This window comes from Aulonocara sp. 'chitande type north' Nkhata Bay, linkage group LG18 (genome assembly GCF_057382095.1).
Source record: "Aulonocara sp. 'chitande type north' Nkhata Bay isolate Kocher_YH1m ecotype deep benthic linkage group LG18, A_spYH_male_GT1.1, whole genome shotgun sequence".
In the NCBI taxonomy this organism is placed as follows: domain Eukaryota; kingdom Metazoa; phylum Chordata; class Actinopteri; order Cichliformes; family Cichlidae; genus Aulonocara; species Aulonocara sp. 'chitande type north' Nkhata Bay.
The window spans coordinates 38,928,522-38,982,470 of record NC_141361.1 but is presented as its reverse complement, the minus strand read 5'-3'; the positions used below and the strand labels follow the sequence as shown (position 1 = coordinate 38,982,470).

Below are 53,949 nucleotides of genomic sequence, written 5' to 3'. Positions count from 1 at the left end.
GCCATGACAAACGTGCTGGGTACATGAAAGATGTAAATCAAACCGCATCTTAACTCCTCACAGTTAAGGAACACATTCATATTTAACTGAAAGATAAATCAATAATTTTCCGTATATTTGTGATCAATATTTGATTACTGATTCCAAAATGGCCTTTATGGAAATCCTGTTTGGGTTTTTTCATTTTACGTCTCTTTTCAGTTTGCCAGGGCAGCTCTCCACAGTCACTGTCCACATGAGTCAGAAGCACTCTGCTGACATCAGCAGCAACATCCAATATCAACCCAGACAGCATTTTCCAGGTGCCTGCTCGAGTTTTTGGTTTTTGTCTGTGACTGGAGAGTTAGATTTTCCTGAGGGCTTTTGCAGCTCTCTGTGCTGGAGGAACAGCTTCACACAAAGTCAGTTTTCAGAAATCTGTCTTAGTGTTTCTTTCTCTGTAAAATACCTTGATGTTGTGTATGTTTAAGTGACTCCATGAATGCAGCCTATGCCTCATACGATGTAAAATGTATAAATATTGCTTGTTTTCTGGAAAATGGCCATGTTATTTTACAGGGAAGGAGACACAGATTGCATTTTAAGTAAGTTTAAGTATGTGGTGGGGCGTAGTCTGCGGTGCCATGCGAACGCAACTGCACGGCATCTGCAATCATGCCCCCCATGTTAAAACATGGAGAATCAGGGTTTGGGTAAGAGTTGCAAGTAGTTTTGTGGTGTGATGTGCGGCTGACAGCCGAGAGCTGCAGCCAGAATAAATAAAATGGATCCAACACCGAGTCTGTGGTCCTGGCGTGTCTCAGTTACCACAAAGTACACCATCAGTAACTTCACAGCAATTCAAAAGCATTAAATGTTTTGGTGTTAATAGTCTTCTTGCAAAAGTAGAGTTAATTTTACTCTAAGTAGAGTCACAATCTTTTAATGTAACTCCGAGGTGTAAAATGATAGTAGTTAAAATCAGTGAGCTGTCGCCCCGACGCCATGTCCATGAGAAAGGCGACAGCTCACTGATTTTTAATGCGTCGGTGGGTCCACTCTTTGTGTTTATGTCTTTTTTTGCGCTGATTCTGAAGCTGCAGGTTTTATCTCTCGCCAATATTGACTGAACCATCAACAAAAGAAGCCAAACGACGCTTCACATTTCGCTTCACGTAAACATCGTCATGAATTCCTTCTGACTTTTGCTGTTCTGCTTCCACCACGATAAAATCACACTTCATGCAGAGCTTTTTGTCTCCCTCTCTCAGGAATAGGTTTCCCATCCAAAAATCTCTGTTTTCTGCATTATTCGCTTGCTTATTATGCACCTGTCTACCGTTGTTTACAGCGCTGTCGGCCACAGTTTGTTTTTTGTTTTTTTACTGACTTCCAAAAAGAAAGTCTCATTTCTGTTGGTCAATACTGAACAAATGTAAACTTTTTAAAATTATGCAAAATTGCAAAACGCTCAGCTCTGTAACTTTGTTCTGCTTCACTTCAGCAGCATCAGGTAACGTTCATATGATGATTCATGGTTTTCTTTCGTTTTTGTTCTATTGCACAATATTTTGAAGGTTATCTGCTATAAAAAGCCAGGCCACGAAAATGTCCATGTTGTTCTGTGTTTTATCCTCAGTTACTTTGACACAAAGGCATCTGCTGTGATGCTCACACCTTTGATAAAGGCTCACAAGTGTCAGCTGTCTTTTTATAGATATAAAAATATGGATAAGTGTTTAGAATTATAGTCAAAGGAGCTTGTGGATGAAAAGCGTCTGGACTTCTTTAAGTTGCAACTTAAAGAAGTCCAGACGCTTTTCTTTGCAAGCTCCTTTGACTACGATGACCTGGATGACTGAGAACCTTCACAGACATTCTGTTTAGAATTATAATATTTCTGACTGTCTGAGGCAAAATTTCCCAAATTCAAATCGAATTGAATCGAATCCATTCGTGGATTGAATCGATTTGGGACCTTGTGAACTGGAATCGATTGATTCTAGAAATCAGTGATGATACTCAGCCCCACTTGTTAGTCTCGGTAATGGTGGCGGTAGGTATTGTCCGTAGAGCCGCATTCACATCATCTAGTAGATCCTCAGAGGATTTATATGAACAATTGTGTTTAAGGTACCCTATCTTGGGTGTGGATGATGATATCACCCCCCTGACCTGATGACTGCCCCTTGCCATAGCATTTGTGTTGTACCTCATTGAGCTCCACTTGTGATAGCAGATGCGTCTTCTAAATGGTGGAACACTGAGTTACTAGTTGTTTTGCAGTTAGTCTAGAAGTTGGGCATCACAGGTTCCATGTTTCCATAGCTTCCATGTCCTCTTCATGTAACCCCTTCCACTGAGATGATCCTAGCAGCGCCCTTGCACAAAGCCCTGCTTCGCCCAATAAAAGTTGCACAAACTAGCACCACTAGCGAACAATGGACTGTGAGATCAGTTTCTTGATCACCAACATGCAACTTCTCATAACCATTAATCAAAAACCACTGATCAGAGACCATTGATCAATGACCATGAGTGCCATTCACAGAGAGTTGGGGAATAGCTACAATCACAGTATTGTAAGATGGTGACAGATGTACCCTTAGCCCCCCTCCTCAAATTAAAGGTGGCCTTTCCCTTTTCATGTAAATGGCCTCCTTGACTTCCTGCTCAAACCAGCGTTCCTCCCTGTCCAGGATGTGCATAAGATAAGATAAGATAAGATAAGATAAGATAACCTTTATTAGTCCCACACGTGGGAAATTTGTTTTGTCACAGCAGGAAGTGGACAGTGCAAAAGTTATGACGCAAAAATTAGAATACAATAAGAATAAATACAGTACACAGCTGTACAGAATAGAATAAAATAATATACTATATACAGTAGAATAAAATAGAATAAAAATATACAATAAGATAAAAATAGAATACGAATGCTATATACAACTGAGTAAAAATACAACGATGACAGAAAGGATTATTGCACTTAGTATTATTGCATATGTATGGATGTGTGTGTTTGATCAGTTAAAGTCTTTATTATGGAGTCTGACAGCAGTGGGGAGGAAAGACCTGCGAAATCTCTCCGTCCCACACCGTGGGTGCCGCACTCTCCCACTGAAGGAGCTGCTCAGTGCTGTCACAGTCTGCTGCATGGGGTGGGAGACGTTGTCCATCAGGGATGACAGCTTAGCCGCCGTTCTCCTGTCACTCACCACCTCCACTGGGTCCAGAGGGCATCCTAGAACAGAGCTGGCCCTTCGGATCACCCTGTTCAGTCTCTTCCTGTCCCCAGCAGAGATGCTGCCGCCCCAGCAGACCACACCATAAAAGATAGCAGAAGCCACAACAGAGTCATAGAAGGTCTTCAGGAGTGGGCCCTCCACTCCAAACGACCTGAGTCTCCGCAGCAGGTACAGCCTGCTCTGCCCTTTCCTGTAGAGGGCGTCTGAGTTATGAGTCCAGTCCAGTCTGTTGTTCAGATGAACACCAAGGTACCTGTAGCTGTCCACAGCCTCAATGTCCATACCCTGGATGTTCAGTGGTTGCAGTGGAGAATGCTTGTGCCTGCGGAAGTCTACCACCAGCTCCTTGGTTTTACTGGCGTTGATCTGGAGGTAGTTCAGCTGGCACCAGTCCACAAAGTCTTGAGTCAGTCCTCTGTACTCCTTATCCTCATCACTGAAAGAGTGGCCACTGACCTGTAGGTCAGGTGGGTGTGAGTGACCCAGGGTCCTTGAGCAGTGTGGACTCTCATTATTATTGTTATTATTATTATTATTTGTATTTTTGCTGCACTGTGCTGCCATTCTGTGTTCCACATTTGTATGTATACGCAGGCATGTGTGCGTGTGTGTCTGCAGGTGTGGCTGTTTCCTGTAGGCTGGGTGACAGGCACCCGTAGGCCTGGTGGGTGTGGCCCTGCAGGAGAGCTGGCCACACCTGAAGACCATGCCACTCACCTGCTGCTGATGAGGCTCGTCGGGGGAGCGAAGACTCCATGAGGAGCGTGGAAACAGGAGGGCACCGAGCACAGGGAGTGCAAAGACACTGATTTCTGGGAGAAGACACGACACGGAAGTCAAGGGAGCACATGTGGATTTATTGTCCTTTTCTGCACTGTAAATAAACTGTTCACTGCACAGAGTCCAGCGTTTGGGTCCTTCCCCACTTCCCCACGGTCTGCCTCGGTGACCGTGACAGGATTTTAAAATTTACAAACTATATTTACATTTAAAGTTATGAAATACGATTCATTAAACATGTTTGTGGTTGTTACAGTAAAAATAACTTTTTCTACTTGGATTTTATGTTTTTTGTCTGATTTTAGATCAGTTGTGTTAATACTGTAGTCAAAATGAAAACATGACTGTAAATTCAGACACGTGAGGTAGTGCTGAAAAGGATGATACTGTGGAGGTATGTAATAACGACAGGAGAGGTCTCAGTGTCTCACTCCAACTTTATTAACTGACTCTCAGAACTTCACATATAGTAAGCGCCAAAATCTCCACCCCAGCACTTCCCTTCAACTTGGGTGTGAGTGGAGCCACCTGGTGGTCCGCCACAATACGAAACAAGGCAAAGAAAATCGTTTTAAAGGTGAAATGTAGAGGAAACATCAGAAGTAGTTAAAAATGGGCAATTATGACCTGGACCCCAGAGGGTTAAACAGCTTTTTTAAGTAGCACAATAGTTACTTTTCCTAGTAATTAATTACTTTTAGAATCTTGTAATTTAGTTATTAACTCAGTTACTTTTTTGAAGAAGAAGTAATTAGTATCTATAATTAATTACTTTTCCAAACAACTTGCCCAACACTGCTGGTTCTACTGTTGATGAAGCAGCAGCAGCAGCAGCAGCTAACATGCTGGTTAATTTGACACAGTCCCAGTGTTAAGAGATAAACTCATCACTGTGCTGTATTTATTGTCCCTTTTATTTCAAATTTTCCATGGATTTAACGAGTACACGTGTTTTGAAAACAGAAAGACACCAGCTGGGATTTGAATGTTGCAGCTGACAGGCATTTTAGGACTGCGAGATCATAGCTGTGTGACTCCACACAGCAAAGCAGGAGGCCTGAATGTTCACTCTACGTAAAGCAGCCTGGTGTGAACAAACAGCACAGGCAGACATGTACACTGCTACGATGTGAGTCAGGTACTTGAGTGAGATGTGTCAGAGTGACCGGGTGAGTCATTAAATTTCCTTGCAACCTTGTGAACACCATGCTGACTCCTCCCGTGAAACTGGCATTCCTTACATGACTATCACTCATTAGATTTCAACATTCCAGCATAGGGAGGACGCTGCTGAAATATTACACTTTGTTAGTCAAGCCTTTCTGTCTTATGTCTACAAATTAAGTCTAAGGCACCACTTAAAGCTCTCGGGACAGCACTTGGCTGAGCACAGCACAGAAGGGATTAGTGGTGATTTTCAGAGTTTGCTTGGGTGGATGTTTATTATTCTAAAAAGAGAAGAACAGCATCACTGCGACTACGCAGGCAGGCTTTGGAGACACTTTTCTACAGTAGTTTTCTGTTTACAAAATCTGCATTGAATAGACTGAGAGCTCACTGTATGTTGTGGGCTGTAGAGCCCACCAGAGACAGTGTTGCTGTGTTTACCAAAGTATTCCTTCGTTTAACAATGTACGTATGTACGTAGAGGTTTTGCTCTGTCTGATAGTTTGTTTGGGGTTTTCGGCCTCTTCGTCTTCGCTGGGCCTCATTGAGAATTAAAAGCCTTAAAAGTTACCAGATGCAAATTCCAGAGTTGGAATCAACTGCATATGTTGTGTTTGCTTTATTTGTTATGAAGTAATGAGGAAGCAGGCCTCACCACACCAGGAAAATACTTTCCAGTTAATGGTGCATTTTAGCCTCTGAAAATGGAGAACTGCGCATAGAAATGGTTTTCATTCTTTAAAGGTTAATGCAATACTTTTGTTAAACCCTTCATTTACTGTTAAACTGCACTTAAAAAAGGAAAAACAACTACTTTTGGACCTGTCACTATGTTTACTTGATGTAAACACTGACTTGGTTGTTGAGCAGTGAATTTTACAAGACTGGCTGCACCATCACACTGATTTCGTGTTGCATGTGTGCGCTGGTGTTGGTGCTGCAGTGATCAGAAACATGTGTCCGGGCTCTCATTGTTTACAGCAATGCTTTGTTTATTAACCAGTGCTGAGAAGAAGCAAAGCAGATGCTCCGACACGTTAACTCAGGAAATCCTAGAAGAAACGACACACGCTTTACCACGTAAAGCTGTTTCCAGTATTTAATCCACATCATCATCGTTTCCTTGACAAAGTGAAATGCACAAAACAATCCTGGAGTGAAGCTAACCAAAAAAGACAAATACTTTGTACGCTTGTGGGTTTTTGGAGTAAGTGTGTGTTCCTGCGTACATGTGGAGGAGGGTCCAACGTTTGTCACTCTGGTGCTTACATGATACCAGAAGGTTTCATGGAAATGACTGCGACTGCTGAACTTTTCCCACATAGTTACTGGCTCCCAGTGAGGCTTTTAGATGATCTGAAATAGGTGAAATCATGGGAAGCATGAATTCCCACAAGCATATAAAAGAGCTGACTGTTTTCTTCACAGCCACATTCCTTGGCATTTTTCCCTGCTCTGCTCACCCAAGGGACTAATGGATGGAGAGCAAAGGGAAGGTAGAGTCTGTAAAAGTTCTCATAAATGTCTTGTTTTTTGTTGCATTTGTACAACCGACATTAGAACAACAAAGTGATCTATTTTTAGTTTTTTAACTAACTAAAAGCCTCAGTTCTTCCTCACGGTTACTTCAATAGCTTAGTTTCTCCCAAGTTTCCGAAAATATTAAATAATTCATGTTTTTATAGATGAAATATCATCAAATGATAACCATGCATTTATATGCACTTAAATATGCTGACATTTTGTCAGACTTACAGCTGCCAGTCATATTCCAAGATGAAGCTTTGTTGGAATTATAATATACATTATTAACATTTCTACCAAATGAACAATCTACATTTCATGTTTCTTGGCAGGATCTCCTTCATCCTGCCAAGAAACCTTCTGTCCTGATGAATCAAGAGCTTTTTGAATGCCCAACACAAAAATTCCACTGCAGTGGACTGAATCATGTGTACTTGCTGGTTCTTCACCTGTTCCATAGTGTGGAGAAGTATTTGCTGCAATAACATCCAGTCATCCCTAACAGGTTTTTTCAAGCTCAAGTATACTGTAGCAAATGTTTTGGACCTGACTGTGAAATTGGAAGATGAGAAATTATTCTTACAACATTTCTAAACCTTTAATTTTGTTGGCAGTGACCTTTTCACTGACACAAACATGTGACTTTAAAATATGAACTGAGGCTCTGGGTGAGCTGCAGTGTATTTCATACATGTTTATGGAAATATGTCTTCACTGCTGAGAACTTTAAAAGTGTTTTGGGAAATGTTTCAAAGCGACTGAGCAAAAATTGTAATAATGCATCCTATTTTGTACTGTGTGGTATTTGTATGCATTGCTGCTGAGTGAAACTAGAAAGAAACAAGTTTCCCGGCAACCTAGAAGTTAGTAAAACTGAACCACTCACACAAAGCCTATTAGTTGTCAAGGCAACAGGGCATCAAACTGCGTGCACTCACAAAAACACCATTGAACAGACAGACCGTGGGGTGCAGGCGAATTCCTTTCCACAAAGAAGAACTTCATGATAAGACAGGTTAAACGTAAATATAAGCATTCTTTTGCAAAAGTTTGCACACTGCACGATCGCAGTCCAATTCCTGTAAACGTCGTAAAGGGGATGAATAAGAAGGAAAACAGTTCGGATTGAGCAAATTGTTTCAGAACATCTCCTCCCCCATTCCCCAATGTTGAGGCAAACATGTGGGAAGGATCAGCATACCCCACCCCATTACCCTTGTGTGTGCAGCTGAACGGAAGCGGCACCAATCCTTTTCAGCTCCTTCTGCTCTCTTCAGCTAACAGATCAGGACAGATCAGGACAGAGAAAGGACACGCTGGTACTAACATGGCAACTGTAAAAACTCTGCTTTGGCTGGGACTCTCTCTGTCTGCCTTCGGCATAACCACTGCAGGTAAAACACACAGCACATGATCGGCAGACAGACAGACAGAGGCGACTGGTGTTAGACATTTTACCTAGACACCAGTGTCATGTCTCGTTTCAGTTTTAGCATATCACATATCAAAGTTTAGTCCTTACAACACAGCAGGCTCTACTTCATCTGATAGAGAACACAGACAGAAGAGTTAAGCATCTTACACAGGACTTAAAGTTTCATGCTTGGTATTATGATGCAGTAAAATGTCCAACAATTACAGATGTTCTGAAATATTGCAGAGAATCTGAAAGAAATTTAGAATATTTAGAAAATAGCAGTGGGATGGTCCCGTGGGTTTCTGGTCACATTTGAAAGAAAACTGCTTTTGCATTTTTATTCTTACTCTGATGGCATCTAGCTTTCCATCAAGTTTTGCTCTCACTGACTGCTTATGCAAAATTAAATATTGGTTGTTTGCTAATTTTCTTAAATTAAACAGTGACAAACTGAGCTTCGTCTGGTAGGAACACGTACCGTTGTGTAATAATGTGATATTCATCGCATCACCTCTCCTTCCTGTACTCTGAGATCCTCCTTCTCGCTTACTGTCATTATGCCATCTGCTCATCGGACCCCCTCTGGGCTTCAGAGCCTTGAACCGATTTGCCCCTCATCTTTAGCTCTCCCACCACCATGTTTGAAATATTGATTCGCTCTCAGTCTGAAAACTCTGTTGTACTGACTTTTAATTCTACGACATCTTCCAACTTTTATTTGATCCATACTGTGACTTGTAATTGAATTGCTTGTATTGTAAACTTGAGTGTTTTGAAAGGCGTCTGTGAATAAAACATATTAGTAATGGAGTACTCATTAACCATTCCATGACAGTGCACAGATGTGGGGATTTTCTAAATATGCTGAACTAAACAAAATCTTCCACTACAGTTTTTAACAGATGCATTCGCTTTATGATTTTATAAAATGTATAACTTTCTGTTATGTAAAACTCTCATTTTGGACCTGTGCCCACCTTTGCTGACTCGCAGACTTTAATTTGGTTCTGATTACGAGTATGAAGATGTTGAGGGAGTTGTCATCATTTTCTCCAGCTTAAATAAATGGTTCATTAAGATCCTTCATTCAATTCAGTTATTGTAAAATAAAAACAAACACAAAAACCCAACGAAAACAGGAAGCAGGAGTCATGGAAAACTGGAAAATACTGACGATGTTTTATTTTATTCACAGATGTGAACTCAGTCCCCAGAGCACAAGACGTCCACTGGGTGTCTCTGGACTTCACCACACATCTTCGCTGGAGTGTGACGTCCTCTGACTACACATACACTGTCAGGTTCTCACGGTGAGACACACACACACACACACACACACACACACACACACACACACACACACACACACACACACACACACACACACACACACACATTTTGAACCTCAAAGATGCCTTTAAACTTCGGGTAATTTGAGGCTCTTCCTCCTCAGTTTGTGGAGGAAGTAGAGTTGTTGTTGGGCTTAAACGACCAGTGAGGCTGTTTTCTTTGACCAAGAGAGACCTTCTGAGATGTGCACACCCAGGAACTTGGTGCTGCTTGCCCTCTCCACAGCAGCACCATTGATGGTTAGTGGAGCATACATGGTGTGAGCTCTCCTGAAGTCTACGATGATCTCCTTAGTCTTCTCCACATTCAGGGAAACCACTATTAACTCTTTTAGTAACTTAACGCCGGTAGTAGGTCTCATCGTTGTCGCTGATGTGACCTACCTGTGTTGTCTGCAAATTAGATGAAGAGGCTGTGTGATGATGTGCAGTCGTGGGTCAGCAGAGTGAAGAGAAGTGGGCTCAACACATCCTTGGGGAGCAGTGTTGGGAAGGTTACTTTTAAAATTCCACTACAGATTACAGAGTACATTGACCCAAAATGTAGTTTGTAATGTATTCTGTTAAGTTACTCAGTGTGATTATTTGATATATTCTCGTGCTATTTATCCTACTGCTCTGTGATTTATTACTATTACTGAACGTCTTTTAACAGCTGTTAGAATGTATGAACACATCACTCCAGTTTCAGCAGATGTACACTGGCTCCCTGTAAAATATCGTGTTGATTTTAAGAGTACTTACTCTTAAAGTTTTAAATAATATGGCGCCTAGTTATTTAAACAAACTCCTCAACATGTATGACCCCAAAAGAGCACTGAGATCATCTAGCCAGATGCTCTTAGCACAACCGAGGGCTCGTTTGAGATCGGGCCTTCGCAGCAGCAGCGCCCAGACTCTGGAAGAATCTGCCAGAGGAGATTCGTACTGTAGAGTCTATTCAGTCTTTTAAATTGCGTCTTAAAACTCACGTCTTTACTTTGGCTTTTAATTTGAGTTCAGTATGAGTACCATCAGGCCTGTTTTATGTTTGTATTGTTAATTCACTGTCTTCTTGTTTATCTGTGTTTCTCTGTTGTTTTCTCTTGTTTTTAGCCGATTGTGAAGCACTTCGGTCAACCCAGTTTAAATGTGCTACACAAATACATTTTGAATTTAAATTTGAAGGCTACTCGCCACCGAGCTACCATTGGTTAGTTCATAGTGTCAGGCTCAGGAGGGACTCGGAGTCAGACCGTCACTAAAGTTCACGTTTTATTTACACACACAGACACCAGGTGCGAATATATACAGGTGAGGGGGCACAGGAAGAGGGTCTCCGGGAAGCACAGGCACGGGAAGAAGAGGGCTATGTACAAAATCCACTGAAGCTCAGGTAGCTCGGACTCCGGCTTTAGCTCACCAACGGCGGTCCTCAGGCTGGCGAGAATCCTGGCACAGAGAGGAAAGGCAGGTAAGTAGTGGCACGACAGAAACTCAGAAAAAGGCTCAGATAGGTGATGACACTGACGAGTGTTACACAATAATCCAGCGAGGAAGCACTCTCAGCAGCCGCCTTAAGAAGTGAGTGAGATGATTGCTTGCAGGTGTCCGAGCCAGGGGCTGGAGCCGTCATGACTCCGCCCCGGTAGAGCGCAGTGCAGGGGAGAGAGAGAGATGCAGCACAACAAAAACACTTGTAGCCATACAGAGTCAGCCGAGAAGGCACAGGGTCATGACAGTACCCCCCCCTCAACGGGAGCCCCTCGGCGACCCACCCGGCTTACCCGGATGCCGCCGGTGAAACTCGCGGAGCAGACCAGGAGCCAGAACCGCCAACCGGGGCACCCAGGAACGTTCCTCTGGCCCGTAGCCCTCCCAGTCCACCAGGTACTGGACGCCCCGCCCCCGCCGCCGAGAGTCCATAACGCGGGTGATGTTAAACACTTCCTGCCCATCCACGAGCCGGGCGGGCGGAGGGGGCCCAGAAGGAGGGCACAACGGGCTGGAGAGCACGGGCTTGACCTGGGAGACATGGAAAACATTATGGATACGCATATTGCGAGGCAGCTTCAGACGGACGGATACCGGATTGACCAGGGCCTCAATCTCGAACGGACCGATGAAGGCCGGGGAAAGTTTCTTCGACTCTGCACGAAGGGGAACAAAGCGTGAGGAGAGCCATACCTGTTGCCCAACTGTATAGGCAGGCGCAGGGATCCGGTGGCGGTCAGCGATCTCTTTATTGCGCTCCGCCGTCCGCAGCAGAGCGGCTCGGGTGGACCGCCAGGCCCGGCGGCACCTGCGGAAATGATGTTGTACTGATGGGACGGCATTCTCACCCTCCACGGCCGGGAACAGGGGTGGTTGGTAGCCCAATGAGGCTTCGAACGGCGACAGTCCAGTGGCTGAAGAGGTCAGGCAGGGGATCCAGGGGAGCTGCTCGCTCCAAGTGGCCTGGTTGAGAGAGACGACACAGCGGAGTGCCGCTTCGAGCTCTTGGTTGGTACGCTCGGCCTGTCCATTGCTCTGAGGGTGGAAGCCCGAAGTGAGACTGACCGCGGCGCCGATCTGCATGCAGAACTCCTTCCAAACCCGAGAGGTAAATTGGGGTCCCCGGTCGGAAACGATGTCCATCGGAATGCCATGAAGCCGGAAGACGTGGGTGGTGAGCAGCTGGGCGGTCTCCAGGGCTGTAGGGAGCTTGGGGAGGGCAATGAAATGAGCCGACTTAGAAAAACGGTCAACAATAGTGAGGATGGTGGTGTTACCGGATGACGGTGGGAGCCCCGTAACGAAGTCCAGCGCTATGTGAGACCATGGCCGTCCTGGCGTGGGGAGTGGTTGAAGAAGCCCGGCGGGTGGTCGGTTGGGACGTTTGTTCCGGGCACACGTGGCGCACGCCATAACGTACTCCCTGGCGTCCTTGTCCAAGGTGGGCCACCAGAAAAACCGCTGGAGGAAGGTGATGGTGCGGCGGGCTCCAGTGGAGTACCTGAGGTCGGACAGCAGCAGGGACAAACAACCGACCAGGGGGCCCGTCCCCGGGTCGGGGTCAGTATCCTGGGCCTCGCGCACGAGAGCTTCGATCTCCCATGTGACAGCTCCAATAACACAGGTAGCTGGAAGAATCGGTTCTGGATCGGAGTCTCCTTCCGTACTGGAAAACTGACGGGAGAGTGCATCGGGCTTCACGTTGCGCGACCCTGGTCTGTAAGTGATGGTGAAATTGAATCTTGTGAAGAAGAGGGCCCACCTGGCTTGTCGTGAATTTAGGCGTTTGGCGGACCGGATGTACTCAAGGTTCTTATGGTCGGTCCACACGATGAACGGGTGTTCCGCGCCCTCAAGCCAGTGCCTCCACTCCTCCAGGGCCAGTTTGACCGCTAGCAGCTCCCAATCACCGATGCCGTAGTTCTGTTCTGCGGGTGAGAGACGACGAGAAAAGAATGCACAGGGATGGAGCGTACCTTCAAATCGTTGAGACAGAACTGCTCCCACTCCAGAGTCCGAAGCATCCACCTCCACCACGAACGGTTGCCTGAGGTTGGGCTGACGGAGGATGGGGGCGGTAGTGAACTTCTCCTTTAGTAGGGAAAAGGCCTCCTGAGCAGAGAGGTCCCACTGAAAAGGAACTTTGGGAGAGGTAAGCGCAGTGAGAGGTGAGGCGATCTTACTGTAGTCCTTTATGAAGCGTCGGTGGAAGTTGGCGAATCCTAGGAACCGTCGGAGTTGCTGGCGGTTCGGCGGTTGAGGCCAGTCCACCACGGCCCGGACCTTCTCGGGGTCAGGTTTGAGATCCCCCTGAGAGATGATATAGCCAAGGAAGGCCACCGTGTCAACGTGAAATTCACATTTCTCCGCTTTCACGAACAACCGGTTCTGCCTCACGTGACTCTCGTGCTCCGCCTGGGACTTAGAGAAAATGAGAATATCATCAAGGTACACAAAAGCACATCGATTAATAAAATCCCTCAGAACATCGTTAACAAGGGCCTGGAAGACCGCGGGCGCATTGGTTAAGCCAAAGGGCATGACGAGATACTCATAGTGTCCGATATGAGTGTTGAAAGCGGTCTTCCACTCATCTCCCTCCCGGATCCTCACCAGGTGGTAAGCGTTTCGCAGGTCCAGTTTGCTGAACACCGTGGGGTCATGACACATAGACTGCAGACTGTTAGACTTGATGGACAGCATTAACAACCTGCTAGCTGCAAGTGATCACGAGCAGTTCTGAAAGTAACACCAACTAGATTTCTAAATCTTAATATAAAATGAGCAACAGTAGGGGGGACATTAGGTGAGGCTGCACTTTTTGCAGTGATCTTGTATAGAAAATTATTTCTTTATTAGTAATATGTTTTCTTTCTGTCTTCTTTCAGAGCTGCACGTGATTATTTGCAGCTAGCAGGTTGTAATGCAGCCTTCATTAATAGTAATAAATCACAGCAATAGTACATCGAAGACACTGAAGTGTTTCTTTAGGTTGGAGTCTTTGACGCTGAGAGCAGCTTGGTTGCTGGATGTATTCCATTACCCGTATTCAGCGTTCGTATGCTGGAGGTGTTGCTGCTGACCCGTACTGCCTGCTGTCTTAATAATAATAATAATAATAATAATAATAATAATAGATTCCATTTATATAGCACTTTTGAGACCCTCGAAGCGCTTTACAATGCCACTATTCATTCACTCTCGCATTCATACACTGGTGGAGACAGCTACAGTTGTAGCTACAGCTGCCCTGGGGCAGACTGACAGAAGCGAGGCTGCTATATTGCACCATCGGCCCCTCTGGCCAACACCAGTAGGCAAGTAGGGTAAAGTGTCTTGCCCAAGGACACAATGACCGAGACTGTCCGAGCTGGCGCAATCTTCCGATTACAAGACGAATACCCAACTCTTGAGCCACGATCGCCTCTTCCTGTCAGGAAATCCAGCAACTAGTTACAGAGCGAGGTGCTGATCCCCAGCTGATCCAGTTCACGTCTGAGCTCCTGTGGAATGATCCTGTTGAATGTTGAACTGAAGTCTATGAACAGCATTCTGATACATGAGTCTCTCGTGTCCAGGTGTGTGAGGGCTGAGTGAAGGGCAGTTGAAAATGCATTATCGGTCAAGCAGTTTGACGGGTATGCGAACTGAAATGGATCCAGATGTTTTTTGGTTTCCCACAGTGTGTAAATCACGGCAATCCTCCTGGCACAACAGTGTACACCACGGCTATAAAGTTAGTTGGACCAGATTTTAAAACCAAGGAATATATCTGGGCCAGATATTGTTTAGCAGCCAGTCAGCAGCAGATCACGATAAGTTTCAAACCAACACAAATGTATTGAAAAAAAGTTGTTTATTATTTTTTCCCTTTTAAATCTTGTGACATTTCACACATGCACATGAAAAAACATATAAATGAGCTATAGCTGAAGAGAGCCTGCGCTAGTAGCAACACTTTTTTTATTCACATTTGAAATAAAAAAATAAAAAATATTTGGACAATTCCCTTTCAAAATAAAGTTCATACTTATGTGACCCGGACACATCTTAAAGTGCATTTAACAGAATTTAAAAAGAACAATCAATCCTATCAAAGCTGTCAGTGCACAAACCCATAGCAGTAACACATATGAATACAACATTTACTGCTGCACACTGAGGGAATGCAGGTTTGTTTTAAATCAACAGTACACAAGTCTACAGTAACCTGACATTTGTTTTGTTTGGCCCTTCTGTTAAAACACTAAATAGGTCTCTGGCAAAACTCATCACCTTTGTGCGTAGAGCAAGTCCATCCAATCGACCAGAAAACTTCTCTTTCAACCTCGCAGTGAAATCAGTCATCACATCCATGACTTGTGCCGCAGATGAGATGCTTTTGCAGAGCCCTGGAAAATGCAGCAACCGGCCTGTGCTCAAGTCGGTGGTGAAAGGTTCGGCTTGGCTTGGAGTGCACGCATCTGTTCCACAAGCTCAGTGTCAGTTTTGCCTCTGCCTTGTAGTCCCACATTGAGGTCATTCATGTTTTGAATATGTCGCTCAGAAAGCAGACACTGGCCATGAAGCTGTTGTCCTCATGCAGTTCAAATGTGTTTCTGCTGTTTTTTTGCCTGCTGTTGCAGAGGAAAGTTGTGCTCTCCTCTTTGAGATCACAGAAATACTCCAGTGCACTGCCTTTGGACAGCCACCTGACATCATTGTGCAATAACAGGTCATGGTGCTCAGCAGACATTTCTGAGAGCAGCATGTGGAATAAGCAGTGCTGGAGGCTTTAATCAATTGTAGCCATCACACTGTCCATTGTTGTTTTGAGCTCTGTGCTTAGTTTTGCGCACAACACCATCTGCTGCACAATGCAATAAAGGTTTGAGGTGCAGCAGCCAAACCACTCACTTTTCCTGCCATGGATGAAGCCATGATGATCTACTCACCAGAAGGGTGGTGGTTCGATCCCAGGCTCCTCCAGTCTACATACCAAATATCCTGGGGCAAGATATTAACCCCATGTTGCCCTCCGATGCATCCATCGGAGTGATACAAGCACTAAAACCTTAGATAAAGTGCTTGTGTGACTGGGTGAATGCACAAGTTGTGTAAAGCGCTTTGAGTGCTCAGTGAGAGTGGAAAAGTGCTATATAAGAACCAGCCCATTTACAAGCATACAGACATGCTTCATTACCACTGTCCTCAAAAAAAGCTGAAATCTTCTCAAAGATTATCTCGCCAGCTGTGTGGTTTATTTGTTTTACTCTGCGTTTCTGCCGCAGGCAGGGCCCGTCGGAGGTTGCTTCTGGGCCTGTGGCCCTTTGAACAGGTTTGGTGAACACTAGATTACTCTGTTTGAGCTGTGGGACCAGATCGTTGGGGCGGACCAATTGTTGGCGCAGTATGTTTTGGGGTTTGAAAGCCATAGAGCCACTTGTGGCCCACGTCACCCCTACTTCTGGCCCATATATTGACATGAAGAAATATAACGCAAGAGAGAGAGAGTACCAGTGTGTCTATTTGGTAGTTCAATGAAAGGCTTCGGTTAGTTAAGAGTGAGGGGAAAACATTTGCAGTTTTACCTTGTTATACAATATTTGAAATTAAAAAAAAAATGGAAATGTTTGTGTTTTCTTGTTTGTTTGGGTTTTTTGTACTACTTGAACACTAAAGTGGCCCTCCAATGAGATGACAGTGCCCGCAGTGGCCCACAGCACATTTAAGTTTGAGAGAAAATGCGTCTCAGCCGTTCCAATACTCCTGACACATGTGGGGCAGCTAACGGTTTCCGCTTAGGCAGCAGTTGTCCCGTGGATTACCTGGTCAATTCTTTACGAGCCTTCCCAGCTTTGGTCCTAAACTGACACAACACTATGTTAGTTTCTAATGAACATCTTTAACAAGATCATACAACTCATGGGGTTCAATGGGAAGTCAAGGTGGCGAGGGAGAGCCAGAGAGCCCCATGAGCTGGGAAGACTAAATATTTCAAGTGTCCTGCATCTGTCATCGAGGAAGAACACCTAGAACCTAAAGAAAGAGTTCACACCTACAGGCAGGCAGTCACAGTGATAGAGTGATTCAAATACATAACTGAAAAAGTGAATTAACCTCGATGTATTGCTTGCATATATCATGACTATGTGTACAGGAGGAAATATTTGCTTGCCAAAAAACAACACAATCCAGACATGTCAAGCGGAACATTTCCATTGAGTTTTAAAAACTGTTTTCATAAGCGCATGTCAGTAACTGCCGTGTGACTTGCAGTGAAGATGCTGACTGGGAAGAAAGTCCTAATTGTATCCAAATATCAGCATCAGAATGTGACCTGACTCAGTCCCTCAAGGCCTCGGATAGGTAAGAACACTTCCATCACCCTTAAACACATCTGGTAGGTTTACATCGAGCTTACTTTATACTTTTACTTTTGATTTTTTTCTTATTGTCAGCAATATTTGTGCTCTGTGATTTTACTCAAGAAAAGTTATATGTACACTACCAGTCAAACGTTTGGACACACCTTCTCATTTAATTGTTTTTCTTTATCTTTACTTTACAAATTGAAGACATTAAATCATATGAAGCAACATATATGGAATTATGTAGCAAGAAAAAAAACATTGATAAATACCCTTTTGCTTTGTTGACAGAGCTGCAAACCCTCGGCCTTCTCTCGGTGAGCTTCATGATGTAGTCGCCTGAAATGGTTTCGCTTCACAGGTGTGACTTGTCAGGAGTAATTTGTGGAATTTCTTGCCGTTTTTATGGGATTGGGACCATCAGTTGTGTTGTGCAGAAATCAGGTTGGCAGAATGAGGTCAACAAGTTCTCATCATCTCCTCCTTCAAGCCTGTTGGAAAACCATTTCAGGTGACGACCTTACGAAGCTCATCGACAGAATGACAAGCGTGTGCGAAGCAGTAATCAAGGCAAAGGGCGGCTACTTTGAAGAATTTAAAATACATTTTTTGAGTTGTTTCACACTTTGTTGTTTACTACATAACTCTATATGTGTTCATTCATAGTTTTGATGCCTTCAGTGAGAATCTACAATGTAAATAGTCATGAAAATAAAGAAAAATGACTAAATGAGAAGGTGTGTCCAAACGTTTGACTCGTAATGTGTTATATAAGTGCAGATGAATGTGCCTCCAAAGCATATGTATTCTTTGTGTCCCTATTTCACAGGGCCTACTTTGCTGATGTTCAAACAGAAATCATGGACATGGACTATGAACTCCCTCACACTCAATCTTCCAGGTTCAATCCCTATAGAGAGAGTAGGTTATATATGACACACACACACACACACACACACACACACACACACACACACACACACACACACACACACACACACACACACACACACACACACACACCCTTAGCCTTCACAGCTTAATGTCAATCAAAGCCTGGACCTGATCAGGTCATCCATGCATCCTGATCCCTGTTGTGGCTGAGCCCATAATGTCAAGGCTACCATACCTGCACCAATCAGGCATTCTGCATAATGTTTAGTAGAGCACCCATCCACTCAAAAACTCACTCGCTCTAGTAATGATGTTGTAAACTAACTGAACTGACTTTTAGCGCATGAATAAACCTTTGCAGGCAGTCTCAGCATAACTGTTGGTTGGTCCTGTCCCCAGGTAACATCAGTGCTGTGAGTTTCACTGTGGCGCCATTGGATGACAGAAGAGTAATAGTGAACATCACTGATCCTTTAACCTCCATTTATGATCGTGGGAAGCAGCTCAGCATCAGAGACATTTTCAAAAAAGATCTTAATTATAAGATCCGCTACTACAAGTCTGGAAGCACAGGAAAGGTAATCTGATGTTAACGCTAAAAGTGAAATGAGCTGCAAATTATGTTGTTAAACTGAAAAAATTACACCTTTTTCATGTAATTCTGTTAGTGCTCCACGTTAGGCTTGCTCACACGAAGAATATGGGCTAGCAATGGGCCTTACTATGGGTCCCTCTCTGCTTAGTGTGGTCAGCCCATTCTATAGGCACCCACACAGTGGGTGGGTTAGTTAGTTAGTTAGTTAGTAACAAGTTCATCTGGGCCTTTAGATTTAGGGCCTATGGCTAGTTTCATTCAACACTGGTCAGTATTACCAATGTAATTGGACATCTTCTAAAAATCCAGAACTGCAGCTCTAAGAATTTGAAATAAAGAACAACAATGTGGCATTTGTGTGTGTAGGCTAGCTGTTTTCTGCTGGGCCTGGTCTTACGATCAGTCAAATGAAGACTTGACCCAAACATCCAAATGTCTGCTTGGTTAGTTGGTTAAATGTTTACAGATGAATGACAGTAATCTGTCCTGCTGTTACCCCTTAGAGAGATGAGATATCAAACTCAAGTATGAAAGTGATACCGGGGCTGGATAAAGGAGAGAGTTACTGCTTCATGGTGGCAACGTTCATCAGATCCAGACCCAAAGCCACTCAGCAGGGATCCTGGAGCATGCAGCAGTGCACAGAAAGTTCCCAGGACAATCTGCAAGGTACACATATTCTACATGCAACTCTGTAAACTATTTCAGCTTTGGTGAATACATACTGAAATTTGTTATTAGTTGTTTCAATTGCAGCTTCTTCCTCTTTAAGTACTCAAGACCAGAGTAATAAACAACCAGTGTATATCAGCATTAGAGGGAGAGTGCTGCCCCCTGCTGGAAATTAAGACACCTTAATTTGGTATTTTGTCAGATTTGATTTGATTCCATTGGCTTCATAGTATCGTGGTTAACACTTGGAGCCTTATGTGAAAAATCAACAGCTCACGATTAGGAGGAGGCACACCCAGCCTCAGTGGGTCATAAGCTAGTGTACTCCGAGTGCTGTATAAATAGGAGGGCACTGAACATCTGTGCCAAATATGTGGAGTCATCCACTGTGACAACTTTCTCAGACATAAGGGACTGGCTGACAGGATGTGATTTACAGTTTTTTACAGACGCTAGGACACATTTCTCAATACTTAGGTCACGTTTGCAAAACTATGACCTAAGTCTATGTGGGCTAAACTGAGGACCAGTTATCATTGTTTTGGCACAAAATGCATTCAATGACTACATCTCTCAAATTTCATGAATTATCTTCTCACTCAGACACAACAACTGCCAAAAATCTTTGTACGTACAGGACATTTTGCATGTGCTTACATACTGTTTTCAAAACTGTTAAACTTATGGCCAAAACAATAACACAATGCAAAACTTGAAAAGACAGCAAAATCCAACAGCAATATTTTATTGAAACATATTTTAAATCTAAAAATGCAGTTTAACCAGCCACAGCTGATTCCCATTGTAGATGAACATCTGCACAGGTGTTACTCCTTCAATTTTTCAACTCCTTCAATTCTGGCAGCCAGAAGATTCTTTCCTAGGTGTGTTGCCCTAGATGACATAAGATCTGATGTGGATGAGAACCTGTGGCCAAATGGAGAAGACCGAGTAGATTAGCATTGCTATTGTATGTGTATCAGTGGATGGTGTGTATACAAATTCTTGTATTTTGGGATTACTTAGTGCAAAAAAATAAAAATACATAAACAAATATTAACGAATTCTGCATGATGTCTGATCCATTCCAGTAACATATATTGAAATTATAAACAGAGATGTGTCCTTGTTTTACACAAGGAAACACTGTGTAATGCTACATGTTGTTAGTGTTTTTCAGGTCATTGTTTTGTGGGTGACAAAGTGTGTTTGTCGGCTGTCAACCTTTGCTAGTGTTCTGGAAGAATGAGTTTATTTGAGACCTGAATGAAGTGTTTTGGTAGTTGTAGTGCATTTTGAATGTGAAATGAACTGCTTTGCCAAGCTGACGGTCAGTTAGAAGGATTGTGTGAAGAGTTTTGCAAAAGTGACCTAAGTATTGGGACATGTGTCCTAGCGTCTGTAAAAAACTGTAATGATCTCCCCCTCTCTCTCTCTCTGTGTGTGTGTGTGTGTGTGTCTGTGTGTGAATGAGGCATGTTGTATAAAGCACTTTGAGTGCTCAGGTAGAACCAGTCTATTTAACAGTGACCCTCGTTCTTTCTGCAGATTTGAGTGTTGGAGCATGGGTTGGTGTAGGCTTCATCATGTTAACAGTCCTCATCGTCATCGTCACGGTGACCGTCCTCTGCTGTCGCCAGAGAAACAAAACTCTGCAAACGTCTCAGTCATCAGCACCAGTGTAAAGTGCTTGGGTTAAGTTTGCTCTCTGAAACCAAGTTTACACTGTATTATGGGTATTATTTCTGTATTTCATATTCAAGTTCTTTATTTAGTTGACACTGAAAGTGAAAGACTTCATCAAGAATTTGGTCTTTCACATTCACCAGTGTTTGTCCTTTCATTTGTGTGATCATCGGGTACATCAGGAAAACAGTAACCAAAACCAGTCTGCTACAGCAAAGTCGTGATTTGTGTCTAAATGACTGGATTATTAGAATGTTCATGCCTGAAGTACGGCATCATTTATTAGCTTGTCTTCTGGCGGAACCTGCGTCCAACCCATGCGTTTGCATGGAGCTCATTGGCTGTAGAGTAATTTTCATTAAACAACATTTCTTTTTCTAAAGTAACTGAAATATATCATTAAGTCACAATCACAGTTTATCTGTAATCTTCATTTGTAAAAAACGTTTAAATGGTTCAAGATTATAGAAAAAGCAAACAGTTTGACAAATATTTTGGTAAATGTGCAGCACAGTGGTTGGGTGGTTAGCACCTGGGTTTAAATCCAGCATCCTGGCTGGAGCCTGTCCTTTCACGTCATGTCTGCGTGGGTTCTCTCTGGGTACTCTGGCTTCCTTCCACAGTTTAAAGACATGCAGTTATTGGGGTTAAGTTTCGTGAATCTAAATTGCCCATACGTGTGAATAGTTGTCTGTCTCTCATTTCTCCTTGCAAAACCTTACACCTTGGTTAGGCTCTTGCCCACTGTGACCCTGAAATGGTTAAGTAGAAGAAGATGGACGAACAGCTGGTAATTGAAGCTGTTGCAAGTTCGTTTTGATGTCATATCTGCATCAGCTTGATGTGCTGTTTTGTCAGGGGTTACTTAGGAAGACTTTCCAACATATTTGTGTGTCTGAGCCAAATCTTTTGCCTTTTTCTTCTTTTTGACCCATTATGTTTCAAATTTGAATGTCCAGGTCTTATAAATCACCACTGGTAGTTAGTGAACACAGTGGATTATTTAGCAGCTATTTTCTCACGAGTGGGGGGAGACAAAAGGTCCATGGATTATTCTATTTGTATATAAATAGTGTTAAATAAAAGCTGAAGATTACTTTACTACTTTTATCTCATCTTGTTGTTTTCATTGATCACTCAGATCCCAAATGTAGCAGAAACATCAATTTCATACTTCTTCCAACAGCCACTGCTGGTGGGCCTTCCTGAATCCATTGTACTCATTTCCAGTAAACAAAGACTGGTCTTGGGCCCAGCTGGCCTGCCCCAGCACCAGGAATCCAGCGCTTCCTATGCTGGAGCCATGTGTCAGTAGATGCAGTTACAGATCCTTTTTTCAGCTCTCACTATGTAACATTGAGGCCAGATTCAAAGGCGCTACAGCAGAACTGGCTCCCTGCCTGGCTGAACAGAAGCGCTCCATCCTTGTCTTTGAAATTGTCTGTGAATTGCCTCAGAACAGGAAAAAAGAGGATAATTGTGACACATAGTCTTTGATTTATGAATATCTGAAGGTAAAAATGTTACAAACATGAAACAATTCTTTCTTACAAAGCACAATTAATAAAACATCTTCTCCAAATTCTTTATCAATCCAATCTTATCCTTTCACTACGCACCTCTTTACCCCACAACTGGTGCTGGCTCATGACTGCCCTTCCCAGAGCCCGGTCTTTCTGGAGGTTTCCTCCTGTTAAAAAGGGAGTTCCTTTTTCCCACCATTGCACAAGTGCTGACTCACAGGGGTCATCTGATCGTTCTCGCTTTGTATTGGTAGCAGTATTTGTATTTGTATTCCACAATAGAGATGGAAAAGCAGACCACATTATGGCTTGCAGATGACTTTTATTTCTTAGTTTTTTCATCACACATTTAAGACACCAAATTGTACATTAGACATAAATGAATCATCATCACAATAAACCATGGCTGCATCATGACAAAACGCACAATTTCTTCTGAATATGCTGTCCTTCGACCATGGCTTTGGAGCACACACATATACATCGTAGAAAACACGTCATTCAACGCTGCAAAGAATGAAAAGCTCCACAGGGAACTTGATATCTGCCTCTCTGAACAGTAGAAGAGCTCTGCCAATGCTTTGGGTAATATTCTTATCCTGTGTGGGTAATAAAAGCAGCTGGTAAAATGAATATATAGATATTTTAAATCAGAGATATGGACAGCTATCTGTGTATATAATAAAACTGATTGCAGACCTTGTCATTTTAGTGTGCGCTACATGTGTCTATGTACAGTGATGCATTTTTGCTTTTTTTGGATGTTACCTTGGCAATCGATTAAAACACACTTTAGCCCTGGAGAGTGGCAGTCTGCTGAGATTTCCTCCTGACATGTGGATAATTTAGTAGCAATAAAGTAGCAATTTTTAATGAAAGATGTCGTAGCTTATTGGGAGAGTAAAAAACAAAACATGGTTTAAGCAGGACGACGGCTCCACCTGCAGATACTTAAGATACTTAAACTCTACTGATAAATGTTTCTTGCTAAATGATGTTATTGACAGATACTCCATATTAATATGTATCTCCATGAGACTATCAGAACTGAGATCCATTCTCCAGGCGGAGAAGAAACCTGTTCAAAGTGGTCAGTAAAGCTTCTACCACCTTCAGATTTATCACTACTGTTATTCACAAATGCATTTTAGAACAATACCCTCATGTTTGCAGATATTCTTCTTTTTAGGTTTTCACATTGTGAGGACGACATTATTTTGACTGCATCATTCAATTTTTCAAACTCAGAAACTGACTTTCATTTTTATTTGACATGGGTAGCTGTGACACGCCTATTTTGCTAACATTTGAGGTAAGTTTATATGCATAACTACAAAAATCTACACACATCCACACAAGAATTAGGGCAGGTTCTGGGCCAAAGATGAATGGATAACAAATTAACAGCTGGCACACTGTGGAGCTCCAGATTTGCTATTTTATTACACCACAAAAAGTCTGACATTTTGAGCAAACCTGCTTTTTATCACATAAGATACAATGCAGCACCATCTTAAATCACATGTTACTGGTTGTAATGATGCATGCTTGTGTATGTGTGAGACTACTTTATATGGAATATGCTTATCTGTAAGCACATCATGGTACAATGCACTCTCATCCGTCAGTACAGCCACTGGTGGATGAGTCAGGGGGCGGCAGTCAGACAGGAAACTGCTGTTGAAGCTGAGCTTCCAGCGGGCAGCTTAGGTTTACAGTCTATTAGCTTGAGACAGCATAGTTTTAGCCAGCTGTCTGAAAAAGATAATCCAGTTTTCTGCAGCAGACCATGCTCAATACGTCATAGTTTCTGTGTGTAACAGGCTGGCAGTGTGCAAACTGTTATTTTAGTGTTGTGTATGTAACTAATTATGTTCCAAAATGCAACAAATGAACAAAATAAGTCTTCTAAATGTTCTGTTTTCTTTACACATGATTGTACATTTGAACAAAGCAAATACATGGAGCACTGTGCTTGTATATGAAGTGTTGTGATTCACGCTAGTAGATTTGTCAATTTTAGATTTTGCCAATAACTTGATACTAAATGATACAGAAACACACATTAGATCTAAATATCCTTTAAAGGTGTGTACCCTCACATTATGCTACACCCACATGGTTTCCATGGACAAAAGACCAAAATGCATAGGAAAACTGCAAAACGCACGTCAATAATGTCTCGATGCATGCCATTCCCCAACTCTCTGTGAATGGGACTCATGGCCATTGATCGGTGGTCATGACAATTTGCATATTAATGATCCAGGAACTGACCTCCCAGCCCACTGTTCCTTCAGTGGTGCTAGTTTCACTCATTGTGCAAATGTACTGTATATAAGATTGGGGAAACCTGCAGTCAGCTGAGACTGAAGAAGTCACCTGGATGAGTGACGAAACATTTCTCCCACTGAAAATGTCCAGATGAACAGGATGCACTTTTGGGACACATCAGTAATCCTTTAACTGCAAGTAAGAACTTTGAATATAAGGTAAGGTGACGATGGCTGGTCTTCGGGGTCTCACTGACTCTTTTATATTAAATTAGCTCTGGCTCTTTAACTGGTTCTGTTTAAAATGATTAGACCCTTGATGTTAACTCGTGAACCAGCTTGTGTTTTCTTCCATTTCCAATGGAACCATTCTAGTTATTCAGTGGAAGCATCTCGTTTGAAGCAGGTGGAATGTGGGACTTCACTTTAATGTCTTTGCTATATGATGTGTACCATTGTACAATCAAAAGAAAATGCGAGTTCATGTACATATCTACAAATATGAAAGTCATGGAATACTTGCTTTTAATGGGTGTAGCTGCTGTCATGAAATCATGGTAAAAGAGTGAGGTAGGCTGAACTGAAGCTTTGTGTGAACTGAAAGGTTCAATCAGTGCCTGCTGAGTGTGCCATGTAAAGGTAGACTCACACTCATGATATTTGTACTACCATGTAAAAACAATCAGTTTGAATTTGATGGCAGCAACATGTTTCAAAGAAGGTGGGATGGGGCGGCAAAAGGCTGACAAAGTAAGTGACACAAAAAAGAAACATTTTATACGTAATTAGACAAACTGATGACAGGTCAGTAACAGGACTGGGGGGAAAAAGAGAACATCTGAGAGAGAGATCTGCAAAAAAGTGCTTCAACAACATTGTAGAGCAATTTCAGAATAATGTTCCTCAACAAATAGTTGCAAAGACTGTGAATATCTCATCATCCAAAGTCATAAGCTCAGAAGATTCAGAGAATCTGGAGAAATCTCTGCATGAGGGACCAGGCTGAAAATCAACATTAGATGCAGCTGATCTTCAGGTCCTCAAGCAGACACGATCCTGTTATGAAATCAGTGCGTGGGCTTAGGAACACTTCCAGACATCACTGTCTGTGAACACAGCTCACTGTGTTGTCCACACACACCACAGTGCCACCATCTCTGGACCAAAGCTCATTTAAAATGGACTGAAGCAAAGTGAAGAAATTTTAATTTGAAATCGGAAAACATGGACACTGCGTCTTCTAGACTATCCGACTTGCTGTCAGTGCTCAGTTCAAAAACCTGCGTTTCTGATGGTGTGGCAGTGCATCAGTGCCTCTGGAGTTGGCAGTTTTAGAGCAGCATATACTCCCATCCAGATGGCATGTGTTTCATGGAAAGCCTTCATAGTAGAAGAGTCCTTGCTGTTACCAGCTGGTGGAGCATCATAAAGTGAAAAATATCTCTATGAGACAAGAATGGGACAGCATTCCTCTCCCAAAGTCTACAGAGTGGGAAGCATGACCCTGTTTCTGAGATGTGCTGCTGCCATCAAATTAAAATATTACATATTTCTCTTAAAATGATATGTTTTCTCCGTTTAAACATTTGATATGCTTTCTGTGTTCTATCAGGAATAAAGATGAGCCAATTCTGTTTTATTTAAATTTTACACAGCATGAAAACTTTTTGGAATTGTACTTCAGGTTGGCTCAGGAGGAAGACTGATGACTTCATCCTCCAGTCTGCAAAACACTGAACCCCAAGTTCAATGTGTATGTGACTGTTAGAGAAAAGCTCTCAGGTGTAAAGAAAGTGCTTGTGTGAATGTGAGTGCAAATGGTTAAATGACGCTTGCAGTAGAACAGGCTTCGGGTGCTCAGAGGAATAAAGCGCTATGTGCCATTTCTGAACTGCCTAATGAACTGGTTACACTGATGCTCTGCTACCATACCAGTAAATATCATGTACTTGTTAAAAAGCAGTTGTGCGTGTGACCTTGTGTGGGTACAATCAAAAGGAATAACAGTGTTTTACATATAATTAGATATCTAATTATAACCTGAAAATGATATAACAGTGTCAAAGAGGTCTCTGGGAGTGATTAACCTACAGAAAATGATCAGCTCACAGATTTCTGCTTTGTACTCTGGCTGTGGCGTCACTGTTGGTTCTGACTACTTTAGTCTGATCACAGTAAACTTATCAGACCTGGGTGGAAGAAACTGCCGGATGGGCAGCGTAACAGCGGCACCGGTGCCAGACCCACTCCACATTTACCCTCGCTGTGTCCTGGTTCCACGCTTCAGACCATTCCTAAGCAAAGATGTTTACACCAATGAAATGCTCAGATCTGCCTTACCACTGTAAATCTGCTCGACTTTGTGTGCGCCATCCACAAATGAAAACACATCTTAATTACTTCATAAAGTTTCACTGGCAGTGCTATAAAAAGCTGCTGGACAGAAGAAACTGCTTTCTGAAAGTTACATACAGTACTTCTGTACTGGTGTCTTTAAATATCAGCAGTAGTAAAATTAATTACATTACGAGGGAGAGACAAAAATACAAGAGCTTACTACTGATGACAACGGTACAAGGCAATAGTCTTCCACTCAGATGTAACTATCTGTCTTTTGGTGTTGTGTCCCCACCCCAGCGCTCCCCTCATGCATCGCTTTGATCACTAGTAGACGCTCCAGGCTGTGGTTGCCTAGGTGACCTCATGCATTTACAAATGTCAGTCACTCCAGTGGCCTCCAACATGAGAAAAGTTCATCCTGGGCTTTTTGCCCATCGCCACTTGAAGTCAGACAATGTCGCTGACTTTCATTGCTCACCAAACCACACCCACATTTCCTGGGTGGACACAGCTTTGCTGCTTTTTTATTTGTTGCTACCAAACAAAAGAAAGAATTGGAAGCCTGCGCTGTTAGTTAGGTAGTTACGTCTGTAACTGCCTAACTAACAGTACACAACCAAAATCCCTGCATAGTTTTTATTTTCAGCATTAGTGTGCAGTATGAAATTGGAACAAAGAATGAAGTGGCCATCTTTTCAGTTACAGTCCAATTATAAACATGGGTGGCATCGCATTACTACTGAGCGTGCTACACATGTAACAAAGCACACACCTGACCACAGCCATCAGTCGTGCTTTGTCACTGGTGAAACTGAAGAATCCAGCCTAGAATGGCAGTGAACCACTGCTTCTCTTTAAGGAGCCTCTTAAATGATGTGTGAAAACACTGTTGTGAGCGTGGATATGCGTTCATTGGTAAATCTGACTATAAACTCTCTACAGCTCATATGCAACTTAGATCTAAACTACTAATTGGATAGATAATCTCAAAACCACAACAGCAGATTACATTGTATCATTTATATACAGTTTATCTATTTGAAGTCTTGTAACATATGTCCTAATATTTACTGTATGTCACATCACAAACATGGACATTATTTGCACTTCAGACCAGTCAGGTCCGTCAAAACCTTCTTCAGTTCATCAAATCATAAAAAGACAAGATAGTAGGTCAGACAGTCGTGTGCAACCTTGACAGATGTAAATAAAAAAACTGGATAAAATCATGTTTCTTAATATAATAATCAGGAAATCTTTTTTATCATTTGGTTCCTGGTAGTTTTTTCATCTTGCCTTCCATTGTTTCTCCTCTGATTAACCTGAACTAATTTACTGTGATAATTAACACCAGAATGAGCTCTTTAGTCATTTTTCCTCCATTGCATTTCCCTTTGTCGTACTTTATTCCTTATCATCTTCACTTCTTGCCTTGTTGTCATCACAGGAACCGTGCTGACACAGTAAACCTCACTTGAATGTTTCATGATGAGAGATCACTTTAAATCGATGACCTGAGTCTGGGACTGGGCCTTGTCCTTGGCCTAAAACACATGAAAGTAGATGTTTTTAAGTAGATGTTGTTTTTTTTAAAATATAATTTTCTATGCACAAAGCAGTTCGAGAGGCACGCTGACTTTTAACAGTTATTTTAAATAATCATTTGAACTTCAAACAAAATGAAAAAATATTTTCTTTAAGATAGGTTCAGGGCTGTTCAGCAGGCACTTTAGTAGTGGTGCAAACCATTAGCCAAAGAAACCAGAATTAATGTTCAGTACAAAGAAAAACATGTATGCATGGCACCACAAACCAATAATAAATATATCAGCAATTTCTGGCTGTTAGATGGAAACTTTTGGCATATTGTCCAACCCCTACAAGAAATGTTTTTCATCTCAACGTTGTAAGAAGTTTGAAAGGTTTCGGACTTTGGAGCAGTTTAATGGAATAGCTGACTAACAGAACAACTATAATTCTAGCTAGGGATACAATGATGCGACATTTGGATCAAATATTGGTTCAAAACCTGGATGGAATATTGGGGAGCCAATTCATAGTCTGACAGTTAAATTGGATCAATCAATCCAAAAATATTTGTTTCATGTATTTATCCGATTCTCATTTATTATTTCACAAATAAATACCAACAATCCAGTAAATGTAGTCTCTTAGGATTAAGTTAGGTGTTCAAATGGAGCCAGATATACAGTAATTATGGCCAGTCTCACAATGAGGAAAACAGCTTATTAACACTGAAACATTGATGTGTATTAGCAGATAGTCACAAAGTATTAGATCAGAAAAATGTGAATGGATGCTATTCTACTTCTAACTTTGCTAAAATGACTAAATACCTGGTTCTACTCTTGAGAAATATTTACAGTTGTAATTATTTCAACTCAAAGTTCAAATTTAACACATAACATATTTAAAAAATAAATCCCTAACCCTAACACATTAATGACGGCTTGAATTATATTAATATTAAATGTTGGGTATTTATTCTTAATCTCCAAGTTCTACAAAATGTCGACAATCATGGGCCAAATAAAAGCAAAAAATAAATAAAGGACAGTAAACCTGAAATTAGGATTTCACAGGATATATCAAACTAACTGGCCATCGATTTAATGCTATAATAAGTTAAGAAAAATAACGTCCAACTTACCCTGAGAGATGGTCGAGGAGGCCTAACTGGTCGTACTGGCTCTGGTACTGGGTTTGTCTGCCTTCTCTGCAATGGCTCTAGGTCATCAGCTACATCAGGACATCCAATGTATCCTCCAGCCCCAAACACTGAACCGAGATCACCTTCTAAAAGGTTGTGGTGGATCAGGGCAGCAGACGAATTAAGGTCCTGGCTGGCAGACATGCTACTGATGGCCATGTTTAAAGTACTAGTATGTGTGGTATTCGAGGTGCAGACACTGGGGTTACTGAGCTGCAGTCCCAGCATATTTTCGGATGCCACATCACTATCTGAGCTGTCATTAACAGAACTGACATCCTGTTCTGGTTCCAGAATGCACTGGATGTTGTTTGCTTCAGGCAAAATGTCTGTACTCAACAAGTCCAACCCCTCCTGGTCAGGTAACTCCTGATTTTCCTGAAGTTCCTGCTTATTGTAGCTACCTGAAACTAGCACGCCCTGGTTTTCCTTGCTATTAAAATCCAAAACTTCCTGGTTACCATGGCTATCTAAATCTAACACTTCCTGATTTTTAGGATAGGAGAAGTCCAGGACGTCCTGACTGCCAAAGCTGTGAGGTTCCAGCACTTCTTGGTTATGACAGTCACAAGGTTCAAGTAATTGCTCACTGCTATTATTCCGACAGAGGTCCACAACTTCTTGATTGTTGTGACTACAGAGTTCCAGGACTTGGTTTTTATGGTTAACCACCTCCCTGTTTTCGAGGCTAGATGGTTCCAGCACTTCTTGGTTTCCATTATTACACAAATCTAGAAATTCCTGGTTATTGTGGCTATCATTTTCAAGCACTTCTTGGTTTTCATGGGTATGAGGTTTCAGTATTTCTGGGTTATTATAGCTTGAGAGCTTTCTTTGCTCATTGTTGTCATTGGTACAACGGTCTATTGCATCCTGGTTGTCATGGCCACAGGGATCCAATACTTCCTGGTTCTCTTCTTGAGGGCTCAGCTTAAAGCCATAAGGGTCAAAGTCCCGTGTCATCTGGGAGGAGGTAATATCAAACCCATAGGCATCAAAGTTCAGCTGATGTTGAGAAGAGCAGGGTTCAGGGTCAAAGGTCAGATCATCATCAGCAGGTTCTGGACTCAACTCATCTTCATCAGGGTCTAAAAGAGTGTGACTAGAATGCTCTGGGCTGAGTTTAAAGCCATACGGGTCAAAGGAAGACTGACTGGTTGGTTCATAGTTCAACTCAAGGCTGTTCTGATGTGAGTCAGGCTGAGTGAAAATGTTCTGGGACTCTAGTGAGTTCTGTGGAACAGCAGGGATTTGGATTTCTTCTTTGATGCTCCTAACCTGTTCTGTTTGCTGACTGTAAGTGACATCACAGGGCAACGTTTCCTCTCTGTTGCCTGTCCAACCTGGCTCCAACAGGACAGGTTCGCCAACAGCTTGAGTCAAACCAAGACACTCACCTAGCAGAAATATACAGTGAGTAGTTAAGAATAGAATTATGACGCAGTTACAAGACCACAATTTTAAGACGTTAAGCTTACAGGCTAAAGAGTCTGAAATAATACGATATTCAAAGGTTTAAAGTTTATAAAGACAATTATACTGCTCAAAATTGCACATCTAAAATCGAACGTAGTCAATGTCCAGAAATGCTGTCAGTCCATTTTCACAGAAAAAAGATTTGTGATACTAATTTAAATTTTCATCACATGCAACATGTAAAACAATAGGGGGCATATTTTCCCCCTAAAGGCCTCTGAGTGGGCCCTGTGGACACCCAAGTTTGTGAATGCAATAACTCGAGAACGAGGCGATGTAGGATTTTCAAACTGAAACCATCGGTATCTAAAATTCTCTAAAGTTTGTATCCCGGTGACCTCGACCTCAAGGTCAAGGTCAGAGGTCAAGTTTTCTGAAAATCGTCTAAATGTGATAGTTCAAAAAGGACGTTATCTAGAATGTTCTAATTTATAGTATAGGTGCATCTACTAAAAATCTCAGATGAGTTTGAATCCTGGTTACCGTCACCTCAAAGCCACATAGGATTTTCACATTCATCCCACAGGCGTAGGAGGCTGAGGAGCAGCACTGACGGCTGCCGTTTTAGAAAAGAAATTCAGTCTGAAACTTTTTTGTGTAATGGAAATGTGTTCCTAGGTCAGCAATTAAAGTAGACACCACTTAAGCAGGAAACTGACTCCCAGCATCAGTATATGCACATGCACAGTATCTCACCAAAGTGAGACACATTTTTGTAAATATTTTAGCATAATCCTTTCATGGAACAATACTGATGATATGACACTTTGATAAAGTGTAAAGTAGTCAGTGTACAGCTTGGATAACAGTATAAATTTGCTGTCCCCTCAAAATAACTCAACATACAACCATTAATGTCTAAACTGCTGGCAACAAACGTGAGTATGCCCCTAAGTGAAAATGTCCAAACTGTGCCCAAAGTGTCAATATTTTGTGTGGCCACCATTATTCTCCAACACTGCCTTAACTCTGTTAACGGGAATCCTCTTCCACTCCTCCATGATGACATCATGGATCTGGTGGTTGTTAGAGACCTTTCACTCCTCCACCTTCCATTTAAGGATGGTTCCCTCAATTAACTGTAGTGCCAGCAGCACTCATCCAGCCCCAAACATCCCACCACCATGCTTGACTGTAGGCAAGACTTGTCTTTGTACTCCACCTGGTTGCCACTACACACCGTTGACACCATCTGAGCCAAATAAGTTTGTCTTGGAATTGCTGTCCGTACAGACACTATTAATGTGTAAATGATTAACTAAAAATCTTGTCAACACAAAGTTCTTTATTTGGAGGACATTTCTACAAGATAAGTTACTGAAAAACTGCTTGTGCTTAAAGTGCTTTGGCACTCTTTGGCAATACCGTAGGTAATGTAAAACTTCATCATCACATCAGCCTCCTCTGATGACCTGTTTGCTGCTGCCTGCCACTGAAAGGCAATGGAGAGAGGGGAGACTTGGGCAGTGCATTTATTGCAGCATATAATGTGTTTTCTGGATACACTGTGCTTTTTCAGCGTTCAGAGGTTGATGGCTCCGTGTCAGAGCTGGCTATGAATTTCAGACAGATCAGGCCTTAACTTAACAAAAAAGTTATCAATCGTTCTTTTCATCTTTTCTCATTACCCACAGCTACATCCACTTCTGTCGGGCCTAGGCTGCTCACTAGGGCTGGGTATCAACACTGATTTCTATTATCCATTCAATTCCAATTCACAAGGTCCCGATTTAGCCTCAGACAGTCAGAAATATTCTAATTCTGATCATTTATCAGTACTGATACATGTGAGACTTCATCAGAGGTGTGAGCCTTTGTGTCAAAGTAACTGAGGATAAAACACAGAAAAACATGAGGGAGATTTTCCTGGCCTGGCTTTTTATAGCAGATAAACTTAAAAATATTCTGCAATATTGCAACATTTTTAATTAAAAAAAAATAATTCAGTATTGAACAGCAAAAATTAGGCTTTCTAGTTCGCGGCCATTTAAGTCAATAAAAAAAAAAGACAGCGGCTGACAGTGCTGTAAACCACGGTAGACCGGCGGGTAATAAGCGAATGAAAAATGTAAATGACGATGTTTTTCCAAATGTGAAGCGTAGTTTGGATCTTCTTTTGTTGCTGGTTCAGTGAATTTCGGTTGGAGAGAGATAAAACCTGCAGCTCAGAATCTCACGCAAAAAAGACGTAAACACAGCGCGGACCGGACGCATCAGAATCAGTGAGCTGTCGGCTTTCACCCGTGCCCTCGGGTGAGAAAGCCGAGAAAGAGAAAGCTGATTCTGATGTGGCGGCTCTGTGTTTACTTCTTTGTGCAGAATCCGTTTTCCTGCTCTCATTTGCTGTTTGTTGAAATAGTTTTGTGAGCTTTAACCTGAGATTCTGGCGTTTCTGGCAAAATACATTTATATTTGTTATGTTGTAACAAGGAATTGTCCACCAGGGGGCAACAGTTGTTGAAGAGTGGTGTCAGTGTGTGTGGCGCATGCCCCAGTTCAATATAACAAAGAAGTGACTGTGAGGTCAACATGGTCTCCGTGGTTCCTGAGTTCTAGGATATCACAATATTTAAAAGTTGATTCAGGATTTAATGAATCGATATCGCTTTATTCGAGCTACTGACCTCTCTCTATCTGCCTGCACTTTCAAACGTACAAACGAAGGACAACTACAGGACCACGGCCAATCAGAGGTCCCGCCCCTGACTATCTCTGATTGGTTTAGACCACGATAGGCGCATAATGTGTGTCAGTTGTTGACCACACGGAGATTTTCAGAGTTGCTGAGAATTTTATTTTATTTTATTTACTCGAAAAGTTGGTCACACCAGTGAGACCTAGGATTTTTTTTTAGTTGCACCACTGAATAATTTGGTCACATTTGCGACAACACACCTTCTACCCATTTGTACCTGAGACCTTGTAACACTAACGAGTCACATGACACCAGGGAGGGAAATGGCTAATTGGGCACAAATTGGACATTTTCACTTAGGGGTGTACTCACTTTTGTTGTCAGCAGTTTGTGGCTGTGTGTTGAGTTATTTTGAGGGGACAGCAAATTTACACTGTTATGTACACTGACTACTTTACATTGTATCAAAGTGCCATATCTTCAATGTTGTCCCATAAAAAGATATAACAAAGTATTTACAAAAATGTGAGGGGTGTACTCACGTTTGTGAGATACTGTAAATGAAAGTAATAAAAAGTAAAACTGAAAAACTGTCATGTCTGATAACCGGGCGTGTGACTAAAATATAAATTACCTTGCTCTAATCCTGCTGATGACTGAGTAATAGCCTCTCCAGCCAGAGATACCAGACTATGTTCTTCTATGTCGGAGGGCGGGGAGACAGCACCAAGATCAAGCTCATACCCATTAGGGTCAGATTCTACAGAATACTGTCCCTGGGAACGCCACCCTCGGATAGGCTCTGGCCCCAGCTCCTCTGACGAACTCTGAATGGGTTTAAATCCATGAGAATCATCTTCCATAGCAATGGTGTCCAGGTCCTCTCGACTGTAGCTAATCTCTATGTCACTGTCTTCATCTGGGAATTCTGACTCAAAGCACTGAGTTCCCGTTGAAGCTTTGTTTTCAACACAAGACAGACTGGTGTCTGCTTCGTCACCGGCATTTCCTGTGCTCTCACCAGTGGCAGTATTCGTCAACGGAAACAAAATATCTGCTGCGAAGGGGTCGCTGCCTTTGAAAGGGTCAGAACCAAAGCCATCTGAAAATCAGAATATTTAAAGAGTTTATACTTGTAAGTTTTGCTAAGAACAGTATTGAAGTTGAGTAACAAAACAACAAAATGAACAAGAGCCTCTTTATGTCAAGTGAAGTTCTGTTTAGATTAGTGGTCTATTATAACTCACCAGATGAGTCTGTTTTAAGGAATAGGTCTTCATTGAAGAGGTCATCTATAAATCATGTGTAAAAGAAATGAAATCACTGTACTTTATTAATACCACTGCAACAAAAAGTAAAGGTAACAAAAGCATATATGATTAGTTTGCCAAAGAAAAAAATCATCATTTATCCCACGATGTCACAGCCTAGCTCCCTCTGGTCCCTAGAGTTGAAGGAGTTTTGATGCCCAGCTTGGGTTGGTTTATTTTCTGAGCCCCTACTCTAGTCCTCTCCTACTCCAGAGTTTGAACCACATACACAGCCCCAGGATCAGAGCTGCCCGATGTCCTAGTGGGAAAAGTTCTACTTGTGCATGAATTAAGTTGTCCCTTCTGACAGAAAAAAAGCTGTAGTCTCCACCAACCCAGAGGCTGGATTTTAACAGTTCTGATTCCCAGTCCTCTGGCTGCCATAGTTCATGTCCAGTTCCAATTACCACCTTAAGGCCAAATCACTTAACCCTCAAACAATTCAATTACATCACTTTTGAGTGTAGCCGTAGGGCTTGAGTATGTTCATATTCTAACAGGAAGATTAGGTATTGCAATCATCAACCACTTCTTCAAATTGATGCCAAACTACCCAAGCAAACAAAGTCACACTCTTGAGTGATTTGCTTGGAAAGATGCACTGGCACAGCATTCATTCAGATTTAACTGTCTGGGGGCCAGGTTGATGTTCGAGAAATGCAACTTTTCTTAACTTTTCAGTACTGCAATGCAAAGTGAACGGATACCCACTCCAATTCAGCAATGCGTGTCACCTCTTTCAAAGTAAATTAGAGAAAAGAGTGCCAAAGTCTGAAATCCACGACAGCAATAGTAGCTCAGCCTCTGAATTTGTTACATACGGTCACACTGACAGCGGGCGAAGGGGTTGGCTTGGTAGAAGTCCAGCTGGCTGAGGGGGTTGGGGTTCATAGTGAACTCTTCCTGGTCTCTTTCGTTTTCCCCTTCGGCGTTGAGGTCCCCTTCCTCCAGGCCATCCTCTATGTCAGACCTATCCATCTGTGGACGCGTGACAACCAGAGGTCACAACACCATGGCTCTATCCAAAACTAAGGAAGATGCCTTTGACTAGTGACAGCTGGTGCTGCCAAGTTACACCGGTTAGAGGTCTTTAAATTAATTTAAACTGATTTCATATCAATAAAGTCAGCACTAATTACAATGTCAAGTTTTTGGATGGATTTTAGCCTAAAATGTTTTGCACATAATTCGTGCTATGCATGACACGACATGTTCTGTAAGAGCGAAGCTACCTTTGGTGAGCTGGTCCCACTGTCATCTTCTTCTCTGGTACCGACTAGATTATTGCAGAAAGGTGAACCACTGCCCCCCTGGAGGTGTTGGAGGCACAGAGAGAGAGATAGTTACTAAAATGTCACAGAAAAGAAAACGCAAGACACATATATATATATTCTCCATGATAAAAACCTGCGAAAACTGTAGCATAAATATGAAAGACATAGAATAATACACTGAAGAAAAAAGATCACAAACAGCTCCAGATCACACACTAATAGTCCACATGCATGAGCTTGATTCATTTTTGACTCCCCAGAGAAAACATGTGAATTCATATCTATATTTCCCTGCTAAATACAGATACTAGTTTTAAATTTGAATTTAAATTTAAATTCATTTTTGATAGATTTCTAAAATATTTGTGCTTTTTGTTTTGATTGTATAAATATCTTTTTATGGTCTAATAACTTTGTTAAGCAGTGTTTTTAAAATGTCTCATATTCAGTGCCTTGGCTCCTCCAGTCCAAATGTGGAAATGCCCGGGAGAAGATAATTCATGCCAAACAGCCACTGGATCGGATATAGTGTAAGTGCACAAATGGCAGTATGAATGTGTGCGTAAATGAGTGAAATGGGAAATGGACTGGTTCTTATATAGCACTTTTCTTCTCTTCACTCAAAGTGCTTTATAAAACTTGCCTCAATCACACAAGCACTTTTTTCTTTTCTTTTTAACATCCACACACATTTACATTCCGATGGATGTGTTAGTGATCAACTTCGGGTTAGTATCTTGAAAGGGGATATTTGGCATGACTGGAGCAGCCAGGGATTGAACCACCAATGTTCAAATTAATAGATGATCTGTTCTGCCTCCGGAGCTACAGTCACCCCAGAAAGAGCAGAAAAGTGCTGTATAAATTGATCATTATACAGCACTTGTCACAGTGCAATATAACACAGAAGAGTGTTTGTTATTGACTTTTTATTGAAATTCAGCAATCAATATACTGTGCACTTTCATTTTTATCAGTAGTTACAAAGTAAAAGCTTAAATGTCCTGTTTTGTTTTTTTTTACATGTATGACCCACAAAAAAACCAAACAAAAACCCCTAAAACAAAAACAGGAACATTAATGGACATGAAATTGTTATTACACCAAATCTGATTCGAGACTAGTACAATCCAAGGTCAATGTCCGGTCTGTGTAGTATCAGACAGTCCATCCATTTCTTCCAGCATCAAGCAAACAGGTTCCTCTTATAACTGGCGTCTGCTGTCATTCTCTCCATCCTGTAAATGTCTACTGTGATGTCCATCCACATGCTCAGAGTTGGGCTTTCTGTGAGAGCCAGTTTTTGTAATGGCTCTCTTGGCTGCCACCAACAAAATAATAAACAGATATTTGTCTCTCTTTGGCCATCCTTCAGGCATTAGTCCAAAAGATTTAACTTTACTCTCCAAAGGCAGATGACTTCCTAAAGTTGTATTGCATTGTGTATTTCCTGCCACTAGGTTTTAATACCATGACAATCCCAAAAGACATGACTATGATTTGCTTTAGTATTTCCCCAGTGAATTGCCCTCACAGCAAGATATTTGGTAAGGGGTAATAAAATATCTTGCTATACTTCCTGTGAGCCGCTACATTTCCATCGATATGTCCATAATGTTGTCCATTTTTCCTCCCTCCATTTCCCACTTTACGTTAATATATAGAGTTGAATGTATTTCCCTGTTTTTAAGCCCATTGTATACGCCAGAAATAATGCCTCTATATTTGTTTGTTTCTTCCCTCGCAAACATGTCCAGCAGCTGTTTACTTGATTCTTGATACTCTGATTCTTCCTTTTAGAGCTGCTTTTTTCATCCCATGGAATATCGGGCGCACGTCACCATTGTCATTAGTCTCCAAATAAAAGCGGCTCTGCTCTTTAATGTGGGGATCTTTCAGTATGCTCGAATTCAATTTTCTTGAAGAAATGGATATCGCTACCAGATGCTGCATACACATTTAGCAGCGTAATTGAATTCCCCTCAATGTTTTCCCTTATTGAAATAAATCACCCCTCCTTATCTCTTATCGCAAATGTTTTTTCAAAATGCTTGATAAAAGGATGGCAACTCCTCATCTTCATCCAGAATTATGAGATGATGAAAATACATTTGTAAAACCCATTCTTTTTCATTTCTCTTGTTCCTTGTAGTTTAGGTGGGTCTCCTCTGCATATTCCCTTCGCCAACTTAAAACCCAAGCTGCATAATCATGATCTAGGTCAGCGGTCCCCAACCCCCGGGCCTCGGACCGGTACCGGTCCGTGAGTCGTTTGGTACCGGGCCGCGAGAGTTGAGGCTCGGGTGTGAAATGTATGGTTTTCAGGGTTTTTATTGGTTTTCAGCGTTATTTTGTTATCGTTTTTATCGTTTACTCGGTTTTCCTGGGTCTTTTCATGTGTGTTACGAATAAATTTTCTTTTTTTCGGTACCAGTACTAGTTTTATTTTGTTGTATTTATCCGCGACACGTTAAAGGCCGGTCCATGGAAATATTGTCGGGCATAAACCGGTCTGTGGCGCAAAAAACGTTGGAGACCGCTGATCTAGGTTAATCCTGTTTCAAATCTGTCCAAATCCATGTTTCTGCCAGGCTGCTTTCAGTGTTGTTTCGTTCAATCTGAAGTTGGCCATCTTTACAACTATGGACCGTGGCGCCACATTTGGTGGTGGCTTTGGCACCAGAGTGCAGTGTGCTCTTTCCACCTGTAGCTCAGTGGAGTCAGGCAAATCCACTACTGATGGAGACTCCTCCTACAATCCTTCTTTAATGCCACATATTCTAATGTTTTCTCTTCTGGATCGTCCCTTTAGGATGATTTTTTTCATCATCTCTGTTACTGCTTCCTCATTAAGTTGTATTCGGGTTTCATGATTCTTTCTTCAGCCTCTTCCATTTTCTTGTTTGTTTTACTTATAGCCTCTCTGATTCCACTCAGCTACGCACAGTTGTCTTTTCTGAATTTATTTAGTTCTCTGATTGTTCTCCACTAGCCTCTGCTTGCTTGCCATTATCTTCCATGATGCTGTTAGCAGGTGAGATCTGGTCGTCTGTGTCTCCCTCGTGTAGCTTGTGTTGCACAGATTTCTTTCTATTTTTTCCTCTTTTTTTCCTCTTTTTTGGCATTTTGAAGGCCTCACTCTTATTTCTTATTTTCACAAAAGAAATTTTGGTAAATCAAGTTGCCGTGTGCTATTTTTTTTTGGAGCCATGGGCACATATTTGACATTAGAAAAATCACACGGCACACCACCAAACAAAAATGTCACAAAAAGCATGTTGATAATTTTTGCCCGCGCACCAGGTATAGCAGAATTGGTTTCTCCAGGGCCCAGGCCAGACTGACTACTTTTTCTTTTCAAATATTTATCTATTGCTATTACGCCCTGTGTCGTCTCACAGCATGACTATTATGTAATTTCTTCTTCGCCTTCTTCTGTTTTACTGGCAGTTGGCAACCCATTTTATTAGAGGAGGTAGTTTTACTGCCCTCTAGTGGAGGAGAGTGTAATTGTGCCGCGGCACAGTGGTTGGGAAACACTGGTCCCACAGTTTTTATTATTATTATTATTATTATTATTTCATTTTGCTGTAACAAAGACAAAAGACGACATTCTGTACAGTCTTTTGACAGATTTTTATCTTGACAAATGCAATATTTATGAATATGTGTAAAACTTTCATGTTTCAGATCATGAAACAAATTAAAATCTTAGACATGGATAAGTAAATAGAAAATGCAGCTTTTATATGATGCTATTATTTTTCAAACCACATGCCTCAAACCACAACTGCTCTGAAGCTGCTGTTAATCAACTATGTGCAATATCTCAGTCTCTACAATATTTTGGTCTCAGTGGAATTAACATCCCATATAACATGTATATAGTTCACTCACATATATGTACACATATATATTGCATTTTTTTCCCTTGCTGTATATTGTTTTCTCTTCTTTACTTTTGCAACTTTGTGGTCCAGCTACCCAGTTTCGCTGTGCAAGAAACTGCACAATGACAATAAAAAGCTCTAAGGCTCTTTCTCTCTCTCTAAGTCTCAAAGCTGAGAAAAGTTTATGTGGGACCTGCCTCTCCCAGTGTTTTTCACACCCGTAGATGCTTGAAATCACTGAGTGTCACTGACTCTCTTTGGTCTCTGGTTATTACACCACTGCAAATGGCTCCCTGCAAAGATTTAGGGAGCGGCAGGTAAAATATGTCGTATTTAAACTTTCAGGATCTGCTGTTCTTTTTGCTGGTGAAGTGTGTCATGTTATCATGCCTAAGAATCTCTCTAAGTTCCACAGAATAAAAGACTGTAGATCCTTGAGGGTATGGAAAGAGATAAAAAAAATAATTATTTATTTGAAGTGTATCAAACAACTGTCCAGGACTGGACTAATAAGCCCTAGAGCAGATGATCTGAAACAGCTGACAGATGGTGTCCAGAGAGAAACATAGGTCACAGTTGTATAATGTGTATTAGAGGCAGCCATGTAAATCTGTAAAAACAGTAGCTTCTGTGACCAGAGGTGTATTTCCCATACAAGAATATTCAATTCATTATAGTTTTGTTGGACTAACGACATCGATTTGTCAAAGAAGACTAAATATTTATTTTCCAAATACATGAAAAAAGCTATCCATGCCATGGGATTTCTTTCCGCAGTGTCCAGTTTGTCTGCTAGTAGTTCCTTTAAGGAACACTGGAGAAATCTGCTTTCAGAACATAGTGAATAAATGTGGAGATGATAGTTTCTAAACCTTCTGTTCTTAACAGCGACTAAGGCCTGTTCTCACACTTCTAGGAATCGTCAGTATTGTTTTAGATCACACTTGAAAATTGTCATTCATATTCAGTAAGGGGTACTCGCCATCATCATTGCCATTTACCATTATGAGGTCAGCATAGGCAGGCAGTGATTGGCTCCTTCCCCATGGCCTCAGAGACGGCAGATTATCTTCAGTGGTGTCTGCAAGAGATGTTGATTCATCCAGATGGCTTTCTGGAGTGACTGCACCTCCTGACAGAGAGTACAGGGTGTGCTCCTCCTGCAAGAAACACACACAGGAGTGGGGTGAACATGAAAAGCTGGTATTGTTAAACTTAAGAAACCAGATACATGTTTTCCTCTTTTTACAACACATATTTTATTTGAGATAATTAAATGCAAAATGTTTTTGTGTTTCTCTGAAATCAGAAAAACAAACTATATTCCTACCAAAAAACGGGAATAGTTATTTACTTCATTCACTTTCTTAGTGCAGTCATGGACAGATGGTCCATTTTTCAAAGCTTTAGGGGATAAGTGATATTAATAAAATAGAAATCATTGATATGAACACTTTATGGACAGATGCACTCAAACATCCTTGTAGTGATCGTTGTACCTGCAGGATCTCTTCATAAGACTGTCTGATCGAGTCTTGTAGAGGACTGTTCCGCTCTCCAGCCTCTTCCACTTTCCTCTTGGCCTGTTTCACCTCTTCTCTTAGCTTCCTCAGCCTCCATCTGGCTCTGGAAAGCTCCCTCTCATACTCCTCCACTTGGCTCTCCTTCTGTGCCTCCTCTGCCTGCAGAGATAGGATCTGGAAAGACAGGACTCAGTCAGTCCAGTGGGCTACAACAACAAATGTATTAGCTCATCTTGAATTTAAGAGCAGTGAAATGTCTTTCTGATGAGACTGATAAGAGCAACACAAGGTTAGAAGAGTAACACATGAATTATACATCTGTGTCAGATTGCATCGCAACTTACACATAACTGTAGCCCAATTTTAACTACGCTGCAACCTTCAATGTAACCTGACTTGCACCTCCCAAGGAATGTAACTCCATGTCATGTTACTGTCTACCATGATGACTTGAATGGTGCGGAAGGTTGCCGTGTAGGGATAAAAGGAATTTCTGTTCACTATATAAACTATGATGTAGATTTCCTGCAGAAGTTCAAATCATGCTTAAGTGGCACGAAAAAGAAACACCTGGAGGAACGTTTAGCAGTAACTAATTATTTAAATAAGCATTAATTAAGAAGCAGCAAGTGTAACGGTATGACTGCACAGCTTTGGAACGGGAGTCGCAAGTTTGATTTCCGCCTGGAGTGACTGTATCCAATAAGAGTCCTAGGCTAGACCCCCATGCTAACCAAGCCTACCGCAGACATGAGCGAAGGAGATAAATATGAAGCCATACTTGCTCGGACATCGCCCGGATTAACAAGGTCCGCATCAGGTGTTAAGAAACCAGGGCACCCAGATGAGAAGTGGGCTACAGGAACAGGAAGGCATCGGTGGGCAAGAGACAAAAATAGTGCACTGTTGGAATGCTCTACACAAGTAACCCCAGTGGAAGGGGTTACACGAATATGATTAAGATTCTTATGGAATCTTCAGTACCCAGCATCCACATTGATGGCAAAACAACTAGTAGCTCAGTGTTCCAACATTCGGAAGAAGGGACCGCTCTCATGGCTAGAAGTTGAAGAGGTACAACACACATGCTATAGAAAAGGGGAGCCAGGACGACAGGTCAGGGGGGAGATACCATTACCCCCACCTGAGATTGGGTACCAAGCCCATGTGCGATAGAAGAAGGATTGTTGAGTGAAAGACAGATTCATGGCGAAGCTTGAAACCTGGATCCTCCATAGCTGGTTACCGAAACTAACAAGCTGATCTACACCACGGCAGCAATGAACAGTGAGAATCTTGGCTACAAGTTGAACAGCCACAAGGAGCAGTACCCTCCATGGAGAAGTAGACTACAGGCCAAGGTCAAGGTAGGCGTCTAGTCTAGTTAGACAGTTCTGTGAGTCCGAGCAATAGGCAGGCAGGGTGAACAACACCCTGTTGACCATCCGAGAAACCTTTTTGCAACGAGTTGCTCCTGCAACCCTGTCCCTGGCTAGTGCACCCACATTCTTAGCTTCCGCTTCTCTGCGCTCCCCTCTCCTGAACCATTTACAGGGGAGGTGGGCCAGTGCAGAGGCTTCTTCTTCATTCTGCTCTGCTATTCCAGCACTCTTCCAGGGCCTTTCCCAATGTTAATTCAAGGGAATAAATAATTGTTGGTTCCTTTCAGGACCCTGACTTGTAATGGGTCAGATCTTACCTCCTGGTGACATTCTTTAGAAATACTTACTTATGCACAGTTCCTGTAAGATTTTAAGGTTTTATTCCACCATCCTTTGTGCACAGATGAAGCAGCCCATCAGTTGCTCGGCCTTTGACAGTACCCGGTCTGTAGCCGAGTTCTCCATTAATTTTCATGTTAAGGGCACAGAGACAGGGGGGTAAGAAAACGCTTTGTGCTCCCCTTTAAAAGGATGAGCTCGCTGCACGGGATGAACCCAGGTGTTTTGAAAGCCTAGCAGATTTTGCAATCAGGATTGACAATCGGTTGCATGAAAGAGAGAGAAGAGGGTTAGAGGTTACAAGACCGGGTGGGCACTTCTCCATTCGTTTTGCTCCTCGGACCTTTCTGACTAGCTCCATGAGTGTCTGACAGCACAGATAAAACAGCTGCTAGTCGATGAGAGACACCCAGAATGGCTAACTGAAGGCTGAAGAGACCTGATCTTCAAGGACCCCAGTCTTCCTTGTTGGCATTTGCTTTGCCTCCCCCTGAGCCAATGCAACTGGGATGCACAAGGTTGACATCAGAGAAATGCTGGAGGAGGTTCGACGAGCAGTTGTGTATGTATTGTGGTTTGTTGGGCCATTTTCTGGCCTCTTGACGTGTCTGGCCAAAAGACAGTGCCTACCAGTAACTGTGGGCCGTGACAGGGATACTAAGTGGGCAGTGCCTCTCCAGATGCCGAGGGTCCCCGTATGCAACTCCCTACCACCCTGTGTGGCAAGACCAGGACCTATTCATTACAAGTGCTTTTGAAGGCAGGTGCCAAGCAGAGTCTGATTGACAGAGATTTGGTGCAACAACTTGTGAGGTTCTGGTAGCTGTAAATGCTCTCAATGGTCAGTCACTTCCCTCCGTCACTCACCAAACCAAACCAGCTGAACTTATTCGTTAACAAGTATCTACTACCTTGGTCCATTTCTCATTACTCCTGACAGTCCAGGTTCCTCAACACCTGACCTGGTGAAGTCCAAGCTGTTATGGCTTCAGTTAACAGCCATAACAGTTATGGCTTCAGTTAAATATATCGCAAATATTCCGAGATAGGCTTGGTTAGCATGGGTGCCTAGCCTGCTGACCCTTACTGGATACACACCTTCACGTTGAACCCCCAACATAAAGTTCCTAAGGGGACAACTGTGCTATCGTAAGAATAGCAACACCAAGGCTGGAAGACAGAGCAATACTGGAAGAGCATATGGGAGAAGGACACAACCCAAAACAGCAATGCTCATTGGCTAGTAGATCTAAGAACAGACCACAGCAAAGGTCGCCAGTATGAAGAATTGGACAGAACCAGGCCCTGACATGGTTCACGCCTACTGGCTGAAGAAGCTGACTGCACTCCACGAGCGTCTGGCAGCGGAGATGAACCAGCTGCTAGTCAATGAGAGACACCCAGAATGGCTAACTGAAGGCCGGACAGTTCTGATCCTCAAGAGCCCCCAGATGGTATCGGTGATGTCCAATTACCGGCCAATAACCTCCTCAGTACCACATGTAAGCTCCTGTCAGGCATCATAGTGGCTAAGATGAACAGTCACATGGGTCAATACATGAGTGGGGCACAGAAAGGAATTGGCAAGAATACCAGTGGCGCAAAACACCAGCTAGGTTGGTGGACTAGGCTGACCAACCTGTGCACTGCCGAATTGATTACAAGAAGGCCCATGACTTGATGCCCCACACCTGGATCCTGTAATACTTAGAACTGTACAAGATCAACATGACCCTAAGGGCCTTCATCAGGAACTTAATGGGGATGTGGCAGACAATGCTAGAGTTCAACTTCAAGCCCACAGCACAAGCCATCATCAAGTGGATCTACCAAGGAGATGCTCTGTCCTCACTACTGTTCTGAACCCATCAGTGAGATCATTGATAAGACTGGCTATGGATACTGACTATGGAATGGAGCAATTGTCAGCCACCTCCTGTACATGGATAACAGCAAGCTAATGCCAAGAGTGACCGAGACATCGATTCACTGATCCAAACCACCAGGATATACAACAATCACATCGGAATGTTGTTCGGGCTGGAAAAGTGTAGTCGGATGATAACAAAGAGAGGGAAGGTAGTCAGAACTGAGGGGATTGAACTACCAGAAAGCAACAATGCAGACATAGAGGACAGTTACAAGTACCTGAAGAGGCCGTTAGGTAAGAACGGAGGTTAGAAGCCTATCATCAAGATCAGGAAGCTCCTGACCATGCGTGGAGAGTTTCACCCCAAGTCCAGCACCCTTAGGCTGTATGGTAAGTGGAAGGAAGGAGGTCAGAGACTGGTGAGTGTCAGCACCACAGTCCAGGATTAGACAACGAACTATATTAGGAAGATGGCTCAAACTGACTGCCTGGTCAGTGACAACTTGAGCCAACAGAAACCCAAGAAAGAGGAGGAACCATCATGGAAGGACAGGCCCCTGCATGGTATGTACCACCGGCAGAGAGTGGAAGTGGCTGATATCCAAAAGTCCTACCAGTGGCTGGACAAAGCTGGACTGAAAGACAGCACAGAGGCACTAATCATGGCAGCACAGGAACAAGCTCTCAGCACAAGATCCATAGAGGCTAGGGTCTATCACACTAGGTAAGACTCCAGGTGCAGGCTGTCTTGGATGCCCCTGAGACAATCCAGCACAGCAGGGTCCAGATGCTAGCAGGCAGGGCATAAAGGGAACGCCATAACCAAGCGGCTGGCATAGCATAGCATAGCATAGCATAGCATAGCATAGCATAGCATAGCATAGCATAGCATAGCATAGCATCTTTATTTATAAAGCACTTTAACATAAAACCACAGTTCACAAAGTGCTGTAAATGCAAATAGCATAAGCGTCAAACTCAAGGCCCACGGGCCACATCTGGCCCGGCGGACATTTATCATTTTATATAGACTTATTATTATTGTTATGCATGGCCTGCCGATATGAGGCACTAATAACACACAAACTACAGATCCCTTGCTGAATGCTAGGCTAGCTGGGAACATTCCCGAAGCTAGCGAATTGCGAAGCTAGCCCCTTACAATGGCGAAGAGAAAAGTTGATTCTGAAAACAGAGCCTTTAAGCACCGGTGGGAGACTGAATATATGTTTACAAACATTGCCGGTAAACCTGTGTGTCTTATTAGTGGAGCTAATGTGGCTGTAATTAAGGAATCTAATTTAAGACGGCACTACGAGACAAAACATCAGGATAAGCTGAAAAACCTAAATGCAGAAACTACAGAAAGTAGAAGAGCTAAAGAAGAATCTGACATTTCAGCAGATGTTTTTCACCAGAGCAAAATCACAAAGTGAAGCTGTTGTGAAAGCAAGTTTTATTGTAGCAGAGGAGATAGCCAAATCAGCCCGGCCATTTACCGAGGGAGAGTTTCTGAAGAGCTGCGTGATGGTGTGCGACGTCTTGTGTCCAGACAAAACGCAGATTTTGGCAAATGTGAGCCTGAGCAGAAACGTATGTCAAAGTGTAACCGACATGAAACTGCCCTGGGACAAACTTGTTGGATTTGTAACAGATGGAGCGCTGGTGTTGTGTGGTGAAAAAAGTGGACTAGTCAGCAGGATGCGAGTAAAGATGCAGGAGAACTGTACCGGTGAGTTAACAGCATATCACGGCATCATACACCAGGAAACGCTGTGTGGTAAAGTCCCAAAAATGGAGCATGTAATGATCACCGTAACGCAAACCGCAAATTTTATCCGAACTAAAAGTTTAAATCACTGTCAAATTCAGTCTTTTATGTGGGAAATAAATTCAGAGTTTACCGACATTCCTTATCATACAGAGGTCTGCTGGCTGAGTTGGGGAAAAATTCTCAATAGAGTTTTTGAGCTCAGCAAGGACATGGACATGGCATGTATGATGCGGTGAAGGCATTTCAAGTGAAGCTGTCACAAATGCACCAGTGCAACCTGCCTCACTTTCCCTGTTGCCAAGTAATGTTGAACCAAGTCAGCGCAACAATGTTCCCAAATGTGCACTTTGCTGATAAACTGAGCGCACTGAGTTTGCGGCGCTTTGGTGACTTTGAAGCACAAAATGAGAATTTCGAGCTGCTTCACAGCCCATTTACAGTCTACGTAGAAACTGCACCTGTGCAGATTCAGATGGAGCTGCATTCTAATGGGACACTATAAATATCTTTTAAGAAGACTCTTAAACTCAGAAAGAGAAGAGGCCTGTCTAACGTGCAAGGGCAGATCATTCCACAACTTTGGAGCAGCTACAGCAAAAGCGCGATCACCTTTAAATTTATACTTAGTTTTCAGTACCTTAAGGAGCTGCTGATTGGCGGACCTAAGGGAACGGGCAGGTGTATATAGTTGTAGTAGCTCCGAGAGGTGGGGTGGGGTGGGGTGGGGTGGGGGGGCAGGCCATTAAGAGATTTAAAAACAAATGAGAGAATTTTAAAAACAATCCTAAAATGTACAGGTAGCCAGTGGAGTGAAACTAAAATGGGGGGTAATGTGCTCAGACTTGCTTGTTCCAGTTAAAAGACGTGCTGTAGCATTTTGCACAACCTGCAGACGCCTAATGGATGCATCACTAACCCCACAATAAAGTGTGTTACGATAATCCAACCTACATGTAACAAAGGCATGGATTACTGTCTCAAAAAGCTGTTTTGATAAGATGGGCTTTATTTTGGCTAATTGCCTCAAATGAAAAAAGCTAGATCTTACAACAGCTCTGACCTGGCTTTCAGGTTTAAGATCTGCCTCCATTTTAACTCCCAGATTAGTGATGACTGCTTTAGCATACTGTGCCAGCAAACCAAGATTTATAGCAGTGGTCTCAGAAGCACCACCAAAAACCATCGCTTCTGTTTTCTGCTCATTAAAATGTAAAAAGTTCAAAGTCATCCAGGCCCTTATTTCATCAAGGCATCTGAGTAGAGGGTCTACTGAGAAGCCATTTATCTTTTTAAGTGGGAAATAAATCTGGGAGTCATCAGCATAACCATGTTTCCTGAAAATAGAGCCAAGGGGTCGGAGATATAGGAAGAAAAACAAGCGTGCCTAAAACTGAACCCTGTGGGACCCCACATTGAAGAGAAGCAGCAGAGGATACAAACTCACCAAGCTACTCACTCATACAGAAACATCTGTGCTGAATATGGCCTTGAAGTCCCAAGGTCAAAATGGGAGACGCCCCCAAGGGTGGTGGAGAATGACCGAGCTAAGATCCTGTGGGACTTCCAGATACAGACGGACAAAGCGGTGGTGGCTAACCAACCGGACACCGTAGTGATAGATGTAGCGGTTCCAAATGACAGCAACATCAGGAAGAAGGAACACGAGGAGCTAGAGAAGTACCAAGGGCTCAAAGAAGAGCTCGAGAAGATGTGGAGGGTGAAGGTAACAGTGGTCCCAGTGGTAATGGGAGCACTAGGTGGAGCAAGTCCCAAGCTAGGCGAGTGGCTCCAGCAGATCCCCAGAACAACATTCGAGATCTCTGTCCAGAAGAGCGCAGTCCTTGGAACAGCTAAGACACTGTGCAGGACCCTCAAGCTCCCAGGCCTCTGGTAGAGGACCGAGCTTGAAGGATAAACCGCCCGCAGGGGCGAGAAGGGAATTTTTTATATGTATATATAAAAATATATAAAAAGAGGTGGAAATCAACAGACACCCCATGTTACGATATTATAACAATAGTACTGCAATAACATATATTGCATATATTGCTGTAGATTATGTCTCAGACAGGCAGAGTTTCAGACCCAAAGTGCATACATGCAGGCAGGACTGAACTTAGTTTTATTGTTGGATCTACTGAGAAATAAAAAACCAGGGAGGCTAACTGACAAAAACAAAACAGACATAGCAGTACAGCGATTTACCACACAGACAGGGCACACATCAAGAGAGAGATCACAATGATTGACAGAGTAAAACACAAATAATATATACAAAAGGGGAAATCACAGCAAAGAGGAGAGACCTGGGGAACACAGCAGGTCATAATCTAACAGACGAGAAGGGGGAAGCAAAACTGAACACACTGAACATGGGACAAGAGACTGTCAAAATAAAACAAGAAACACACCAAGATGCAGACTAAGACATGGGGCTTGACACAGGGGCCATGATGAAGGAACACACACAGGAACAAGAGAGACTCGGCAAACATGAATACAAAATAACTCAAAATATTAGAGGAGCAGAACTCAACCCTAAAACATACTAATAAAGCAAAGCGTCATAAACCTAAAGGAAAACTCAAAAAGCTGTGTCACAAACCCCGAACCATGACACATTCTGGAATCTTGAAAAACTTTGGCTTATTCAAAGTCATCTTCTCTGGCCATGGTTCTGAACACTTACACTGTGCGCTCAACAGTTTCACCCACCTCTCAAAACTCCACAGTTAACATCAACGTCCCTCAAACTGACCGTAGTTTTCAAGGAGATGAGATACCCACTCATGCAGCTGCGCATCACGTGAATGCTGAAAAAATACAGAGCACAGGCTGCCAGAGCAGCAGTACTGTGCATCATTACCTGCTGACTTTCTTCATAGCAGAGCTGTCTGGTTCCCTTTATTTGCTGTATCAGTTTCTCTTTGTGTTTCTCTAATTTAACTAGTGTCTCCTCCAGCTCTTTGCGGTCTGACCTCTGCTCCTGAAGTTCCAAGTTTTCCACTGCCACTGCGCTCTCCAGCTCCTACATCACACACAAAGACACAGTTAAAATCTGCAGAACGATATAAATGCTGGGATGATGAAACATTCACACACACAAAGTGCAGGTGAAAAAACAAAATTACGAAAATACACCAGCCCAAGTTACTGTACAGAGCTTTTCCCTTTGCTTGGTTGGTTTTTGTTCTGGCACCAGAAATGGCACTTCCCCTTTTTTAAAGTTCATAGAGAAGTCACCAAAATCTGAACATTTCAAGGACCAGGACATTTGGCAATCCAGACTTGCGCTGAACACGTGTGTGTTTACAGCTTCATGTTTGTGAGACTAGTCCTACAGCATCATGACATCACATGAGAGCATCATGGGAAATGCAGTGATGGAAGGGTCCCAAACTGGAAACCTTACAGCCACACACATGCATAAAAATGATATAGGTACTGTCCAAATGATCTCACAAATAACAGAAAACGTGATTTCGACAAAAAACACAGACACACACAGACACACAGATTCAAACACACACACCAGTGCTAGGTGCTGTGGTCTTCTTACTCTGATCTCGGCCGTCTTGGCAAGGATTCTCTCATCAGTCTCCATGATGTCGGCGTCCCTGGGAGATGACCAGCAAAGTAGACAGGAATGTTTAAGGAGGGATGAGAGAGAGCATTCGTTCTTCCAGTCTGCTTTTCCTTCATCATGCCCTCCTTCCCACGATCCCTCTATTTTTTCCTGCTGCACTGCTGGCTCCTCCATTGCTGCCCCTCTCTAGCTGTCGCTACACTGCAGAGGAGGCGGAGCTCCCTCTGTTAACGTGTCAGCGTCTGCACGCACGTGTGTGTGTGTGCTGGAAAATGCACACAGGCAGACTGCACCAGCGTGGAAGATGAGTCAGACCAGAGAAGGGTAGAGCCGACTTATGCATCAATGGAAGAACGCCCGCTCCTGTACAAGTCTCCATCCTTCATGTTTTCCTCCTCCTCAGTTTCCTGCCATAGCACTGTTTCCTTCATATCCTTCTCTATACTCTCCCCCTCTCCATCACCACTGGCCTCTGCAGTATGATCAGTTCCTACACAACACACAGTGTGTGTGTGTGTGTGTGTGTGTGTGTGTGTGAGAGAGAGAGAGAGACATCCATAAAAATCTAGGATTTTTATGGCAAAGCAGCAGCAGTCTGCACAGCCAATCAATATCAATCAATATTCATTCTGCCCTACTTCATTAGCCAGCCGCACTGGTGTTTTCATCAAATAGTTTTCAAGAGCACAAATACAACCATGCAAGCAAAAGCAATGATCTTGGGTGAAGGGGTACTCTGAGAATAGGTGCATTGCCATTTTGTAGGTACTACTCAGATCATCAGCTACCTCTCATGTAATTCTGTGTAGTTACTCCTGAACAGCTAAAGTTTCAATAGGATGATGGCTTTATCTCCCACATAGTTTGTGCACTTAATCAAAATAGAGCTAGAACGAAGCACTGCAATGTGCTACCAAAGTCAAAATGCAAAATTGTTCAGGTATGTACAGTTTGGATGCTGCTCCTCTACAAGCAGTTACAGGTAGAGTAAAACAGTTCATCAGCCAATAAAATGTCCCCCTATTTGGAGTAAATAACTTTACTTTGTGTGGTTAGCATGTTCTGGGATTAGGTTAACCTGGAACTCCTTTTCTCTCAGGTCAAGCTAAGATTTAGTAACTGATTTGTGCTTTTTTGATTACTCTGAATCACCCGTGTTGCCGTCTGACCAGAATGAAAATAGCAGCCATTTCTGCAGAAAACAGCACATGCAGAGAAATAATGAGGTGATAACAGAAAGGAGATAGGACCAGATCAGAGACACAGATGGAGGAGGGGAGATAAAGCCACAGGACAGTACTCTCACTGTTACCATCAGAGGCTTGCAGATGGTTCAGGCAGAAACCGAGAAGTGCACGGGAAAAAGCAGAGGTGCTTTTATTAACAACAGATAGTGTTGTTGTAATAGTTCAGCATCTTTAAAAAGAAGAAAAATGTAGCAATGGGTTTTGGTCATTCCTTATAAAACCTGTTACAAATTACAGTTAAAGAATCTTAACCATGCTTAATTGGACTCATTTCTCAAAGATCGTGCAACTAAAAGGCATCTGTAATTTGATACTGTAAAGTCCCATTTTTGGGGATCAAAACAGTTCTCAGTGTGGCTTTTCATTGAACAGCCACTACCATTGCTCTAAACTTTGTCCAGCACTTGAAGTGCTTCCTGATTTGATTCCTTTTCTTATATATTGCAATATCTGGGGCTTGTTTGTGTTCCTTATTTTCCCCCTCAGTCTCTGACTGACCTACCTCCTGCCAGGTTTTAAACTGAGAGGAAAGATATATGCTCATAAACAGACTTTTGGGAGACTTGATGCTAAATTCAAATTAATATTAAAAAAGAGAAAAAAAACCCTTAGTTTAACTGAGGCTCCTGTTTGTTCAATTTCCCAAAAGAGTGAATTCCTTTCAGACTGGTGAACTACACATCCGAAGTGGCCGGCTGTTCATGAAGTTGCAAATTGCAGCATGCTACAGTCTGTCCAAGGTATCTTCCGTGCTCTGCTCAACATCTGCATTTTTAATGTGCTGTAAAATGGACTAATCTTGTTTAAAGTGATCGAGAAATGTAACTTTGTTTCCCTAAAGCTTATATATATCTCAAACCGGGAACTGTTTTGTACTTTTTGTTCTTTGTATGATCAACTTTTTTTTGTCAGTTTGGCTTCATGGAGCCTATTAAACAAATTGTGGAAAATCAAAAAACAAAAAACAACAGATAGTGCCATCCTGGAACATTTGCTCCCTTCATGTCAGCTACTCAGCTGCACCCACACTACATGCTTAGGAATCCTGTGTCATGCTACTTATGTTTCCAACAACAACTATGTCATTTGACATCCTTGACACAGCATTCATAAGCATGTAGTGTGGTAGTGTTGTCCTGTATTTGCAGTGGTTATAGAGGACAAATCATTTTTTCTAGCTTTGCTACTCTAAGTAGTCGCGCATCCTCACGGTGACACCCCAGGAAGTGAAAGGAAGCTTCTAACGTTGTTTCCTTCCACTTAAAACACTTTGTTTTGAAACATGATTTAATTTCATTTTCATTGCTCACCCCTGCTGCCAACCCAACCACAACCTGATGTCATTAACGCCACAGGACATAATTTCTTGTATTGTCCTTTTAGTTCGAGTAGTGTAAAAAAACAATGTTCCTTTCCTTCACATTCTCCTAATTCCTGAAATTATAGCCAAGGCTGTCTCAGCAGCTGCCTTTAACTAGCTAGGCTACAGTCCCTGCAGCTTACTCACTTTGACTGATGTTTTTAGTTCTTATGAGTCTTCCATGATGTTTTCTCCATAAATAATTAAACCCTTTGTGGTACAAGCCTGATCAAATGTAATGTAAGAGATGTAAGTCACTGTAAGTTATAGTTTGCTTGTCAA

General features: G+C 42.5%; 2 protein-coding genes across 4 annotated transcripts; one reads left to right on the top strand and one right to left on the bottom strand.

The window, feature by feature from the left end:
- The first annotated feature begins 7,905 nt into the window (after positions 1 to 7,905).
- On the top strand, positions 7,906 to 22,238 carry LOC147309157 (tissue factor-like). Its single transcript, XM_086273510.1, has 7 exons — positions 7,906 to 8,092; positions 9,311 to 9,425; positions 17,196 to 17,285; positions 18,117 to 18,208; positions 18,581 to 18,759; positions 19,280 to 19,445; positions 20,997 to 22,238. Exons 1-7 carry the CDS (start codon positions 8,026 to 8,028, stop codon positions 21,131 to 21,133), a joined length of 846 nt encoding a protein of 281 aa, XP_086129636.1. The 5' UTR covers positions 7,906 to 8,025; the 3' UTR covers positions 21,134 to 22,238.
- A 727-nt stretch (positions 22,239 to 22,965) lies between these two features.
- On the bottom strand, positions 22,966 to 51,440 carry LOC147309156 (uncharacterized). 3 transcript variants are annotated; one of them, XM_086273507.1, is made up of 10 exons: positions 51,007 to 51,440; positions 50,341 to 50,502; positions 42,086 to 42,283; positions 41,588 to 41,746; positions 36,655 to 36,732; positions 36,244 to 36,400; positions 35,360 to 35,404; positions 34,747 to 35,214; positions 29,942 to 31,398; positions 22,966 to 28,814 (listed from the first exon to the last, which is right to left on the bottom strand). In XM_086273507.1, the coding sequence occupies exons 1-10, from the start codon at positions 51,232 to 51,234 to the stop codon at positions 28,767 to 28,769; spliced, it is 3,000 nt and encodes a 999-aa protein (XP_086129633.1). In that variant the 5' UTR covers positions 51,235 to 51,440; the 3' UTR covers positions 22,966 to 28,766. The 3 variants fall into 3 exon arrangements, with proteins under 3 accessions (XP_086129633.1, XP_086129634.1, XP_086129635.1); XM_086273508.1 differs by having other exon boundaries at positions 36,256 to 36,400; XM_086273509.1 differs by having other exon boundaries at positions 51,034 to 51,440.
- Between the last annotated feature and the right edge of the window lie 2,509 nt (positions 51,441 to 53,949).

What these genes read in the sequence shown, in the direction of transcription:
- LOC147309156 (XM_086273507.1), bottom strand. Translation starts at nt 51,234, where the DNA reads ATGGAGGAGCCAGCAGTGCAGCAGGAAAAAATAGAGGGATCGTGGGAA. An exon ending in GTGGGACCAGCTCACCAAAG is followed by an intron (nt 36,401 to 36,654) that starts GTAGCTTCGCTC and finishes ACGCGTCCACAG; the next exon opens with ATGGATAGGTCTGACATAGA. An exon ending in CTCCTCGACCATCTCTCAGG is followed by an intron (nt 28,815 to 29,941) that starts GTAAGTTGGACG and finishes CATGTGTTTTAG; the next exon opens with GCCAAGGACAAGGCCCAGTC.
- LOC147309157 (XM_086273510.1), top strand. Translation starts at nt 8,026, where the DNA reads ATGGCAACTGTAAAAACTCTGCTTTGGCTGGGACTCTCTCTGTCTGCC. An exon ending in CTTCGGCATAACCACTGCAG is followed by an intron (nt 8,093 to 9,310) that starts GTAAAACACACA and finishes TTTTATTCACAG; the next exon opens with ATGTGAACTCAGTCCCCAGA. An exon ending in AGTCTGGAAGCACAGGAAAG is followed by an intron (nt 18,760 to 19,279) that starts GTAATCTGATGT and finishes GTTACCCCTTAG; the next exon opens with AGAGATGAGATATCAAACTC.